Source organism: Medicago sativa, chromosome 6 (genome assembly GCF_051527215.1).
Source record: "Medicago sativa cultivar Bolivia chromosome 6, Bolivia_mono, whole genome shotgun sequence".
Taxonomy (NCBI): Eukaryota; Viridiplantae; Streptophyta; class Magnoliopsida; order Fabales; family Fabaceae; genus Medicago; species Medicago sativa.
The window spans coordinates 12,775,857-12,847,945 of record NC_140754.1 but is presented as its reverse complement, the minus strand read 5'-3'; the positions used below and the strand labels follow the sequence as shown (position 1 = coordinate 12,847,945).

At 32.5% G+C, this 72,089-nt stretch overlaps 4 protein-coding genes, 1 long non-coding RNA gene and 4 pseudogenes across 5 annotated transcripts; 4 read left to right on the top strand and 5 right to left on the bottom strand.

The window, feature by feature from the left end:
- Positions 1-15,274: 15,274 nt before the first annotated feature.
- LOC146912940 (glucan endo-1,3-beta-D-glucosidase-like) lies at positions 15,275-17,388 on the bottom strand (annotated as a pseudogene).
- A 5,368-nt stretch (positions 17,389-22,756) lies between these two features.
- LOC146912939 (glucan endo-1,3-beta-D-glucosidase-like) lies at positions 22,757-24,763 on the bottom strand. The gene has a single exon (XM_085720809.1). It carries the CDS (start codon positions 24,761-24,763, stop codon positions 22,757-22,759), a length of 2,007 nt encoding a protein of 668 aa, XP_085576935.1.
- Positions 24,764-34,105: 9,342 nt separating this feature from the next.
- LOC146912938 (uncharacterized) lies at positions 34,106-36,064 on the bottom strand. Its single transcript, XR_015014878.1, has 2 exons — positions 35,626-36,064; positions 34,106-35,457 (listed from the first exon to the last, which is right to left on the bottom strand). It is a non-coding gene; the product is annotated as an uncharacterized LOC146912938 (long non-coding RNA).
- Positions 36,065-39,361: 3,297 nt separating this feature from the next.
- Positions 39,362-41,703, top strand: LOC146912937 (glucan endo-1,3-beta-D-glucosidase-like; annotated as a pseudogene).
- Positions 41,704-42,783: 1,080 nt separating this feature from the next.
- LOC146912936 (two-component response regulator ARR11-like) lies at positions 42,784-43,844 on the bottom strand. Its single transcript, XM_085716243.1, has 3 exons — positions 43,717-43,844; positions 43,488-43,637; positions 42,784-43,387 (listed from the first exon to the last, which is right to left on the bottom strand). The coding sequence occupies exons 1-3, from the start codon at positions 43,832-43,834 to the stop codon at positions 43,125-43,127; spliced, it is 531 nt and encodes a 176-aa protein (XP_085572369.1). The 5' UTR covers positions 43,835-43,844; the 3' UTR covers positions 42,784-43,124.
- Positions 43,845-44,346: 502 nt separating this feature from the next.
- Positions 44,347-46,550, top strand: LOC146912935 (glucan endo-1,3-beta-D-glucosidase-like; annotated as a pseudogene).
- A 233-nt stretch (positions 46,551-46,783) lies between these two features.
- LOC146912934 (glucan endo-1,3-beta-D-glucosidase-like) lies at positions 46,784-48,902 on the bottom strand. The gene has a single exon (XM_085716242.1). It carries the CDS (start codon positions 48,900-48,902, stop codon positions 46,914-46,916), a length of 1,989 nt encoding a protein of 662 aa, XP_085572368.1. The 3' UTR covers positions 46,784-46,913.
- Positions 48,903-59,143: 10,241 nt separating this feature from the next.
- LOC146912933 (glucan endo-1,3-beta-D-glucosidase-like) lies at positions 59,144-61,659 on the top strand. Its single transcript, XM_085716241.1, has one exon. It carries the CDS (start codon positions 59,334-59,336, stop codon positions 61,356-61,358), a length of 2,025 nt encoding a protein of 674 aa, XP_085572367.1. The 5' UTR covers positions 59,144-59,333; the 3' UTR covers positions 61,359-61,659.
- Positions 61,660-65,035: 3,376 nt separating this feature from the next.
- On the top strand, positions 65,036-71,364 carry LOC146912932 (uncharacterized; annotated as a pseudogene).
- Positions 71,365-72,089: the final 725 nt, after the last annotated feature.

Here is a 72,089-nt window from a genome sequence, read left to right as displayed (position 1 = left end):
CAGAATTACTAACGGCTAACATCAGAATTACTAACATTAGAATTAGAATTACACACAATAGGATTACTAACATTAAATTAACCTGACGGTTATTTTTAATTACAATATTTGATTATATCATTCCTAACTTCTTCCTAATATGATTACAATAATACTCATGATTTTAAGTTGTGTTTCATTCATAGTAGACGTATCCTTCAAAAGGATATTATACCACCTTGCCTCATGCTCTTCTTCCCTTGCCTTCGCCTCCAATTCCCTTGTCATGATTTGAGTTTGATTTTATTTCGGACTACATTTTTCTGGTTAATTTTTTATAATTGATTCTGAATTTTTTACCCTTTCAGATTTGCAATAAAATAAGGCTTTTTATTGTTAAATTCTCTGATATGAGAATGTCTTTTACATCCCTTATTTTTAAGCAACTTGATACGGCATGTCATGACACTCCAATGACAAACTAAACTAAGGCACAAAACTTAAGGAAATAGGAATTCATAAGGTACAGCTGGAGATACCCTAAGAAAGACATCGGCGGATCCCATCTTGAAATGGGTGAAAAGTAAAAATTACCACTATTCATGTTGAATGTACAGTAGTATTTAAAATTTTAATTTATTTTAAATAATTAACATAAACATATTTTTGTTTTTTTGGTAGAGAACATAAACATATTTTATATTGAACTTTATTTTATATTAATGTTTAGAGAGGTCGGACACTTCCGTCAAGACTCAACTTCATTAATAAATAAATATTTAATATTTTATTTTGCAAAGAACCTTGATTCAATTGTCATGTCTCAGTTTTATTTCTTTTCATTAACGTGAAAAAATTTCACCCGGTGATGAAAAAACAATTTTAATTTGTCAAAAAACAATTTCAAGGTTAATTATAAACGGTGTCTCATCTTGTTAAAAAAAAAAATATATAAACGGTGTCTCATATGTGTAACCAAGAAAAAATTAAGTGTAACAAAAAAACCGGTGTCTTATAATTTGCCTTTAAATTATCTTATTTATATTCTTATCAAAAATATTATCTTCTTATATTAAAATATAAATTATTTCTTCTTGTCGATGTTTTTAATTGTGAACGTTCGTAAAATAACATAACTAAATTTGGAAATTAGTCATTAATTTTAGGAATGACCAGACATGTAGCAAAAACATGTGTTAAGACTCTAACTCTCTATATTTTATAGCAATCTCCTTTCAGAAAATAAGGAAAAAAAAATGAAGAAGATATTGATGGGACAAACAAGAAGATGAACTGAAGAAGAAAATGAGAAAAGGTGAGTGTGTGTGGCGACAAAATTAAAGATAAACATGAAGGCACTTTTAAAATGAAGGCACTTTTAAATTTAGAAAGGAGTAGTTTAATTTCTATGCATGTGGTGTACTTTCTAAAGGTTGTACGTTGTAGACCAAATGCCATTGCTTTGTACGAGTGGATATGCTTTGTACGTTGTAGACCAAATGCCATTGCTTCTGATGGAAATGCTTTCAGTCGTGTGGAGATGGCCAGATCACGCAATGCAAACTTTCTTTAATGTTATTATATTTTCAAAGCAAGTAATATTAATTTACTCCCTCCGTTTCTTTTTATAAGCAAATTTTACTTTTTAGATTCATTCAATTAATGATGTATGTGGTTCATAATATGGACCACATACATCATTAATTGAATGAATCTAAAAAGTAAAATTTGCTTATAAAAAGAAACGGAGGGAGTAATTGTAAAGGGCTCAGCTCGTTGGATATTTGCATCAGAAGTGAAGCATGAAAGGTAATACTACTCTTAGTCATCTCCAATTATTTAAAACATTCATTTATATTTTCTAAATATTCATATTACTAATCCAAAACTTTAAAATGAATACTACCTCCGTCCCAATTTAATTGACACAATTTTGTTTTTCACACATATTAAGAAAAATGTATAAATAAAGGGGAAAGTGGAATATATTGTATTGGGAATGATAAAAGTAGTATTATTTAGTGTTATAGGGAATGATGAAAGTTGTATTGAAAATTGAAATGGGTCAGTTATTTTGGGACACTTTTTTTTAGAAAATGGGTCAGTTATTCCGGGACGGAGGGAGTATCGTCTAATCACACAGTATACCTCAAATATATAATATAGTTTATGAAAAATGTTAACTTATGTCATTAAGGCACAAGTTTAAAACCCAAATGTAGAAATAATGTATTGGAATGCGTACGTTAAATTTAATTTGGAAAATGCTAACAAGTGCTCTAAGGGCATTGTTTAAGCATCTAAAAGTAGCAATTTTTGCATTGAAAATTGTACGGTTATGACTTTAAAAAGTGTTTGACTTGTATTTTCAAGACATAATTTCTTTTTTTGGGTTCCTTAAATAATGCCCTTAGGGCACTTGTTAGCAAGACCCATTTAATTTTTAATGTTTTAATGAATTGAATGCATAAAGTTTAAGGAAATATTTCTTTTTTTAAAATTTCTTAAAATATGTCTTTAGAACACAAGTTAACACTACCCATAGTTTATAATCATATTCTAATTCTAATTCTATCAGTATTTTCTACATAAAAAAGTAAAAAAGAAACAGGTTGGATAAGGTAAAATAGCGGTACCGGTCTAACCCAACCAATAGTTGTTTTTTGATTGACAAAGATCCTTAAAACGAATAGTATTTTTTTAGAGGAAAACGAATAGTATTTGTGTGACATTGTAATAATACCAATGTCCACAAAATGACACATGCCTTCCTGTCTTTAAAAAAACAACAAAAAGCAAGTAATCCTTATGATGATTAGTGCATTTCGTACGACGAGTTGAGATGCCACAGCTTTTAAATCTGTACTCCTGCAACCTTTCTTTGTCATCAAATTACAAAGAGATGCCACAGAAGGAAAAAGCAAATAGGCACAGCTTTCCTAAACATTCTTTTAATTAGTTTGAATATTATTTATATTTTTTTTCTACCGACTTGTGATGGTTCCTTGGATTCTTTTAATATATATACCCTCCGGTCACTATTATAAGCAAAATTTCACTTTTTAGGTTTATTCAATAAATGATGTATGTGGTCTATTTAATGGACCACATACATCATTTATTGAATGAATCTAAAAAGTAGATTTTTGCTTATAATAGTGACAGGAGGGTGTATCTTCATTGTGGAATGCTTTAATGGACTCTGTTTGCGGTTTCCAAGTCATCAAATGTATGATTCATTCAAAGTGTACATGAGAGAAACAGGTGTGGAGATGAGGCCCATTGCTATTTACATTGGTAGACAAATATTTAAGTCTACTACATTTTCATATGTCCTTTTTATCCTTAAAAATTTGTCTTCAAAATCTGAACAAGGGAGATAGCTCTCTTTAAGACATTTTATGGTATTGTTTAAAATTGCGTAAAATAGATTATCAATCACGTCGTATTTAGGATAAAACATATTCAGCGACATTATACTTATGTTGAATAAAATAATGAGTTGGTACGAAAATGCGATGATTAGTGGATTTTATATACATGACATTGTGTTTGCAGATTTAGTGCTTGATGTTGGAATCACAGTTGTTGTGACGTGTAGTTGTGTGTAAATACCCTAAAAAGACATAAAGTAAAAAAAAAAAAAAAAACCCTCTAGAATACAACCGGATATTTATGCCAATTATGCTTATGCCGGAAGAAAATAATGAGTGGTAAAGGATTCCCTATGCATGAAAATTGAAAAGGATTGTGTGAAAAGTAGTAAAGTGGAGTATACCGATGACATATTTTATTGTATTCCAATGTTATTACACGGATAAACATATTTGTAATACTAGGGAAAAAAAAAAAATATTCATGTGTTTGTCTTTCCGCTTCTTTATTGCAACAACGTGTATAAATTATGAACAGTTTTCTATATGAAATTTTCATTTTTATTATTATAAGTACAAAAATTTGTGACTTCAAATTGTAGCAAACCCAAAAAACCATGTTTATCTTTTTCAATAACAACAACAATTTAACAAATATAATATAAACCCTTATCTTTTCAATACCATCAACAAGATAACATTTTTCCTTTTTAAAAAAAAAAAAACAAGATAACATTAATATAGATTTTTTTTTTAAGATTAAATGTTGTAGATATATATCCTTTTTTTTTAATCAAAGAGGGCCAAATCTTTAGATTAGAGGCCATGTTTCTTGAGATGATTTTATTTATGGGTTAGAAAGAAATTTAATTTAATTTTCTCATATTCGTGTTCTAATCGAGTGGTTTGTTTGAAAAAAAAAAAAATGGTACAAGCAAGCATGTGATGAACGACCAATATGTGCCAAACTTAAAACTTACTCAAAAGTAAATTTGACTTGTATGAAGGAATTGAAAAAAAGGTAAAAGTATTGTATATGGCAGAAAGCACAAGGAATTGAAACTGGAGATCATGTGTTATGTGTAGAACTTGTGATCACAATTCATAACATGAGTTACTACATTGAACTTTATGCATTAGACAACATAAACTGCAGAGCTTTGGTTAGCATGGATTCCTAATGAGTTTTGAGCAATAGATATATAATAAAAATTTAATAATTAAGATTAACAAAACTATTTGTTGGAATTTGATTCATCAGGACATGAGATCTACGGTCAGTGAAAGGTGGTGATTTTTCCGAGTTATTAGACTTTGATCAATAGTTCCTTTTTTCTTCTAAAGAGATGATGTATCTACAAACACTTTGACGATCAAGTAAGAATACACCGAATATAAGAGGTACTCAGGGTAGAACAATTTCTACGTGTCAATAGTCTATGAGTTAGTCTTTATAATGATTGACAAAAGTTTATGATCCCCCAACCTTTATCCGGACAGTTGTCTTATGAGGACACTTGTGAAAAGATTATGACAAGCTAGCCTTAGATTCGGTTTCAATAGTCAAGATTAGCTCTCACAACTCTAATTCAGTGGATTTAGAGCTAGTCCATGCTATGGGGCGCGCTTGCGTTAGAGACTTGAGACAACCCTATCAATGGAGATAATGGCCTTGACCCAGTGCAGAACAGAATTCAAGCACGTGATCAGCCCCACATTGACTAGGAATTGATAACATGTTGGATATATAAGAGAATTGATCAATATATCTAATGTCTAAAGATTTTGGGTAAAAATGTGATGTCAAAATCTCTAAGGGGTCCCAAACACACTGCCAATTTATTTATTAATACATTTCAAACCTTTTTTGACTAATTGAAGTCTCTGTACAAATTATTCATGTTTTTTTTTATACAAACATTGTGCTAGCATGATGTCTGATATGATTCATTTAGTGTCTTGTGAGATTACCTTATGCATCAAGATTACTTCATAGATTCTCCATTCATCCTTCAACTTGCTTGCACTTTGCTACCTTCATCACTTACATTCCATACACAATAACTTATGAATGAAATCTACAAGATACTAAAAACAAGAAATGTAACACCCATACCAGACGTATCTAGAAAGTCTGGCACGTGCGTTAATATTAGTACTGGATACATTAAAATATACAACAATTAAAACTTCGAATGAATAATATTTACAACAAGTTACGTTCGTATAAATAATAATACATCACAACTCCTCCATACATAAAATTACATCCTTGATGTCCTTGGCATCTTGAAGCGATACGAACGCGCACTTGTTAAAACATCCATCCGGCTTCACGCTTGCAATACGTCCTGCTTATCTGAAACAAATAAGGATTGGGATGAGACATAATGTCTCAGTGAGTTCCCCTAAATCCTAGGCTATAGGTAACCTCAGGGGAAACCTACGGTCACCACGTGTCTACATTACAACCTGACGGTTGATTATACGTGTGTGGGGACTTGCATACTTAGACGGTGTGCATACTAGGCCGTCATAATCTTATCTCACTTGTTATAGGCCTCACTTCCTATACGTGTCATGGCGGTCGAGGGAACCTAGAACCGCATAGCCAAGAATACACTCGATGTATCGAGGCCTAAACATAAAGTAATCATGGCACGATTCTAAACCGGACGATTAGGGGAAACCTATGATCGTCATCGGTTTCATGTTCTTTACTTGTTCTATACATAACTTGGACTTATCTCATAGCACCTAGTGCTCTTGTTCTTAAACATAATCGTGCATGGATTTCATTCTTGCTTTATCATGAACATAATCATAAACATAACATGCATGGTCGTACATAAGTTCATTCATTATTATGTTAGCGTTGAACAAACAATCATTATCTTGGTTCATTTTACGGAGAGTCCCGGGTGGAGTAACCCCGAGTACAATCCCATCATGACCGATGTACGTACATCGGACTCCCTCAGTGTCGTGCGATCCCCTTACGGAGCTTTCCCCGTTCTCATCATGAGAACCCCTTGAATCCATACCTTCATGGATTGCAAGAGACACGAACACCTACATCCTTCATTACTCAGTACCATGTGATCCCCTTACGGAGCCTTCCCCGTTTCCAAATGGAAACCCCTTGAATCCATACCTTCATGGATTACAAGAGACATGGCACCTACACATTCATTAATCATGGTCTTGACGTTCATTTAGGTTAAACCTAATCATTCATTCATGTTTACCTCGGATCCTTGAATCGATCCGATTAATGGTAAAGTCTTACTTGTACATTCTTAAACATGTGCGAAGCGTTTATACTGCGCGTCTTATCATTCTAGGAATCTTGCTAACTTTCTAGTTCTCGACTAACTATGTCGAGGCTCTAGTTTTTCCTTGCTTAATGGATAATTTACTACCCGATTCATAACATGTTTCTCTTGTATGCCATGCTTTACTAACATGCCTAATACTTGCCTCTTTATCATAAAAATCTTGCTTCATCTAATCATCATTTGGGACCTTGGTTTGAGGGGTTTATTTTTATAAAAGACTGCACAAAAGATCCGGAACGGAAAAACACCGAATCTGCCAGAACGAGCAAGCAGTACCAGAAGGTACCACTTGCTCGCCATTGCGAGCTTTTCTACTCGCCGTTGCGAGTTCACTTACTCGCCGTTGCGAGTTGGTGGCGAGCAGCACTCCAGGGAGAGTGTTTTGCTTGCCTTGGCGAGCTGTTTACTCGCCGTGGCGAGTAATGACAGTCCAGACCTGCATAAATGGTGTTTTTGACCCCAAAACCTCAACCAAGTGTCCCTAGTCATGATATGACCCTTAGAGGTCATAGGAAACATTGTAAAACATTTTCTTGGCAATTATTAGCAATTATAGCAAGCATAGCAAAAGGGCAACTAAACATACACATTAAACCCTAGAATTAATCATGTTGTTCATATTCATTTCCATGGCATAAACATAATCCCAAAGGGTGGGAAATCTATCTATGGAACTCACCTAACAATAATCTTGAAGCATCATTCAAATTCCATGCAAAACCCTAGCTTTGGTCCATTTGCTTCCTTTGCCCAAACCTTCTCTATCTTGTTGTCCCTATCTTGCAAACCAAGACACCATATCATGCTCAAAACCATGCTCCAAACATCACCCTCAAACACATATTCAAAACTTGAAATCAAAAGGAATTCTTGGTAAGGAAGGATAGAGATATTAATCCACTCAAACTTAATATTATTACCTTGATCATGTGGAGACCATACCTTGTACCAATTTAGAAACCATCTTCACCATACATCAAACCCTAGTTTTCCAATCTCCTCTTCAAGAGGAGAAAATAGAATAATCAAACACAATACACACTTCCTTAATCTTAAGTGACCATAAAGGAACAAGTTTGGAACTTACCATGTGAGGATGGAGTGTCATGAAAGATTGGTGAAGAGAAAAAGAGATTCCAACAAAACTATAGCTTCATGAGGGGTGATAGGGAAGAAATCAAGCATGATACAAGCTTCCCTTAGCTTATAATATTCATGGAGGGACATACTTTAGAAGCTTGCCATGGGAGGAAGAAGATTTGAAAAGGATGATGGAGAGAAGGAGAGGATGTTGGCGTGAAAGGAGAGAGGGAAGGGAGAGAAGTTCCCAACTTCAACCCTAGAGAGAGAAAGAAAAAGGATTATGAAGATATTTTTGGTTCCAAAACATATAAATATCTCTTAATCGTGCAATTACCAAAATGCCCTTGCCTTAAGCGTATTTATTTCGTCTCTGATACTTTATCCGTATTAAGCTGACATGTCATGAATTATTTCCATTAACTTACTTTTCCATAAAATATTTCCTCTGGCACGATTTACGGGTAATATACCGATACTGTCAGGCGGGATATTACATTCTACCCCCCTTAAAAAAAATTTCGTCCTCGAAATTTAGAGATCGACTACTAATCATTATGACAAAAACTTACCATCCCAGGTCAGAGCCATATATTCTCTATTCATACATATCCAAGAAGTTCATCATTGCTTGTGTTTCGTTTTGTTTCTTGATTCACATAAACAAGCATATAGCTTCCTCAATCTTAATATCCCTTAGAAATTAGAGTTAACTTGTTACATCATGATTTAGAACTTTCCTTGGTACACATAGACGTATTGTCTCGGACTCGTATCTTACCCGCTTAACATAGACCATACCCAAAGGTATCTTATCATCAACATGAACACTCAGGATTTGCCTTTTAACTGGAGTCCTACCGGAAACCAGGTTTGCCCTGCAGTGCTTACCTATAACTTTGAAACATCTTTTCATGCATACATAACCTTTCTTACCGCACTTTGGGACTTATGCCTCTTACATACATTACTCATATAAACGATTCCACGAATCTCTTAACGAGTCTTAAGAATTCTTTCGATCTCATTGCAATCTGATTGCATCTTATCGCACCCGAACTAATGGGTAACTCATAAAGCTTGACATAGAGGAGTGTAATCAAATTTTTCACTTCATCTGAAAATCTGATAACCAACGTTGTGGTTCACATGCTCTTGAAACTCTCTAGCAAAACTACTTGCACATACATTAAACATTGTTAACACCTTTTCGTGTATCTTATTGGATATTGGCTTCATACGAACAGTGTCGTTTCCATAACATATGCATACTTTCAAGTACCTCTTCTTGTTAAATGATAACGATACGTGTTCTAGCATCTCATTTAAAGAAATTCTTAAACATTGGTATACGGGTTCTTGGAACGAATAAATACTTGGCTAAAAAAAAGATTTATCATTTCAAAACTGAGTCAGTATTGGTACTACATAACCACAAGACGAGTCTTTATATTTTTGAAAAGGTTTCATAGCTCGTCTTACGTGAACTTGCTTGCGACGTACCTCCTCAGTTTTGACAATGAAAAGTTTCAGGTTTAAAATATACTTCGTTCCCAAGTATCTTAATACCAATCTTAACTTAAGAGTTGTAAATCATGTTATAGCATTTCTTAACAAGTATCGTTTTCACTCAACAAGTATTGCATACAAGAGTATGATTCTCATTGCATAAAACTCAAGAGTTGCATCTCTCTACATGATATCATTCTTAAACTTCGAGGTGGATTCTTACCTTCTTAACTGATATACATACCTCATAAACATATTAATACATAATTTAAACCAAGAAGATCCATAACCCACTTAACATTAACTTATTCCTCTTATCTAGGGACAATAAACTTGATTCTCCACATCATCTCATTTGGTTATCGCTTGAGCGTTATTACCTTTTCCTGAAACCAGTCATCAATCTTGATGCTTCGATTATTACTTAAATCACAAAAGATAACCGTCTGAATCTTACATGTTTTCCATATTTCATGATTACCGATTAGCTTCCATGGCGCTACTCTGATCCCCACCGGTTGGCTTAAATTAATACTCTAATCCTGGAGCAATTGAGACTTCAATTCATACTTACCACTTGAATGCATACTTCTTGAGATCTTCCATGTTGCAACCAATGTCACAACCTTACACTTGTCTTCACTACTGCCTTGTAAGAATAAAACTCGGGATAACTCATCTTATGCTCATGATACTTGACTTGGGGTAAACCTTACATTATTGCTGATTGCATTTACCATACATATCATACTTGTACTTAATTCCGAGTAAACTCGAATTCCTTTGACAAACTCGCCTTATACTTGAACGTATCTTCCTTAAACATTTAACCTTTGCATCCTCGCATACTATATTTTGCTCAATCATACTAATGCTTACTCATTGATTTTTCTTTTAAAAGAAACTTTGTAAACTAGCGCACGGGTCATTGATGTTGGTGATTTTCTACTATACACAAATACTGAGTTTAGGCCCCGGTTGTTACTCTAAAATCATAGAACGAGTTGATAACACATACGTGTCATCAAACCTAGACTATAATAAGTCTAGCCCGCTTTACGAATGTAGTAGCAAACCGGTTCCTAGAAAGTCTCGTGAATTTTCAAAATGTCAACTTCAATTACCCATACGCGTAGATCCTTCTAAAATTTGTTTAAACTTTATAATTCAACATCATATTGAGCCTTAGCAAGTCTATTAAACAAAACATAGGTTCGAGAGATACATCATAATTCCACATAATCCGTAGACCTTGTGTTTTCCCCAAAACTTTGCACCGCTCCAACTTTTCTTCATATACTCACACCCATGACGTCTATTTAAAATACCGGAACCTCCAACTCTTATTCTGAGATCTTGGCTCATTCTTAACTCCTAACATATTAACCTCCAAAGCTACCTTAAACCGTATCGATTTTGTTGATGGTTGCCCATGCCTTATTCCTTAGAAATTTTAGGATACGATATGCATTCGTTACTTGATGTCGTAAAAGATTTTTGTCACATAAAAGATTATTGTGGAGACATCTCCCCAATAGTCATTGCAAACCTTTGGAACGAACGGTTAAATTTCATAAAAACGGAAAATTTCGTTCCAAGTTCGCTATTGGTGAGCTTCTCCAATTCTATTTTTTTTTCTTTTCAGAAAACATTCTTTGCAGGAAATTTTATTCTCAAGTATACAATGCACATCATTAGTTCCTATCATAGTGAAACATCTTATAACATATGCACGGCAACATCAACCTTCTCCGATACAATTCTTGGCATGTCGGAAATCAATGTCTTATTCCTGACAACATATAACTTTCTCCACTACGAATAGCTCACCTCATTATGTTGCCACTTACACAACTTTCCGAACATACATATCATTAACTTCATTCATATAATATTATTCTTGAGAGCCTGCCGACTCCGTCAACATATGCCGACTTCTAACTATCTTGTAACCTTGTGCTGATATTTCAGAATATCATAAACCCGATCCAACAACAATTCTTACTGAAACTCCCGATCATGGTTAGATACATATATCCAACTTCTACTCTTACGAGTACATGGAATATCACTATCATCTTACCAGACATTGTCGGAACGTCCCTTCTTAACATGTCTTACATTTCCGGAGGATTTACACTTCTAATGGCTTAGTTCACCGGCCACCTTTTGACACGATCGAACTACTTCTTCACAAACTTCGTTCCTCCTGGGTCCTATTCAGCTCTCAGGCATCCATTCTAATCGTTGAATGCTAATTTGAGTTGATCAGGCTCAACTAACAACAACAACTAGAACATTTACCCGGAACCCAATGGTCCCACTTCCTTTGTTGTAATTTAATGACCCAAGGCACGGTCTGAATCGACCTGCTCTGATACCAATTGTAACACCCATACCAGACGTATCTAGAAAGTCTGGCACGTGCGTTAATATTAGTACTGGATACATTAAAATATACAACAATTAAAACTTCGAATGAATAATATTTACAACAAGTTACGTTCGTATAAATAATAATACATCACAACTCCTCCATACATAAAATTACATCCTTGATGTCCTTGGCATCTTGAAGCGATACGAACGCGCACTTGTTAAAACATCCATCCGGCTTCACGCTTGCAATACGTCCTGCTTATCTGAAACAAATAAGGATTGGGATGAGACATAATGTCTCAGTGAGTTCCCCTAAATCCTAGGCTATAGGTAACCTCAGGGGAAACCTACGGTCACCACGTGTCTACATTACAACCTGACGGTTGATTATACGTGTGTGGGGACTTGCATACTTAGACGGTGTGCATACTAGGCCGTCATAATCTTATCTCACTTGTTATAGGCCTCACTTCCTATACGTGTCATGGCGGTCGAGGGAACCTAGAACCGCATAGCCAAGAATACACTCGATGTATCGAGGCCTAAACATAAAGTAATCATGGCACGATTCTAAACCGGACGATTAGGGGAAACCTATGATCGTCATCGGTTTCATGTTCTTTACTTGTTCTATACATAACTTGGACTTATCTCATAGCACCTAGTGCTCTTGTTCTTAAACATAATCGTGCATGGATTTCATTCTTGCTTTATCATGAACATAATCATAAACATAACATGCATGGTCGTACATAAGTTCATTCATTATTATGTTAGCGTTGAACAAACAATCATTATCTTGGTTCATTTTACGGAGAGTCCCGGGTGGAGTAACCCCGAGTACAATCCCATCATGACCGATGTACGTACATCGGACTCCCTCAGTGTCGTGCGATCCCCTTACGGAGCTTTCCCCGTTCTCATCATGAGAACCCCTTGAATCCATACCTTCATGGATTGCAAGAGACACGAACACCTACATCCTTCATTACTCAGTACCATGTGATCCCCTTACGGAGCCTTCCCCGTTTCCAAATGGAAACCCCTTGAATCCATACCTTCATGGATTACAAGAGACATGGCACCTACACATTCATTAATCATGGTCTTGACGTTCATTTAGGTTAAACCTAATCATTCATTCATGTTTACCTCGGATCCTTGAATCGATCCGATTAATGGTAAAGTCTTACTTGTACATTCTTAAACATGTGCGAAGCGTTTATACTGCGCGTCTTATCATTCTAGGAATCTTGCTAACTTTCTAGTTCTCGACTAACTATGTCGAGGCTCTAGTTTTTCCTTGCTTAATGGATAATTTACTACCCGATTCATAACATGTTTCTCTTGTATGCCATGCTTTACTAACATGCCTAATACTTGCCTCTTTATCATAAAAATCTTGCTTCATCTAATCATCATTTGGGACCTTGGTTTGAGGGGTTTATTTTTATAAAAGACTGCACAAAAGATCCGGAACGGAAAAACACCGAATCTGCCAGAACGAGCAAGCAGTACCAGAAGGTACCACTTGCTCGCCATTGCGAGCTCCTCTACTCGCCGTTGCGAGTTCACTTACTCGCCGTTGCGAGTTGGTGGCGAGCAGCACTCCAGGGAGAGTGTTTTGCTTGCCTTGGCGAGCTGTTTACTCGCCGTGGCGAGTAATGACAGTCCAGACCTGCATAAATGGTGTTTTTGACCCCAAAACCTCAACCAAGTGTCCCTAGTCATGATATGACCCTTAGAGGTCATAGGAAACATTGTAAAACATTTTCTTGGCAATTATTAGCAATTATAGCAAGCATAGCAAAAGGGCAACTAAACATACACATTAAACCCTAGAATTAATCATGTTGTTCATATTCATTTCCATGGCATAAACATAATCCCAAAGGGTGGGAAATCTATCTATGGAACTCACCTAACAATAATCTTGAAGCATCATTCAAATTCCATGCAAAACCCTAGCTTTGGTCCATTTGCTTCCTTTGCCCAAACCTTCTCTATCTTGTTGTCCCTATCTTGCAAACCAAGACACCATATCATGCTCAAAACCATGCTCCAAACATCACCCTCAAACACATATTCAAAACTTGAAATCAAAAGGAATTCTTGGTAAGGAAGGATAGAGATATTAATCCACTCAAAATTAATATTATTACCTTGATCATGTGGAGACCATACCTTGTACCAATTTAGAAACCATCTTCACCATACATCAAACCCTAGTTTTCCAATCTCCCCTTCAAGAGGAGAAAATAGAATAATCAAACACAATACACACTTCCTTAATCTTAAGTGACCATAAAGGAACAAGTTTGGAACTTACCATGTGAGGATGGAGTGTCATGAAAGATTGGTGAAGAGAAAAAGAGATTCCAACAAAACTATAGCTTCATGAGGGGTGATAGGGAAGAAATCAAGCATGATACAAGCTTCCCTTAGCTTATAATATTCATGGAGGGACATACTTTAGAAGCTTGCCATGGGAGGAAGAAGATTTGAAAAGGATGATGGAGAGAAGGAGAGGATGTTGGCGTGAAAGGAGAGAGGGAAGGGAGAGAAGTTCCCAACTTCAACCCTAGAGAGAGAAAGAAAAAGGATTATGAAGATATTTTTGGTTCCAAAACATATAAATATCTCTTAATCGTGCAATTACCAAAATGCCCTTGCCTTAAGCGTATTTATTTCGTCTCTGATACTTTTTCCGTATTAAGCTGACATGTCATGAATTATTTCCATTAACTTACTTTTCCATAAAATATTTCCTCTGGCACGATTTACGGGTAATATACCGATACTGTCAGGCGGGATATTACAAGAAATCTGCTACTGTATTCAGTGCCGAATATCGTCATCACTAATCAATGTAGAGTTCAACTCTTACAAGTTTAGTGATCTATACCTACCTATCAAAAATAAAATTGTGATACTTATTCTTTTTAGGCTTAATTGCATGTTTGGTCCCTTATGTTTATTTTAGTTTTCAAGTTGGTCCCTTACGTTTTGAAAGTTTCAAGTTGGCCCCTTACGTTTTAAAAGTTTTCAAGTTGGTCCCTTACGTTTTGAAAGTTTCAAGTTAGTCCCTTATGTTTATTTTAGTTTTCAAGTCAGTCCAAAACATAAGGGACCAACTTGAAAACTAAAATAAACATAAGGGACTAACTTATTCCAACATGAACAACGTTTTGGACCAACTTGAAACTTTTAAAACGTAAGGGACCAACTTGAAACTTTCAAAACGTAAGGGACCAACTTGAAAACTAAAATAAACATAAGGGACCAAACATGCAATTAAGCCTTCTTTTTATATTGTTGTAAATTTGTAGTTTTCTATTTTGGACATTTACTTTAAATAATCCTACAATCAACACCAAAAATTAAGAATGAAAATAACATAAAAACCATTCGAAACACATTAACTTTCTTGCCATCACTTTGACTGCTATGGAAGTAATAAGCAATTGTGAAATTCATCATAATTTCTATATTAGCAAGTAGCAACCACTGAAATATAACCAAAAAGGATTGAAAATACATTAAGACCAATAACATATAAGGAAATGTAAGACAAAATGATTCATTGTTCACAATTTCTTCGTAAAAATAAATCACTTAACGAACAGCCACCATATTATCGGCTCTGCTATGAATCCACCATAATAGATTAGTCAATGAATTTCCATCATCAAAACCCTTTAACCTTCTGATCTTCTCTAGTGCACTTTCGTAATCATAAATTTCATAAATTTCTTGTAAGGCATATACAAACCCCTTCCAACCCTCTTTAGCACCATCCCTTTTCAAAGCAGGTAATGTCCATTCCACAAGTTCCTTCACATACTTAACATCAGAGAACAAGACTTCAGAAATAGGAATCAATGGTAAGAGCTGAATCCCAAGCCCAGATTCTTTCCATTCAGCCGGACCAAACCATAGACCACTGTCTCTTTTGTTAGACCATAGAACACCAATTATCTTATTGTTTTTAGTAAACACTTCCTCATACATATTCCCTCCTTCATTCACATGCCACCACATTTTAGCAGCAAGAATTTCCAATGATGTAAGTGTTGATGCAGTCGCTACGAGTTATGTATCGTCGTATGCCATTCCTAGCAATGCTGCAGCATATTAAGCATTCACAACCTCACTTGTACTCTCTTGATTTCGTCCATCTGTGAATTCAGTTAGCCCTCCAGCCCAAGAGTGTAGTTTATACATATCAAAACACCTTAAACGCGTGTAACTAGGGTTAGAATCTATACTCCAGTTCATAAAATCAGCCATGAGTGAGTACGCTTAAGGCTTATACTTTCTACCCCAAATTGGATCAATCTTTGCAAGCACTGCAATTCCATAGAGAAAGTATCCTAAATGATAATGATGATCATTATAAACTCCGAACCCGAAATCAGCACTGGTATCATTAGACCTTTGTTTGGTTATAATACCTCCCCACTTTTTGTCATAAAGAAATCCATTTCCAATAAAAGTTCCATCAAGCCAAGGCTCAATGGTTTCCTTCAAATACTTTCTAACTTTTGGAATCACATCAAGGAAACAAACCTCTTCAGCTATCAATGCAAGTCTTGCAGCTCTTGCAATCAATTTTCCATAAAAATAAGATGATTTTGTTTTTATTGCTGATGAATTCAGTCCTTCAACGTCCTTACAAAGTGCTGAAACAATTTCATCACGCAATCCTTCTCTCACACCTTTGCTTGAATGCCAAGTTACAGAAACAATATCTGTTTTCAAAAGCCAAGAATCACCAACAACACCAACAAGCTCTCCATCAATGCTTTTATACTTAAAATCACTCAAAACAGTAACATTCTTACAATCTTTCTTACACAAAAGCTGCAGATGAAGAGGATGTGCCAACATTATTAAATCACCTGAACCTTTCTTCTCAAACTTATACTCAAGAAGAAACGGTTCTCTAACACAGCAACACGTGACAAAGGATAAGAAGAACTAAGCCTGTCAAGAACATCCTCATTCTTCTGATTGGAATCCGGCAACAAAGCTATCCGAATTATGCCTGAAAATGGTGTGGAAGTAATATTAGAAAGACCATGACTCAACCTGATAGGTGAAGAAGCATACAAAATCCAAGTTTGACTATTGTTAAACCGGAAAGTATGCTTTTTGAGAGAATTATTGGAAGAAAAACAGATAATGGCATGGACGGTAGTGATGGAAAGAGAGGTTGGTTGTGTGGCAAAAAATGTCAAAAAGGGACTTTCCCTAACAAGAAAAAATCTCAAATTTGAAGGGATATCCAATGTAACACTGAGATCATTGTAGGACGATATTTTGTGAGCTGCACCCGAAATAGGGCTAATAGTATTTCCCAAGAAGGATGAAATAGTCATAGCAGTGTTGAAGATGTTGTGTAAGAATGAAGTGTTGAGTTGTTGGTTGGATATTTGTTGAGAGGAGGAAGTGATGGTGAGATCAGGTTTGAAGTCTTGGGATATAAATTTAGAGTTGGAAGAACGATTTGGATAGGAAACAGAAAGTGATGAGTTTGAGGATTTGATGAGGTAAGGATGAATTTATTCAGGTTGGTCACCATTTTTGAGAACAAAGTTTTGGAAGAAAGAGTTTGTGGGGAGGGGTGTGGATAGTAAATTTGGAGAGAAGAATTTGGAAGGGTCAGGGAGGACAGTGGAATTAGCATGTGGGAACACAAAAGGTTTGTTCATTTTGTTGTTGGCCATAGCAACATGCAACAGATAAGAATATGAATGATGTTGTTTAAGGTGATTGAGAGTAGTAGTGTATTTTTATAGTAATAATGTTGTTTAAGGTGGTGCTAATGGTTACTCATGGTGATTGAGAGTTCTTACCTTTCTTGTGACCGTTTTTATTACTAGTATTGGAATTTGGTGGACTATTTATTAGTAGTTATGGTTTGGAGGCTGCAGGGTTTTGGTTTTGTGTGATATTTATTGGATTGTGTTATGATTATAGGGAGTAGTAATTGAGATTAGAAGTAACAGATAATAGAATGTTGAAATTAAAAGGGATGGATTGAATGGTTTAAGGTAGTGAATGGTGATGGATATAAAGATAGTTACCCTTTGGCTGTTTATTGGATGGCTGTTTTTGTTTTTTATTTAGGATCACAGGGACTAGTAATTTAATGAGATTACTAAATTGAATGGAAGATTGAAAGGTTACATGTAATCTTAGGCGATTCAAAGTCCTAGATTATTTGGGTCTATAACAAAAGAATATTTTCTGGTTTTTCCAACTAATTGGTTCTTCCTCTATTATGTGTGGATGTCAACTGAGGTCAGAGAACATCTCTTTGGAAGGTTCACAATTCAATTCATAGGCCATTTCTATAGTGTAAATTTTGTCCCATAAAAAGAATGAAAATAATAACAAAAGCCACAAAATGCAGAAAGCATATCAAAGTATATATTCAGATGTTGTGTAACTTCAAAATGTAGCAAATATACGTGGATAACCACTTATTTATTGATACGTTGATCTTGTTCAGCCTTAAACAATAAACATAGTATTTTGTAGTTATTTGTAAACAAAATGTTCAATGGCTATGTTTAGAAAGAAAAAAAACTATCAGGAAACTGAAGAAAAAGACTATCAGGGAAAAGTATGGATGTGATTTCTAATAAGAAGAAATGAATGATCTATGGCTGACATGAATTTTCGCCAATGGTTTGTTATCATTTACTATTTCTTTTTGATCAATCAAATTTCATGATGCTAATCATGGCAGAGATTTTACATTAGCTATATGTTTTGGGCAAATGTTAACTTGTGCCCTCTAGGGCACATGTTAAGGAGCTCTTTATAGAAATATACGTCTCAAAAGTCGTGTAGTCAACTTCTAAAAAGTTAAAATCTCATGTTTTTCAATGCAAAGTTGCTTTTTTTGGGTTCCTTAACCTATGCCCTCAGGGCACAAGTTAACATGACCCTATGTTTTGTTATCATACAGGCGTGGGAGGTGAAAGCTTCTGACCTGACATTTAGTTCCGAATGCCAAGCTGCTATAGGCTTAGTATATTCGGTTAAGGTATACTCCCTCCGTTTCAAAATATAAGCAAAATTCACTTTTTAGGTTCATTCATTTAATGATGTATGTGGTTCATAATATGGACCACATACATCATTAAATGAATGAACCTAAAAAGTGAATTTTGCTTATATTTTGAAACGGAGGGAGTAAGAAACAATGAATTGATAATGGAAGTGCCGAAAAATTTCATTTTACTTTGAAATTCTTCCTGTTAACATTGTTTAATTGGAACTTATAGCTTTCAACTTTTATTGGTGGTGCTTTAACATTTTTTATGAAGGGCATATCTCTTCGAAGTCCACACCTCGTTAGAGATTGTACTGACAAAGCCCTTGATCAAGCCACATCGTCCGAGCAAGCAACACACATCATCGGTTAAATCAAAAGGCATAGTATTACCATAAATGAGTAGAAGTACCACTAGTGCACTAATAACAGAGAAATGCAATAAACGTTGAATGAAATCAATGTAACATTCTTCACAATTTCATTTTAAGTATTTGAAACAATTCATTTTTTAGATCATAAAACACCAATTACTGTACTAGAGTATAATTTACTAGAAAACCTTACTTTATTCATACATAATATCTGCTTTAACATGGAACTACATTTTTTTTTGGAGAGTTGTGATCAAATTACATTTTCTGTCCCTAACTACATTTCAGAATTCTCGAGCCTAGGACTTGATCATTTTAAAATGTCCCTAAATTGCAAATGAATATAAACAGAAAATAGATACCATTTTCTATTTCTTGAGAAAAAGTCACTTCATTTAAACCCTTTAGAAATTAACATAAAAAGTTCACTTCATTTAAAGTCCTTCAAAATAGTATAACTATTACTCGTTCCAAATTGCAATCCTGCTACACAAAAAAACACTAGTCATAAAACAAGGAATTGCAAGAGAAAATACATAAAACTAAAGTCATCAAAACATTGTTCTCAATTACATCATAAACCTTTCAATGTCTCAACACTTCAACCTCTACTATAAATCCACCACAGAAGATTAGTTGTAACGCCCTCCTTTTTATTTAATTATTTTGATTAGTTTTAGAATATATTTATATGATTGGTGTGATTTACATGATTTATGTGATATTTTGTTATGTTATGTGTTGGTATTTACTAGCATAATATAATTGTTATTTGGTGTAGAAATATATTTGTTATTTGTTATAGATATATTTGTTATTTGGTGTAGAAATATATTTGTTATTTGTTATAGATATATTTGTTATTTGTTATAGATATATTTGTTATTTGATGTAGAAATATATTTGTTAGAGATATATTTGTTATTGGTGTATTATTATTATTAAGTGGGGGAGAGATATATTTAATTTAGAAATAAATAAGATTATGAGGAATAGAGTAGTTTTGAGGTGTAAGAGAAATAAGAAGGGGGTTAGAATAGAAAGAAGAATAAGTTATTGGGCCAAAATAGATTTAGGAAGAGCGTTTAGTATTATAAATAGAGAAGCTTAGGTTAGAAAGAGTTTACCGGAAACCGCTTTTTGAAAAAGAGGAGAACAAGAAAGAAGAGAAGAGGAAAGAAAAGTCAAGAGAAGAGGAGAAGACCTTAGGAAAGAAGAACGCTGCCGCTGATTCAGGAATTAATCTAAGGTAAGGGTGGGACTATCTTGCTTTAATATTAAGTTGTAAATCATTAGATTACATCTAACAAAGTTGGGGAGAGTTTGTGAGATTAAGAGGATTAGGGTTTTGAGTGAAGAATTGAGGATTAATGGATGAAAATTGTTAGATTGATGTAGAAACTGTGAACAGTCCTTAGATAATCCGTAGAATGATTATTGGAATAGTTTTGAGGTTTAAAACATATGATTAGATGAGAAGTCAGTGCGTTTAAGAATTAGGGTTTATGAGCGATTTTGATGATTAGATGATCAAGTACCGTAGAATTGATGAGAGAATCTTGAACAAACCTTAGATATCCTATAGGAATGTTATTAGAAGTAGTTTGATGGTTAGAAACATGAGAATGGATGAAAAGTTGAGATTCTGAGAAAAAGTGATTTTAAGTGTTTTTGAGAAATAAGTGATTCTAGGATAAGCTATTTTGGAGATTTAAAAATATGATTTTTCAGTAAAATATGATAGGATTTGTCGAATAGAACGCGTAGGCGAAAACGGAATCGGATTCGGAGTAACGGTTAGGTTTTTACGGACGAAACAGTAAAACCGAAAAAAATGGGACTGCACAGAGCTGCGTCGCAGGTGGGCTACTGCCTTCCCACGCCTGGGCGCAGTTTTCCACGCCTGGGCGCAGCAAGGCAGCCCCTCATGGGTGACTGCTTGTTGTGTTTTCGTTGCGTGCTGTCAGAACTTCAATTGTTGCGTTCTTGTGTCTTTTTCACCCCTTTCCGTGTTGAATTAGCTTTCGGTGTAAACATAAAAGTTGTAGATATTTGAGTTAGCTTTCAAATGGTTTTGGTTTGACATGAAAATGATTCATAGTTTTTGAGTTATGATGAAAATAGTCCATGTGGGCCTTTAGAAAACTTTAAGAAAACTTAGCATAACTAATCCCAAGTTAGTCCAAAAACTTATGGTTGGTTTCCCAACTTCAAATTAAGTATTAGGGATTTAGTTGAGGTGTTTTATGAGTATTTGGCTTATGTCTCATTGATCAAACTTGATTTGTTTTTGAAGAATGTTTTGGACTTTGATATGAATGTAATTGATTAATGTATATGTGGTTATTGTTGTTGATATGTTGGAATACATTATGTGAGTATTGTATGATATATAATATTATGATGTTCTATGATGTTAAGTTGATATGATTCATTTCTTATTGATGATATGATATTCTAGCACTGTTATATGCTGCAATTATTGCTGTTTGTTGCTGCTGAATCTTAGTGAAGATGTATAAGTCGGTCTAAGTTGTCATGATTTAAGAAGTTGTCCATTTTAATGGAATTGTATAAGATGTTCACGTTGTTGTCCAAGTTGTAGGAAGATTGTGTTGTTGCATAGTCGGCGATGGGGGCTTAATGCCTGACAGGTTCTTTTTGACCTTAGCGATGGGGGCTTAATGCCCGACAGATCCAAATATGACCTTAGCGATGGGGACTTAATGCCCGACAGGTCCAAATATGACCTTAGCGAAGGGGGCTTAATGCCCTGGTGGTACCACATGCATAATGAAGTTGTCTAAGTTGTTGTTGAAGTTGCTAAGTTGTTGTTGAAGTTGTAGTTGCATTGTAGAGTCGTCATAACTTATATTTAATGATGATTTAATGATGATGTCTGACGATGATGCCTTGATGATGATGTTTGTTTATGATTTGATGGTGATATTTTGATGATGATGTCTGTTTATGATTGATGAAGATAATAATATGATACTAAATGATTATTAACGCTGATGTTTATGATGTCTTAAGTTGTAAAATATATGACGATACTTGATTATGATTTAATGATGATTTTTGCTTATGAATTAGAGATGATAATTGTTTACGAACTAATGATGATATTTGATAATGATAATTAAATATGATTCGATATAATGCTAAATGATAAATGTTTTATATGTAAATGATGATTTATGTTGTTAAATGCAGCTAAATGATAAATGTTTTATATGTAAATGATGATTTATGTTGTTAAATGCATTTTGATGAATTATATGTTTAATTTATTGACTGTGAAATCTCACCCCTTCTGCGTATATGTTGCCTTGACCGTGGGTAATGTGCAGGTAATAAAGATTAGAAGTGTTCGTGAGAGGACTCCTCACTTGTGTCTAGGTGCTCTGATACGTAACGGGATGGGGCTTGCTTTCTTATCTATTCCTTACGTGTCTTATGAACTTTTCACGAATAAGTATTGAACTAATTTACGAGATTTTGATAAGGCCTGCGTGCCAAGACTTTAGTATGCTGAACTATTTTCCGCTGCATGATTTTAGATTTTGATGTTGAATTTGAGAGATAATTATTATTATCCATTTTATGTTTTAAAAGAAGTATGTGACATTCCGTTTGTGATTTAATTACTCTGATTTATGATGAAATTTTTATGTTGGGAAAACGGGGTGTTACATTAGTCATCGAATTTCCATCTTCAAACCCCTTTAGGCTTTTTATATTCTTCAATGCACCTTTATTGTCATAAACTCCCTGCAAGGCAAACACAAATCCCTTCATTTGCTGACCAATACCTTCCCTTTTTAAAGCCGGCAATGTCCATTCAACCAGTTCTTTCATATACTTTACATCTGAAAACAAAATTTCAGAAATAGGCGACAAGGGTAACACTTGAGCACCAAGTCTTGCTTCTCTCCACTCAGCTGGTGCAAACCACAATCCACTGTCTCTCTTGTTAGACCACAGAACTCCCATGATCCTATTCTCTTTAGTAAAATCTTTTTCATAGAGCTTTCCATCCTTTTTAACATGCCACCACATTTTAGCAGCACAAATTTCCAATGAAGCAAGTGTTGATCCGATGGACACAATTTGAGCATCACCATAAGCCATTCCCATCAATGATGCATCATAGTATGCATTTACAGCCTCACTACTTGCCATTTGATTACTTCCATCTGCAAACTCGGTTAGCCCTCCGGCCCATGAGTGCAACTTGAAAAGATCAAAACACCTCAAACGCACATAATTGGAGTTCAAACTCGTGCTCAAGTTCATAAAATCTTCCAATAATGAATATGCTTGAGCCTTATACTTCCTAGTCCTACCCCAAGCTGGATCAATCTTGGCAAGCACAGCAATTGCATAAACAAAATATCCCAAAGTAATATGATGATTATTATAAATTCCAAAACCATACTCCGCATTTGAATCAGTAGAGCCTTGTTTTGTAATAATCCCTCCCCATTTTTTATCATAGAGAAATCCATTACCTTTGAAAGTTCCATCAAGCCAAGGCTCAATAGTTTCCTTCAAAAACTGTTTAACCTTAACCTTCGGTATTGCATCATAGAAAAAAACCTCTTCAGCTATCAAAGCAAGCCTTGCAGCTCTTGCAATCAATTTTCCAAAAGCATGACACGAAGTGGTTTTTATTGACGAAGAATTCAAGCCTTCAACATCCTTAAAAAGTGATGAAACAATTTCTTCATGGTGTTTTTCATTCACACCCTTTGTAGAATACCAAGTAATAGAAACATGATCAGTTTTCAAAATCCATGAATCACCAACAACGCCAACAAGATCACCATCAATACTTCTATACTTGAAATCATTTAAAACAGTAACATTCTTAGATAAAAGCTGAAGATGAAGAGGGTGTGCTAACATCAACAAATCACCCCACCCTTTCTTCTCCCATTTATACTCAACACAAAATGGTTCTCTGAGTATAGCATCACCTGACACAGGATAACAGAAACAGTACCTGTCAAGAACAGCCTCATGTTTTGAATCGGAATCCGGCAACAAAGCTATCCGAACTGTGCCAGAAAAGGCCTCTGAAGTTAACTCGCAATGGCCTTGAGTCAACTTAATTTTTATTGAAGAATACAGTATCCATGCTTGATTGTTGTTCAACCGAATAGTAAACTTTGTAGAGGAATCATTTGAGTGGAAGTAAATGATATCGTCAACGGTTGAAATGGAAAGAGGAGTTGGTTTTGTTACAGAAAGAGTCAAATAAGGACTTCCTCTTACAAAAAAGAAACTCATGCTGGTTGAAGGAATACCTAAAGTTACACTAAGATGACTATAGGAAGTGATTACATGTTTTCCACTGGAATTTTTTTCTTTTTTAGAGGAAGTGATTGTAAGATCAGGTTTGAAGACTTGAGATATAACTTTAGCGTTGGAAGAACGATTTGGATAACAAACAGAAAGTGATGAGTTTGAAGGTTTGATAAGGTAAGGGTGAATGTATTCAGGTTGGTCACCATTGTTTAGGACAAAGTTTTGGAAGAAAGAGTTTGTAGGTAGGGGTTTGGATAGCAGATTTGGAGAGAAGAATTTAGAGGGGTCAGGGAGGACAGTGGAGTTAGCTTGTGAGAATAGAATAGGTGTGTTCTTATTGTTGCTTGCCATTGCAACTTGCAACTGATTTTGAATGACTAAATTGTTGTTTAAGATGGAAATGGTTATGGTGCTAGAGAGCTTTTATAATGTTTGGAAGTATTGTTTGTAACAAGTTTTTATCCGTTATGGTTTGGAATTTGCAGGGTTTTGCTTTTGTGTGATGTTTATATTTGATGATGATTGGTGGAAGTAATTGAATTGATTTGAATGGAAGATGGAAAGGTTGAGATTAATGTGGGAAGTAAAGTGTATTGGTTCAATGATAAACATGGTTTACGTACACCCTCCGATCATTAATATAAGCAAAAATCCACTTTTTAGATACATTTAATTAATGATGTATGTGGTCTTTATTTTATGTCACATACATCATTAATTGAATGTATCTAAAAAGTTGATTTTTGCTTATATTAGTGACCGGATGGTGTACTTACTTATATTTTTATACCTACTTACTTATGATGATTGAGTTGGTCTATTTGAAATACCTTCAAATATTTCAATTCAAAGTCTTTTGGTGGCTAAGAACTTACTATTCCTTTTTTACTCAAATGAAATGATAAATAGGTATGTCATTTTAGTAAGATTTGTTTGTTCTAAATTATATACCATCATTTTATAATGGAAGTGCTAGAAGTAGCGAAAAATATTATCGCAAGAGTTTCACGACATGAGCTCACAATTTGCCATTGGCTTGTAGTCACACATATCTAATCCTGATTTCCATACTAAGTAAAGGAACAAGGTCGTTCCGAAAAATTCGGAATGACCAAAATGTGCTTCGTGATGCACTCGTGAAAAAAATCCGCTGAATATAACAAATCTCTTTTATAATATCAATAAATCATGATTACTTAATTTTTTTCATTATGTCATTTCTTTTAAATTTAGGTTTTTCATACAATTAATGAAGAATATTTTTGTAAAATAACTCATAATTATTATTTTATATACTACAACATTAACTAAATTTTTTAATTTATTTAAAATTGTCAGTGACATATAATTTAGGATAGAGGGAATATCTTTTTTTTTTTTTTTTGAAGGAAGAGGGAATATCTTTTTAACTTTTACTCAAATGAAATTGAAATGAATGTAAACCAAACTCCTACATGTTTGACCAAAATGATTCAGGTTGAACCTGAACTTAAACCGATTTGGATAATATAATTTATTTTTCCACCCTACCAACTTCTAACGTTCCCTTCAATATTTTCATTTTATCCTCTTTCAAATTCTATAACCCCTTCAGTAATTGCAATTTTTCTTTATAAAACCACCGAAAATCAAAGTGAAAAATGATAAAACCTGTAGAATAAAATAAATGATTTTTTTGAAGAAATAAAAATATAAAAATACCTTTACAAATTTTCTAAAACTCACATAAAGTTAATGCAATGTTTTCTGGATTTTTACGAGAATATGAAGAAAAAAGAATACAATTAATAGGTCTAAACAATAAAATTTTGTACTTATGAAGGGCAAAATCACTTAAGAAAACCGAAAAGTTATGAGAAAACCAATTTTTTAATTTTTCAACTTGAAATGTGCACTTTCAAGATCTAAAACACGCTAGAGCATTGAATTAGTGTAACACCCTGAACTATTATGGTTAGAATGATTATTATAACTAGCGGAAAGACGGGCACTATCGTGCCCGTCTGTCCGCTCTTTCTACTGCGCTAACGCATATGATTATTTTATTATGTTTGTTTGTATAATTTTGATTGAAATTTTTAAATTTTTAAATATTAATGAAAATTATTGATATATTGATTTATAAACAAAATATTGTCAAGGCATTTAACAAAATTATTTTTGAATTCAACATATTTTAGTTTGTCTGCATATAAAGTTAAGATAGAATAATGATCATTTATTGTTTACTCTAATAGTAATTAGTGACATCATAACATAAATGTATGAATGACATGTTATGTAAAAGAAACATTGTTACGATTACGATAAACAAATATCTTTAAAAACTATATTTTTCGTAAAGTCTCCATCTTCTCCTTCTATTTTCCATTCTTTAATGAGAACTTTTGTTGAATTTTGTGAAACTCCTCTTGATAAAGCTACATATAATTGGCCATGGCTGAAAACATGTCGTGGAAGATAGATTACGGCATTGGGAATGGTCTGCCCTTGTGACTTATTTATGGCAATAGAAAAACTTAGTCTAACGGGAAATTGTTTTCTACTAAGCACAAAGGAAAGTCCTGAACTCACATTTGTTTTTAATTTAATTCTGGGCAAGAATGTTTTTTTTTCCAGCATTGCTTCCTGATAGGATTTCCACATCCAACATATTCTTAAAGAAACCACGACATAACAATCGTGTCTCATTACACAGGTCATATCTAGGGTCTATGTTTCGCAACAACATCAAAGGTGCACCTTTTTTTACCTTTAAAATATGTGGTGGGATACTTGGATACTTCCTTGAGAAATTGAGTTTAGGAATTCCTGTTGATATAAGTTATGAATATCCCCTTCAACCTTGTCAAATGACAACAAATTATGTTTTTCTCCTGGAAACTGATTGATAGTTAATATTTAAAATAGTGCTAACAAATCTTTTTCTAAAATATTCTGAGTCCTAATCTTTTTTTTAGAGGATTTAAAGTCCAATCTTTAACATTATTTTTTGCTCACGTTTGTTACTAATATTTTTTTTAGAGGATTTAAAGTCCAATCTTTAACATTATATTTTTCTCACATTTGTTACTAATCTTTTTATAGAGGATTTAAAGTCCAATTTTTAACATTATTTTTTGCTCACGTTTGTAACTAATTTTTTTTTTAGAGGATTTAAAGTTCAATCTTTAACAATATTTTTTGCTCACGTTTGTTACTAATTTTTTTTAGAGGATTTAAAGTCCAATCTTTAACCATATTTTTTGCTCACGTTTGTTACTAATTTTTTTTAGAGGATTTAATGTCCAATTTTAACATTATTTTTTGTTCAAGTTTGTTACAATTGATCAAAAGCTAATGAAGAGTAACCTATATTAATAAAATAAAATATTAATATTAATAAAATAAAATAATATGGAAATACTATTTTTTGTGTAAGGGATATGAAAATACTTGGCAATCTTTGTCAGTTGTATTGAGGGGAACAACATGTACAACATTTTTTTTTGGAAAACACATGTACAACATAAAAGCGGCTGATAAAAAAGTAACATGAGTTTTTGTTTTGTGTTAGTTTTTTTTTTAAATTGATATGTGGTTACGGAGGTAAAAGAGGGTTAACGGGGACGATTATTGACATGGATTAGTAATCCACATGTTATTTTATAATTGGCTAACAGAACAGTTCATAAGGAACTGTGTGTAAGTTTTCTCCTTAAATTAAATTTATTGTTATATTTTTGTTACATGTGTTATTTGTATTTAAAATTAAAATTCAAAATTAAGGGTATTTTTGGAAAGAAAATTCCAACCCAAAAGTGTGCTGAAAGGGGTAGTTTTCTTTATATATAGTATAGATATACTACATCCGTCCTTAATGATAAGATTGAAGAAAACTTACATACTTTTTATTTTAAAATTATAATTAAACCAATTGATAAAAACCACTTTTCCTACTAATCTCTATTCTCACTGCCAACACTACCCCACCAATACAACACATACCTATTTTTTTTAACAAAAACAAAAAATGGGTAAATAAGATTGACAAGTGTTTGAAAAAAGAATGGATGGTTTTTGATTTTTAGCTGAGTGTGGTGTTGAAAAGAAAAAAAGACAAGACAACAACTTTGCTTTTCATTTGCCAAGTCGACACACTATTCCTCTTACAAACACATACCCATTTTTTTAACACTTCAGTTTTTACATCAATTGTTTCTTAGAAATACATGGAGCTTACTAAAAAACACAATGATAGTTAACTATCGTTGGTTTTTCAGTTATAAACCAACGGTAGTTAACTACCGTTTGTGTCTTCTTAGCAACTTCCATGTGTTTCTAAGAAACAATAGATGTGAGAAAAACAATTCTATTTTTTTTCCTTCTCAAGTATTCAATGGACTTTATTTTTTTTAAGGAAGTATTCATTAATGGACTTGCCATTGTTGTTGTTCAATCACTCTAAGAAATGTATTTATAAATAGGGCACAAATAAACACTACTCCCTCCGGTCCTTAATATAAGAAAATTTTCAAAAAAATTTTTGGTCCTATTTATAAGCAAATATCACAACTTTTAAAGATAGTTATTGCTTAAAAGACTTTTTTTACCCCTCATTTAATGTTTGTCTTTTTAATATTAGTTGATGTATTTAATGTTTCACAATATTCTATAAGGGTATATTTGTAAAAATGTTTAAAAAGTTACAACAATTAATGCTGACATTGGTTTTGATGTTTTTTGGTTTTTCTTCTTATATTAAGGACCGGAGGGAGTATTATTTTTTTCTTCTCACATTGTTCAAGAAGCAAGAAAAAAGGGGTAGCTAGCTTTAGAAAACAAAAAAGAAAAGAGGAGTGAATCTCTCTATGTTTGTATGTTTGAACTTAATTTGTAGGAGAAATTAATATGAAGAATAGCTAGTATGAAAAGAAGAAGTGTTTTGGGGGGTGGCACTTTGGTGACATTAATGTCACGGTGACATTAAATCTGAGCCACACATTGTCATTACCATTGCATCTGAGCCACACAACACATCTAATGTCACCCAATGTGTGGCCCAGATTTAATGTCACCGTGACATTAATGTCACACAAGTATTTCCCGTGTTTTGGGTGCATATATAATAACATAGTTTGACTGTTACATTGTGATTTTAAAACAAATGGTACAAGCATGTGATGATTGGCCAAAATGTGCAAAACTTATAAGTTACTCAAAAGTAAATATGACTTGTATCAAAAAAATGGTATAGTGAAATATATAAAATTAACAATTGTTATCTTATTTGTTTTCTCGTATGTAGAGGTCTTTTGTATGAGAGAAAGGACAAGGAATTGAAATTGGAGACCATGTGAGAAGTGTTAACAAAGGTACATTGCACATTAACAGTGCAGAACTTATGATCACGACCTGCTTAAGAACATTGAACTTTATGGGATCGCCATGAATTAATGAGTTTTTAGCTATAGATTTATAATTAAAAGGGTGAATAGTGTTTTTCACCCCTGTAATATAGGCCATTTCCGGTTTTCACCCTTATGAAATTTTTCGTCCGGTTTGCACCCTTGTAAAATTTTTTTTTTCCGGAAAACACCCCTCCCCCCTCCAGCTCAGCAGATTCGCCTATGTGGCGCTGACGTGGCGCTGTCTTGGCTTTTTTTTTCATTTTTTATTTTATTTTGCTTGCCACATCAGAAATTATTATTAAAATATTTAAAAAATAATAAAAATTAATTTAAAAATAAAAAATTAATTTAAAAAATTTGAAAATTAATTTTTGAAAAAAAAAATTGTAAATTTATTTTTTTACAGAAATATTTTTGAAAAAATTCTTAATTTTTTTTTATTATCAAAATTTTTATGATTTTTTTTCCAAAAAATATTCAGATTTTATCCAAAAATTTAAAAATCAAAAAAAAAATTCGAAAAATATTTCCAGAAAATTATTGAATAAAATTTTCGAAAAAAACCAACTTTTTCCAATATTTTAATTTTGAAAAATATTTTACAAAAATTATGGAATAAAATTTTCAAAATAAAAATTGAATTTATCTGTAATTTTTTCCAGAAATTTATTTTCGAAAAAAAAATTTGAATTTAAAAAATTATAAAAAAGGTAAATGATTTTACAAAAATTTTTTTAAAAACTTTTCGAATCTGGAACTTTTTTTCGAAAAGCCAAAACTTTTTTAAAAATCTGGAATTTTTCGAATCTGAAATAGAATTTTTTTTTTTTCGAAATTATGAAGATTTTTTGATTTCGGCTAAAGATTCTAACGAAAATCCATTTTGGGGCTAATGATTCGAAAAAGTTCATATTTTTCTTTCGAAATTAAAAACTTTGTTTTTTTTAATACAAAAAATAAAAATTTTGGTAATAAAAAAATCGTTAAAATCTTTTTAATTTCTAAAAATAAAATCTTTTTTCTCAGAAAAATTTTTCGGAAATTTTTTTTCGTAAAATCATTTGCCTTTTTTATAATTTTTTAAATTCAAATTTTTTTTTCAAAAATAAATTTCTGGAAAAAATTTAGGATAAATTCAATTTTTTTTCGAAAATTTTACTCCATAATTTTTATAAAATATTGGAAAAAGTTGGTTTTTTTTTATACAAAGAATTTTTTTTTGAAAATTTGCCTTTTTTGTATTTCGAAATTTAAATTCCAGATTTTTTAAAATATTTTTAATTTCGAAAAAATGTGATTATATTTTCTGTTTTTTCTAATTTGAAAATTTTGAAAATAAAAATTCCGGAATAAAAAAATCGTAAAAATTTTGGTAATAAAAAAAATTTAAGAATTTTTTTCAAAAAAAAATTACAATTTTTTTTTCAAAAATTAATTTTCAAATTTTTTAAATAATTTTTTTATTTTTAAATAATTTTTTATTATTTTTTTTATTTTTTAATAATAATATCTGATGTGGCAAGCAAAAAAATAAAAAAAAATTAAAAAAAAAAGCCAAGTCAGCGCCACGTCAGCAATTTTGGTGACCTGGAGGGGGGAGGGGTGTTTTCCGGAAAAATTTTTTTTTACAAGGGTGCAAACCGGACGAAAAATTTCATAAGGGTGAAAACGGGAAATGGCCTATATTACAGGGGTGAAAAACACTATTCACCCTAATTAAAAATTCAATAATTAAGGTTTAAAAAAAGAAAACTTGTTGGAGTTTAAGTGCGAATAGTCAGTCCCACATTTCCCTAAAAATGGAGGAAATGTCGGTAAGTGATCTATATATCTAATGTTCAAAGACTTACGGTAAATATGTTTGTGAAAGTCTTTTAGAGTCGGTTGAACATTCAACCAATGACTACACGCGGCTCTCTCCTAACTCTCCAACACAACTTTTTGATTATAAAATTAAAAGGTGACGGTTTGCTTAAAATACCGTCCTAAAAATGTTGGTCATGAATTTTTTTTTTTTTTTTTTAGAGAAATGTTGATAAGGACTTAATATTTCAAAAGAGGTATATTTGTAGATGCAAACAAATCAACTCAAAACTTTTGTATAAACAAAAATGTCAGATAATTAATTATACAATTGCAGGAGGCAACTTTTCAATCAATTAAAAATATTATTTAGACTAATTTTTTTTTATATCATAACATAATTTTTTTAACAAAATAGCAACTTAATAGTAATGATTATGAAACCGGTCATTTAAGAATGAATAATCAATTACATTTGAAATTTCATTAGCTCATATCTTATTTGTCTAAGTTAGAACGGTTTTGGTTAACTCTAACAGAGCCAAATATGATTGGGTTAACAATTCTTCAAATATAATTGATCATTAATCATTAGTAGACCAGGTCAACAAACCATTAATATTATTTTGTATTTCTGTCAAAAAAATCTATATTAATCATAAAATCAATTAATAAATTTTTTTATTGGATTAAAAAACTAACTTAATACAATTGTGTTATAAATTTAATTAAATATTATAACAAATGATTTTTTTTGTTATCATGTTATTTGAACGAAGTGTTCACAGTTGTTTAGCAGTGACTAATTTCTACTGAAGAATCTTTGAGATCGAACGTCTAACGTCTTGCTTAAGGGGTCCTAGTCCCATACCACTTGAATCAATTCATTCTAAATAAAATTTATTATTTATTCAATATTTATTAAATTTTATTTAAAAATAAAAATAGTTCTAAACCATTACTACCTATATCTTTTACAAAAATAAAATGATTACTGCATATATCTTTTACAAAAATAAAATTATACTCCTAAACCATTAATTACTACCTATATATGCATTTGTATTCTTTAAAAAAAAATGTATTTGTAAACAAAAATAATAATAAATAGGCTTAATTAATGATTTGGTCCCTTAAGTTATTTGTTGGTTACATTTTGGTCCCATAAGTTATTAACGTACAATTTGGTCCCTTAAGTTACTTTTTGGTTTCGTTTTGGTCCCTTAACTATTAAAATTTTCGTTTTGGTCCCTTAACTTAATTTTTGGTTTCGTTTTGGTCCCTTAACTCTTCCTCCGTCAACCACTTTGGTCCTTTATGTTAGGATGAATGTATTAGCGTTAAGGGACCAAAACGAAACCAAAAAATAAGTTAAGAGACCAAAACGAAACAAAAAAATAAGTTAAGGGACCAAAACGAAACTTTTAATAGTTAAGGGACCAAAACGAAACCAAAAAGTAACTTAAGGGACCAAATTGTAACGTTAATAACTTATGAGACCAAAATGTAACCAACAAATAACTTAAGGGACCAAAAGAGTAATTAAGCCTAATAAATAGCTATATATTTCTTATTTAAAAAAACCATTACGACCCATATCGCCAAATATAAAGTAATACATTTATTATTTGGCCAAATTACATTCACCTGGTGATAAAATGTGACACACACCCTCTCTATTTTATCAAAAGCACTAACCTCCTTGGTTTTTGACCCATTAAACTATCATTAGAGAAACTAGATTGCTGACCCGTGCGCCGCACGGGTCTTGTGAGCTAAAATCATATCATAATGTATATTGTTTTCGTGGTGTAGTTATAATGTAAATTTAAAAATACTTAATACCCAATGAATGTTTCAATAATCAAGGATTATTTTTAGCTTAACAAACCCGTGCAGTAAAATTATAATTTTAATAATTATATTAATTAAATGATGATTATACAATTATAAAATAACTTATAATTTAAAGATAAAAACAAATCTATAAAAATAAAAATAAATATTACCCTGTCTAGAATGCTAATTCCTCCTTAAAAAAATGCTAATAAAAGGGTATTAAATTAAACATTAATTTACATAATTGAAGGTTTAAAACTGTTTTACAAATGCATGCAATCAAATCAATTCTGGACGACACTTCTTTTATGTTAGTTTCTACAAAGAACTTACAAATAAAAAATATTAACACAAACTATAAATAAAAATAAAAATTATAAACAAATTAATCTCAAAGAATATTAGCATACAAATAAAAATTAAATAATTAAAATTAAATTTGTCAATAAATGTTGTGATAAGAAATATATTAAAATTACAAATAAAAAATCTTGTCTTTATTTTTTGCCTTGAATAACTTCTGTTTAAAAACGATGAAATGCAAATGATAAAAAATTTACATCATAAAACTTAATTATACCATCACAATATTCACCTTGTATCCTATCATTTTGTAGGATAACAACAATAGTTTAATAGAGTCCTTATGAAATTCAGCAGCTAAAGAATAAATTATAATTGTTACTTCATATAGATCCTCTAAAAAAACAAAACTGGATATTGATGAGAATACTTGTTACAACGTGTTAGTTGAAAATTTTGCTCTCATGAATATGATCATCATATTCTAAGCCTTGCATGTGCAGCCATATATAAAAGTCCATCGCAAAACCACTATAGTAAATGCTTGTTTAACTGTTTGAGATGCAGAGATAGCAACAAACTACATCAGTTACAATCTTAAAGAAATATAAGAGAAGGAGTTTTTGATGAACATTTTGAAAAATCAAAACATGACAAAGATTTATTTGAACATTCTCTTATCTGCATATTCTATGAAATGTAAGCTAATTGTCAGGACATGACAAATCTCTAAATATGAGCTCTCAGCTGTAGCGTTTTTTTTTATGGCAGTTAGATACCGTGTCAAAGAAAATTGTACTTCATCATCTTGATTTTGTTGGTTGTGCTGTCTTCAACAACATTAGAGAGTTTAGACTTCAATTCCTCACAAAAAAATGAAAGCAACCACATATTAGAGCCAACAACCTTTGATAGTTTCAAAAATGAAGTCATGAGAATAAAAATGTACATACGTGCACCATAACATAACAATTTGTACAAAAAATTAACCCATAAGATAGATCAACTTAGCGGTTGGCACTAACATTATTTTTAACTTCAACCAAAAAAACAAAGATCTAGTAAACCCAAATTCAAAATGTAACATGATCAGTTTAAAAAATAATATTGTGACAAAACTAAAAAATAATCTTCCATTGAAAATCTTAGAGTTTCAACTATTTAAGTGGGCTCCTTCAAAAAAAAAAAAACTATTTAAGTGGGTCATTATTACGTACATATCAATCATGATAGAATAATATCCCTCAAAAATAATCATGCTAGAATAGTAATAAACAATTACTCTTTTACTTAAATTTAATTTTTAATACTTAAATTTAATTTTTAACATTGTATATAAAGAAGAAAAGAACATATTGTGTTTTGTCTTGAGAAAAAGAAATACGTAGATATCACTTAAAGAAAATCATATTGTGTATATTATCCACATACATGATATAAAAATGTTCAAAGAAGAATCAAAATAAAATTAATTTACCTATAAATAATTAATCACAAATTCATTATTGGGGAAAGAAAGATTATCGACAGAGGCTAATAGAACCTACAATAATACATTTGTGTATACCTGATCACAAATAAAGCTACAACAAAAGAAAAACTCTAGGACCTCATCATGGTGAAACCTCACGAGTCCACCCCATTTTCCCCAACACTCAAGGCAAGTTAAAAATGATAGTACTCATCTATCAAGATCTCCCATTTTGAAACCTATGCATCCCGGAAAAAAACAAAAACAAAATACAAAGAAGAAACCATAAGTAAATGAGAAGAAGAAATTCATAAAAAAAAAATGGCGAAAAAAAAAGAGCAAAATAAAGGTGAGATATATGGTGTGGAAAAAAAAAGATATTTGAAGAGAAGGGAAAAGAAAAATACCAAAATAATGGTTGAAGGACAAAACCATGTATGTATAAATGTGGGAAAGAACAACTGAAGCCAGGAATATGATTTTTGGAGAATGTTGTGTAGTTGAAAAGTCTAACTACAATTACCAATATAATTGAAAATCTTTTTGAACGGTGCAGCATTCTAAATAGAAAACTAAAAGGCTTATTAATTTCCATTCTTTGTTGGAAACAAAAAAAAAGTGAAACTTTCAAAATGAAAAGAATATGTAAAGGTTACTTCCTAGTCTTTATAATGTCACCGATTTTTCACTTTATTTTTTAAAGAATAAATTTGAAATTCAAACCGGCATTGATTTGAGAGGGAAATTTTTATAGGGTTAAAGTGATTAGCAATTAATACAATAGAATTAGAGGGAAAAATTAGGTTAAGTGATGGCAAGACCTAATAAGCTTTAAGAGTAAGTGATAAGCAAACGTAACAAAACTGCATCTTGTATCTCGACTAATATGCTCCAACACTAACTATGGATTTTAATTGAACAAAAGCAAAAAGTGGTAAGGGCTGATTCGGTTAATTAAACGTGAAAAAGAAAGAAAAAAAAAGCATTTGAAAAAAGAATGGATGGTTTTTGATATTTGACAAAATGTGCGATGAAAAGAAAAAGATAATATACAAACTCATTTGTGGTGAGTCCACAAACAACTCCTTCACTTAGAAACACAACATAAGAGTGAATCTAAATGTGTGTTTGGTATCATGGTGAGTATGTCAAAATCACGGTGACTTGTGATTTTACGAAAGCTACAAAGTATAACTTTTGAAAAATCATGACGAATCATCGTGATTTTGATACACCCACGGTGATACCAAACATTGGCTAAGTGGGTAGCTTTTAACTCGTTTGCCAAATCCACTAACTAATGATAGAAACACATATTTCATTTTCTTTTTAGGGTAAACAATGCTTTTAGCCCCTGTAATATAGGGCACTTTTGGGTTTAGCCCCTGTAAAATTTTTTTTTTAGATTCCACCCTCATAAAATTTTTTTGTTTTGGTTTTGGCCCCTGACCCCTGTGACTCAGCAGAATCTATGAGGTGGAACTGACGTGACATTTTTTTTTATTTTTCAATTTTTTTTGAATGCCACGTGTGTAAATGAATGTCCACGTGGCATTTCTGATTTTTTTAAATAAAAAATATATTTTTTTAAAAAAATATTTTAAAAAAAAATATTTTTTAAACTTTTTTTTTAAAAAAATATTTTAAATTTTTTTTAAAAAAATATTTTTTAAAATTTTTTTCAAAAAAATAAAAAAACGAAAAAAAATCTTAAAAAATAAAAAAAATGAAAAAAATTCTGAAATTTTTTAAAAAAATTGGAAAAACTAATAAAAATGAAAACAAAAATCTAGAAAATTTTAAAAATAAAATATGGTAAAATTAAAAAAATGAAAAAATTCTGGAAAAAATTAATAAATTTCGAAAAATTCATATTTCCAAATTTTTTTCAATACCGGAAAAATAAAAGAAATTCATATCTTTTTTCAGAAATTACTTGTCATTCGAAAAATACTAATGAAAAATACACATGTTTATAAATACATCGGAATACACAAAAATTCTCGAAAAAAATACTAATGAAAATTTCGAAATTTCGAAAAATACACAAAAAACTTAAGCTTGGTTTGTAAATACACATATTTTTTCCCTTATTCTCGGTTTATAAATACACAAAAATTCCCAAAAAAATTTTTGGAAATAAATACACTGAAAAAACCTAAGCTCGACATATATACTAATGAAAATTTTGAAATTTCAAGAAATACTAATGAAGATTTCAAAAATTTCATTTTTTTTAAAAATGATTAATCTTCAAGAAAATTTCAAAATTTTTTTAAATATTTTCCAGAATTTTTTCACAATTTTTATTTTTCATTAAAATTTTAATTAGAATTTTTCCAGAATTTTAATTAAAATTTCGAAAATTTTAATTAAGATTTTTCATTAAAATTTCGAAAATTTCATTTTTCCAAAATTTTAATTTTTTTCAGAAAATTTCAAAATTTTATTTTTTCCGAATTTTTCATTTTATTAGATTATTTATTTTTTTTAATCATTTTTTATTTTTATTAATTTTTCCAGAATTTTTAAACTTTTTTCCGTATTTTTTAAATTTTTATTAATTTTTCAATTTTCCAGAATTTTTTAATATTTTTTTTCAATTTTTTTATTAATTTTTCATTTTTCCAGATTTTTTTTATTAATTTTCAGATTCTTTTATTATTTTAAATTTTTCCAGAATTTTTTAATTTTTTTTAAAAAAAATAAAAAATGCCACGTGTACCCAAAAAAAAAATATAAAATAAAATTAATTATACAGTCAGCGTGACACGTCATCAAAAAAGGTGACGTAACATGCCACGTCAGCGCCACGTCAAAGATTCTGCTGACTCAAGGGGGTCAGGGGCCAAAACCAAAACAAAAAAATTTTATGAGGGTGGAATCTAAAAAAATTTTTTTACAGGGGCTAAACCCAAAAGTGGCCTATATTACAGGGGCTAAAAACACTGTTTACCCTTCTTTTTAAAATTGTGCAAAATGAGGATAGTTTCTAGCTTGGAAAACAAAAAAGAACTGAAGAGAGATTGGTGGTTTGAACTTTTGTTACAATGGAGAGCGCTATTGCTTGTTTGAACAACACCTCTATTCTTCTTATAAAATTTCCCCCTTTTTATAGGCAATTCTCTTCTTCCTTCACCCTTGGATCCACTTAGTGGTTGTGTGAAAATTGGAAATCAAATGGTAAAAGCATGCGGTCCTTGAGTGGCAAAAAATTGCAAATGTAAAAAGTTAATCAAAAGTAAATTTGACTTGTATAAAAAAATGATAAAGTAGAGTGTATAAAATAAAATGTTGTAGATATATATCCACTTTTTTTTTTTATCCAAGAGGGCCAAATCTTTAGATTAGAGGCCATGTTTCTTGAGATGATTTCATTATTATATATCGTGTTGTCCAACAAGTGTGAGTCGGACGTCCCACATTATTTTAAAAAATTGATGAGCACTTTATAGGTGATAAGACCAATAAACTTAATGTCTTACGGTTTTGGATAAATATGTGGTGTCTAACTCATTTGCATGATTACTCTAAGTCCAATGTGTGGATGATCCCCTATACTCCCTTTGTGACCAAAACTAGCATCAATTTTCCATGCAACACAATGATCGAAAACTTATTCATGCAACATTTTGAAGTTACACAACATGTGATACCACACATAATAGAGGAAGAACCAATTAGTTGGTAAAATCAGAAAATAAAACTAAGTACATTTTATAATCTTTTGTTATGGCATATTTTTTGAGTCATTTGTTATGGCCCTTGTGGTCTTACGGAAATGAAATAGACCCCAGATATTAGACAGTCTAGGACTTTAAATAAACTCAAATTACATGCAACCTTTCAATCTTCCATTCAATTTAATCTCATAAAATTACTAGTCCCTATGATCCTAAAAAAACACAAAAAACCATCCAATAAACATCATACAAAAGACAAACTCAACAAGTTACAATGCTTCCCCTAACAAGTTACAATGCTTCCAAACCATAACTATTAGTAGTCCACAAATTCCAATACTATTAATACAAAACAGTCACAAGGAAGGTGAGAACTCTCCATAACCATAACCATTAGTACCACCTTAAACAACATTACTTCTATAAAAAAACTCTCTATCACCACAATAAACGTACATTAGCCTTTCAGTAACATAATCACACATATACTACTTTCACTCTTACCAGTTGCTATGGCCAACAACAAAATTAACAAACCTTTTGTGTTCCCACATGCTAATTCCACTGTCCTACCTGACCCCTCCAAATTCTTCTCTCCAAATCTACTATCCACACCCCTCCCTACTAATTCTTTCTTCCAAAACTTTGTTCTCAAAAATGGTGATCAACCTGAGTACATTCATCCCTACCTCATCAAATCCTCAAACTCATCACTTTCTGTTTCCTATCCAAATTGTTCTTCCAACTCTAAAGTTATATCTCAAGTCTTCAATCCTGATCTTACCATCAGTTCCTCATCTCATCAGATATTCAACCAACACCTCAACACTTCATTCTTACATAACATCTTCAACACTGCTATGACTATTTCATCTTTCTTGGGAAATACTACTGGCCCTATTTCGGGTGCAGTTCACAAAATATCGTCCTACAATGACCTCAGTGTTACCTTGGATATTCCTTCAAATTTGAGAATTTTTCTTGTTAGGGGAAGTCCCTTTTTGACATTTTCTGTCACACAACCATCCCCTCTTTCCATCACTACCGTGCATGCCATTATCTCTTTTTCTTCCAATAATTCTCTAAAAAAGCATACTTTCCGGTTTAACAATGGTCAAACTTGGATTTTGTATGCTTCTTCACCTATCAGGTTGAGTCATGGTCTTTCTGATATTGTTTCCGAACCATTTTCAGGCATAGTTCGAATAGCTTTGTTGCCGGATTCCAATCAGAAGAATGAGATTGTTCTTGACAGACTTAGTTCTTGTTATCCTGTGTCAGGTGCTGCTGTGTTTAGATAACCGTTTCTTCTTGAGTATAAGTTTGAGAAGAAAGGCTCAGGTGATTTAATAATGTTGGCACATCCTCTCCATCTGCAGCTTTTGTCTAAGAAAGATTGTAACATTACTGTTTTGAGTGATTTTAAGTATAAAAGCATTGATGGAGAGCTTGTTGGTGTTGTTGGTGATTCTTGGCTTTTGAAAACAGATATTGTTTCTGTAACTTGGCATTCAAGCAAAGGTGTGAGAGAAGGATTGCATGATGAAATTGTTTCAGCACTTTGTAAGGATGTTGAAGGACTGAATTCATCAGCAATAAAAATAAAATCATCTTATTTTTATGGTAAATTGATTGCAAGAGCTGCAAGACTTGCATTGATAGCGGAAGAGGTTTATTTCCTTGAGCCTTGGCTTGATGGAACTTTTAATGGAAATGCATTTGAAGGAAACCATTGAGCCTTGGCTTGATGGAACTTTTAATGGAAATGGATTTCTTTATGATAAAAAATGGGGAGGTATTGTAACCAAACAAGGTTCTACAAATACCGGTGCTGATTTTGGGTTCGGAGTTTATAATGATCATCATTATCATTTTCTCTATGGAATTGCAGTTCTTGCTAAGATTGATCCTATTTGGGGTAGAAAGTATAAGCCTCAAGCCTATTCAGTCATGGCTGATTTTATGATTTTGAGTATAAATTCGAACCCTAGTTACACGCGTCTAAGGTGTTTCGATCTGTATAAGTTACACTCTTGGGCTGGAGGGCTAACAAAATTCACTGTTGGAAGAAATCAAGAGAGTACTAGTGAAGCTGTGAATGCATATTATGCTGCAGCATTGATGGGAATGGCATACGACGATACAGAACTCGTAGTGACTGCATCAACACTTACATCATTGGAAATTCTGGCGGCTAAAATGTGGTGGCGTGTGGAAGAAGAAGGGAATATATATGAGAAAATGTTTAGTAAAAACAATAAGATAATTGGTGTACTTTGGTCTAACAAAAGAGACAGTGGTTTATTGTATGGTCCGGCTGAATGGAAAGAATGTAGGCTTGGGATTCAGCTCTTACCATTGCTTCCTATTTCCGAAGTCTTATTCTCTGATGTGAAGTATGTGAAGGGACTTGTGGAGTAGACATTACCTGCTCTAAAAAGGGACGGTGTTGGAGAGGGTTGGAAGGGGTTTGTATATGCTTTGCAAGGGATTTATGATAATGAAAGTGCATTGCATAAGATAAGACAGTTAAAAGGTTTTGATGATGGAAACTCATTGACTAATCTATTATGGTGGATTCATAGCAGAGCTGATGGTTTGGTAACTGATTTCACAAAGTAAATGATTTTTATGAAGAAATTGAGAACAATGAATCAACGATGTCAAGCATTTTGTCTTACATTTCCTTAAATGTTATCGGTCTCTGTTGGATTTGCAATCCTTTTTGGTATTGCACTTGTTGCTCCTTGCTAGTACTGAAATTATGTTGCAATGTTTTGAATCATCGATGCACCTCTCATTGTCAGGAATTTCAAGGTTCTAATGATGCAAGTTTGTTTATTTGTTCCATTGCAGTTTTGTGGTGACAAAAAAGTGAATTTGTTTCTAATGATATTTATGTTAATTAATTTCACTCATTCATTCTTAATTTTGGGTCTAGATTATAGGATTACTCAAGGTAAATGTCCAGAATTGTAGAAAACTACAAAAATTATACAATTTTAAAGGAAAAAAGTATCACAATTTTATTTATGATAGGTAGGTTTAGATTGCAAAACTTGTAAGAGTTGGAACTCTACAGTGATGACTGATGACGATATTCGGCAGTGAATGCAGTAGAAGATTTCTTGTTTTGAGTATCTTGCAGATTCCATCTTCTTCAATATGATATGTTCATAAGTTATTTTGTATGGAATGTAAGTTATTATATAAGTAGCAACGTGCAAGCAAGTTGAAGGATGAATTGAGAATCAATGAAGTAATCTTGATGCCTAAGGTAATCTCACAACTAGAGACTAAATAAAGAGCAATGATATTTGAACAACCATTTGCTAACAACTTTTATGACAACCTCTCTTTTCTCTCTTTTCATTGGTCAAAAACAATGGAGAGAGAAAAAGGAAGAGAGAGAGTAAGAATATAATGTGAGTATGAGAGAGAAATTTGTCTAAAAGTTGTCAAAAAATGGTTGTACAAATATCATTTCTCCTAAATAAATCATATCAGACATCATGCTATTGATCTATGTTCAAAGTGGGTCTTGAAATGTTTATCACCTTAGAGCACAAGTTTTATGTGAAAATGGCGAAACCTTCAAATCCGTTGGGTCAGTGGTTCGTATTTTCATTGCGTTGCTTTATTCCTCTCGTCTTCTTCTTCGTTTGTCTTTACTTCAGGTTATCTTCTTTCCCTGTCCTTGTCCTTCTCATTCAATCATTTGTCAATCATATTCTTTTCCGTGGTTAATTAGTGATTTACGTGTTTGTTAATATATAGTTTATTTTAGTCACAAAACTTTAACCCTATAAACACTATCACCTGCGATCTTTGTTAAACCCTAAACCTTAAAACCTTAAAAATCAACTTGAGTCCGACACCTTTGATCAAAGACGTGTCTGGTGTCGGATAGTTTATGTGTTCGAGTCAGGGGTAGATCTAGACATTTGATACATGTGGGGCTAAAATAGTCCATCAATGTATCAAAATTTTAAATTGTCTTTGATTATACACTTCGTTGGTCAAAATAGTCCTAACATTAAAATACTTCATTAATATTGTCATATTAGCTCTTCAATATATTTACTTATTCTCACTTTATGACTAATAAAGTACAAAATCAGGGACTATTTTAGAATTTTAATACATTAAGAGACTATTATGACTACTTATTACACCCTCTTCATCTACGGCTTTTAATTTATCTGAGAATGATTATAATAATGTTACTCTTTTTCTTCGTCACCTTTTTCCGATGTTGCATCGTTTAAGCGTAAATTTGAATCATCTCTTGCCCTTATTTGGCTACCTTCAACCCCCAATTGCTCATTGATTTTTTGTTTTTTATTTCCTTTCATCATTTTCCTAACAGCATGATGCCACATATACTTTACTTGATTTTCAGTGAATGGCTTGACAAAACAGTCACAAGCTCCATTTTCAATGGCCTTCATTATTCCATTTGTTGATCCTTCAGAACACATCGTCACTGCACATAAATAAATTATAATGTCTCATCTCATGCAAGTATAAATTAATCATGTGATATGATATGATATGATAATATAATTAATTATATATTTACTTACTAATGACAGGAATATTGATTTGTTGTGTCAATTGTTGCAAGAAATCAAATGAATCCATGTCCGGCATTTGAGTTTCAAGTAGTACCAAATCAAAATGCACCTTTTGTGCTATCAAATTCATGGCTGAAGAAACCGTCGAGCATGTTGTAACTGAAACAAAGAAACAAGAATTGTAACAAAAAGATTGAGACTTTCATAGGTTAATATAATTCAATTAAGAATTACAAACCTTGGTAATTGAATCGAGACCATGTTTTCTCAATAGCATTGAGAAGATCAATATCATGATCAATCACAAGAACTTTAACATTGGCTGGAAACTCATTTCCAAAGGAAAAAAAAGCCATTGCAAAAGAAAAGAATGAACAAGAAACCAAACACTATCACTCTTGAGTTGATGATTCAAGTAAGGTGGTTTTAGGGCATATATATAGTTGAAATCCAAAGACTGTAGCTGGATCCAATCGACTAGGCCAGCTGTATAGAGCCTGTATATTGTAAATTCAATGACACAAACTTGAATTTAGTCATAGAGTTGAATGTTAATTTTTTTTTTTTTTATGGTAGAGATTTAATGTCTAAAATCTTATAAAATTAATTATTATTGTATTTTTTCTAAATAAATAACGATTATAATAAGAAATAAGAAATACCAATTTTACTTAATTGGTCAAAGCGAATTTTCACAAATGACATTCAAATAATTCATTTAATATAGCTATTAAGGGCGTTGATGTGTCGGTGACGTGTAAGATGTTTGTGTTAGTGCTTCAAAGATTTGGATAGTTTTGTTCACAGATTCTGATTCAAGAAAAATGAGACTGTTCTTGACATGTTCATTTCTTGTTTGTTCTTGACGATGGAGAAGAAAGGTTTTGGTGGTTTGTTATTGTTAGAAGTAGCACATCCTCTTCATCTACAACTTTTATCTGAGAATGATTATAACAATGTTACTGTTTTAATTGATCTTAAGTATGAAAACATTGATGAAGAGTGTGTTAGTGTTGTTGGTGATTCATGGCCTTTGAAAACTGACACTGTTTCTGTAACTTGGCACTCTACAAATGGTGTGAAAGAAGAATCACATTATGAAATTGTTTCGGTTCTTTCGAATGATGTTGAGGGTCTAAATTCATCTGCAATTACAACGACTCCGTCTTATTTTTATGGAAAATTGATTGCAAGGTTGGCTTCAATAGCTGAAGAGGTTTGTTTCCTTGATGTGATTTCAAAAGTAAGAAAGTATTTGAAAGAGATCATTGAGCCTTGGCTTGATGGAACTTTCAAAGAAAATGGATTTCTATATGATCAGAAATGGGGAGATATTGTTCTTGTAAAACTTGATCCATATTGAGGTGAGAAGTATAAGCTTCAAGTTTATTCACTCACGAAAGATTTTATGAACTTGAGCACATGTTCGAACCTGAATTATATGCGTCTAAGGTGTTTCATTCTTTATAAATTGCATTCTTGGGCTGCAGGGTTAAGGGTTACAAAAATTGAAAATGGAAGATACCAGAAGGGAACTAGTGAAGCTATATATTAGTGATTATTCCTTAGGTGTTTCATGCGTCTAAGGTGATTATTCCTTTCCTATCTCGATTGAAAATACCAGAATTGAAAATGTATGGTTGACATTCATCAAATTAAAATCATAATCATGAGGGTTAGCCACTACTAAAACTAAGAAACAAAGTTGGCATATTTGCTGGAAAACACTCTTCACAGTCGTATTTTTGCTTGTTCCAAAATGCCCTCATTTGAAATTGCTTGTACCAAAATGTCCTCATTTGAAAAAATTAAATGTGAACTATTCCTGGTACTATAGTAGGAACAATCTTAAAATATACTAGTATCAGAGGTATAGCAACATTATTAAAGACTAGTGAGAAGTTTAAAGTGAGATTCATGTTCTATTGTTTAACCTTGAGCAAATTTTGAACTTATAGTGGATACTTGTTCGACTAAAATTGATCTGTCTATCAACTATTTTCTCATGAACTAATAGTTTTTTTTTTTACTAGCTTATAATATTTTTTGATAAGTTAATTCAAGCAGCTTTTAAGTTTTTTGGTTATCATTTTATGTCAATTTTACCCTTATTTTCTTTATTAAAACTAAAGAAATATCATTTAAAAAAAATCTTTAACCATTTACAAACATAGTTTTGCACAAGCGGAAGATATTTGAGGTCTTTAATTATTTTATCAAGGGTTGATCTTTGGTCGCTACGTATGGAAAAACATTTGTTGGGAGACATCAAATGTCTTAAATGGATCTCAGTTACTTTGAGGGAATTAATCTCTGCAGTTACGTTTGGAGGGCGCCTTTGATTTTATTAAAAAAGAAACATGTTTCAAACTCTTGATATTGGCTGCAAAAAACATGAAGCATCTCCTATATGGACAAGCTCATAAAAATAAACTATAAACTCGTGAGAAAATTAATGATGTTACCAAACATGTCTTTTTAGTTTTTATTATAAGCAACTTCATTTTTGTCATTGAACCTATACACTTCCCACCTTTCTAAAACTGATCTTTACCATCACTTCCTCAAAAAAAGGCTCAAGCTCATTCACTATTGAAAGATTTTATGATATTGAGCACAAGTTTAAAACTCGAATTGTACACGTTTAAGGTGTTTTGATCTTTAAAAGTTGCATTCTTGGGCTGGAGGGTTAACTGAATTTGCATATTATGCCGCAACATTGATGGGAATCAAATGGGAAGTTAGGAAGTATTTGAAGCAGACTATTGAGCCTTGGTTTGATGGAACTTTTAATGAGAATGGTATTGAGGTATTCTATATGATCAGAAGTGTAGAAGATTTATTACTAAACAAGGATGTGCTGACTCTAGTTCTGATTTTGGATCAGAATCTTATGCAATTGCATTTGAAATCTATTTCTATCTGGAAGATTAGCTTTGTTAGTTTCATTCAACAGAGACAAGTTAAGATAATTTTCAAGACAATTTCTCAACTGATGTTCGGCTGCAGATTAAGGCTTGTTTACTGTCATATTCTGTCTTGTGCATAGTTTCGCAGGCTACAAAGATTTAAGTCGTAATTGGAACCATTTTTTGCTGTAGCAGCGCGAATGAATTGCTGCAGTAAGAGGTCTTAGGTGTTAGTTTGGTGATTTTTAGGCATGATTTGTTATACAAATTCAGTTATACTATGATAAACTAATTCAAGAACATTCAGTTATACATATTGACTGAGAAATATAGCAGAATGGTAGAAAGTAACCAAGATAAACTAGAAAAAAAAAATCTAAATAGTAAATACTACAATTATAAAAATGAAACTTGTTGGATTAATATAAATTTAGCAATATACAAGCCACTTAATTTATCATGAATATATTCTTTTCTTTCTTACAAGTTGCTTCCAAAACATCACAACCATTCAGTCATTCACAAATCAACCTCTACTGGGAATCCACCACAACAGATTACTCAAAGAATTTCCATCATCAAAACCACTTAACATTCTAATCTTCTCCAAGGCATCACCCTTGTCATAAATTCCTTTCAAAGCATACACAAACCCTTTCCATCCTTCACCAACACCATCCTCTTCCAAATCAGGCAATGCCCACTCCACAACATCCTTCACAAATTCAACATCAGAAAACAATAACTCTGAAATAGGTAGCAACGGTAAAACTTGAATGCCAAGCAAACATTGTCTAGCACCATGATAACCAAACCAAAGTTCGATATCCCTCTTATTCGACCAAACAAGACCGACCATCCTGTTCTGTTTTGTAAATTCTTCCTCGTACAGATTGCTTCCCACTTTCACATGCCACCAAGTTTTAGCTGCTCGAATTTCCAATGCTGTTAGGGTTGATCCAATTGAAACAACATTGGCATCACCATATGCTAAACCAATCAAGGTAGCAGAATAATATGCATTAATAGCTTCACTGCTACCTTTCTGATATCTTCCATTTTCAAACTCAGCTAATCCGCCAGCCCAAGAATGCAGCTTATAAAGATCAAAACACCTTAGGCGCGTGTAATTTGGATTCAAAAGTGTGCTCAAGTTCATGAAATCTTCCATGAGTGCATAAGCTTGAGGCTTATACTTTCTTCCCCAATCAGGATCAAGTTTAGCAAGAACAGCAATACCATAAAGAAAATATCCTAAATGATTAAGTTGAGCGTTAAAAAATTCCGAACCAAAACAATCATTACATTCATCACAATCTTTTCTGGTAACAATTCCACCCCAACTTTTATCATATAGAAAACCATTTTCACTAAAAGTTCCATCAAGCCAAGGCTCAATTGTTTCCTTCAAAAACTTCTTGATTTTAACCTTCAGAATAAAATCAAAGACGAAAACCTCTTCGGCTATCAATGCTAACCTTGCAGCCCTTGCTATCAATTTACCATAAAAGTAAGAAGAAGTTGTTGTTAATGCTGATGAATTTAGATCCTCAACATCTTTCAATAGAGCTGAAACAATTTCTTTATGGTACTCTTTCTTCACACCATTTGAAGAATGCCATGTTACAGAAATAGGATCAGTTTTCAAAAGCCAAGAATCACCAACAATACCGACAAGGTCTCCATCAATGCTTTTATACTTAAAATCATTCAAAACTGTAACATTATTGCAATCAAATAAAAGCTGTAGATGTAGAGGGTGTGCTAACAGTAACAAGTCACCTGAACCTTTCTTCTCCCATTTATACTCAACACAGAATGGTGTTGTAAAATCAGCATCACCACTCATAGCGTAACAACTACTGAACCTGTCAAGAACAGCTTCAGTTTTTGAATCAGAATCCGGCAACAAGGCTATTCTAATAATGCCAGAAAACTCCTCAGAAGTAGCTATATAAGAATGACTGTGACTCAAGTTTATCAGTGAAGAAGCATACAAAATCCAACTTTGACCATTGTTAAGGTAAAATGTAAACTTTGTAAGAGAATCGTTCGAATAAAAAGAAAGAATCTCATGGCTTGTAGTGAATGAAAGATGGGTTGGTTGTGTGACAGAAAATGTCAAAAAAGGACTTCCCCGAACAAGAAAAAAACGTAAATTTGACGAAGGAATATCCAAAGTTACACTAAGGTCACTATAGGAAGATATTATGTGATTTTCATTGGAACTTTTTGTAGAAGTTATGGTAAGATCAGCATTGAAAACTTGGGATATAACAGAAGAGTTGAAAAAGCGTGATGGATAAGAAACAGAAAGTGATGAGTTTGATGATTTGATGAGGTAAGGATGAAAGTATTCAGGTGCATCACCATTGTTGAGAACAAAGTTTTGGAAGAAAGAGTTTGTAGGGAGGGGTGTGGATAGCAAATTTGGAGAGAAGAATTTAGAGGGGTCAGGTAGGACAGTGGAATCAGCATGTGGGAATAGAAAAGGTTTGTTACTAGTATTAGACATTGTATTGTAGCTGATAGTGGTGAAAGATAATGTTTGTTTATGTAGTGTAACTCGGTAATATATATAAGGAGAATGTTAACCGGTGCCCCATGGCATTGGTTAAGCAGCTAAAAGTGGTATGATTTTATTAAAAAGTGGTGTAATAATTAGTTAGTAAAAGTAATAGTTTATATTTCCAAGATAATTTTTATACTTTTGGATTCCTTAACCAGTGCTCCAGGTGCACCGGTTAACAAGACCCTATATATAAAGGAAGAAGATGTAGGGTTTAACGTTTGGGTGATGTTTATTTTGGATAGTTGAGTTTGGTTCAATATAATGATGATGATGGTGGTGGAAACTATTGAATTTGAATTTAATGAGATTATTAGAATGAATGGGAAAATGAAAGGTTATGAGATTAATTTCAAAGGGAAAGGAACATTGAGCTACGGTAAAAATGGTTCATGTACCCGATTGAAAATACAGAATTCGATAATTAAGGTGTACTAAAATTAACATATCTCTTATTCTTTTTTACCCTCCAAAATTAACAATGAATCGAGTCAACTCAAATATTTTAAAAATCGAGTCAATTCTTTTTTACCCTCCAAAATTAACAATGAATCGAGTCAACTCAAATATTTTAAAAATCGAGTCAACTTGAAACTCAATAATTACTAGTATCTTGTTGAATTTGATTTATAAAATGAATGAGTTTTTATTTTTTTTAAGGAGTTATAAAATGAATGAGTTGAATTTGGCTTAAAAATTAAATTCGTCAATTAAATGTGTTTGAACTTCGTCTGTATATAGACACACTATATAATTTTTCACCATGAAATAAGATGAACCTTTTTCCCAAAAATATGGTTAAGAGGGAAGAACTCACCTTAGTTTGCATGCCACCTACGAAGCCCAGATACATGATGCGATCAGGATACGATACGGCACCGATACGTCGATATGAGAAAATTTTAAAATTCAAGATACGATACGGCTGAGATACTTCAATAAAAAATTAAATTTAAGCTACATATTAAAACCCAAAATACAAAATATGGACTAAAACTCAAAAGCAAAAAAATTGGCGCAAAACCTAGACCAAACAGACATAGAAAAACGATAATGCACAACAATGAAATTGCCTTCACACAAAAATCAGTAATTGCATCGTTTTCAAACAAACAAAGAGACACAAAACAGACGGCGGCAACAATAGAAATATAAATGTAAATAATATTGACAATAAAGAAAACGACAATTAGTCAATTACATATATGATATATCATAAATAGAAAACATCATTACTCAGTCAATTACTTATATATCAAATATAATAGAAACATCAGATAGCTCGTACATATCGGTTTTCCACTGTCTATCGCTCGTATCCCAGATGTATCTGAAAAGTATCAGATAATTGTTTTTAAAAAAAATAAAATTTAATCTTCAGATACTCTAGTAGTACGTATCGAGAAGTATCAGGCAGATATCAGTGCAGGATATACATGGGATACGGTACGTCATCTATTTTGAAGTATCTGGGCTTCAGAGCATGCCACTTACTCATTGATTTGCATGTTTGATCTGTAAATTCCAATATATCTTGAAACGTCCACATAGCGTTTAAGTTGTCTTGTTTCGTCGGTTTGGCTATCAAGTACTTTCATATGACATTCGTTTGTTACTATTTTATTTTATGTACACCTTGTACTGGGATTATAATTGTTTAAACAAATTTTGGAATGCGACGTACATAGTCGTGCACTGTCGTGTTAAAATACGCCGTGTACTATAGTAGTGCTCTTATAAAATAGTCCCCTTCTTTGTAGTATGGGTTTTTTTTTCTTCCGCAAAATGAAATTAAACAAGAGCACTGCTATAGTGCACGACGTATTTTAACACGATAGTGCACGACTATGTACGTGGCATCCCAAAATTTGTTTAAATCAAATTTTAACTAAAATAAATTTTAAAAATTGAAATAGTGTGTTGTGGAATACACGGGTCGTGTGTATTTGACGACGGAAAGTGTCATTTTACTCATTTTATAATTGACCTAAAAGCTAAGAAGATTGTTTCGCCTATGGAGTTAAATTTTTTGTTATGCTACACCATGATTTTGTTGTTTTTTGTTTCGATTCATATTTTGAACATATGCTTTAATCAATTTTAGACACACATTATAATTTATTTTTGGCTTCTTACAAAAAACAATAATGAAAATAAACTTAGCCTTCATTTTACCGTGGCTCAACCCAAGAACAAATTTTACCGTGATTTTGTGGAGCAACTAACTATAGAGCTTTCCTTCAAAAAAAAAAAAAAAAAAACTATAGAGCTTCTAACTATTCACACGTCCATGCAGTGATTTCCATAGAATCCAAATACACACACTTAACATAACGGTATCACATAAATGAAATTGATATTAATAATAACAGTAATAATAACGACATTTCAATATTTTGATTTTTGATATTTAATTAATCTGAGTATGATACAAAATAAAGTTGATTATACTAGTTCAAATAAAACGAATCCAAATGGTTTTATCTCATTTTCATAAGATTCAAATAAAAAATATGATAACATAACCATTTCTAGTTAACATTGATATATTATTCCCACTCAAACATTATGACTACTTCACATTATAAGGGAAAAATTAATTTTACGTTAGTAAATGGTGTATTAGTCTATAACAGGGGCGGATCTGGACTCAAAATATTGGTGAGGCACAATTTTTTTGCGGTTAAATAATTAAATAAAATGTACACATAAGTAGCAAACGTGAGTTGATTGCCGTTTGTAGCGAGTGAATTTCAGGTGTAAATGAGCAATTTTAAAAATGAGAAGAGTGATTTTAAATAACATATGCAAATATAAGGCCCAAGCCCATAACAACAAACACGCATAACCCTAAATATTTGATACTCATAGTCGCATTATCACAGCCGCTGCGAAACTTTTCTTTTCTGCTTCTTTCTTCTTACGGTTCCATGGTTTCTTCATCTTTTTCCTTTCTTACCATGGTTTCTACATATGATTTCTTCTTCTTTTCTACTAGTACTCTGCTTGTGATTGATGGGTTTACATTAAGTTTATTATCTTAGTTCAATGTTTCCTATATGGAGGGAAAAAAATGAAAAAAAATCAGCTTGGGCTGGTGTGGCACTTGCCACACCAGGACCTGTTCAGGTCCGCCCCTGGTCTATAATATATATCAGATACATTATTTATTGAATATATTGATTGAACTTCAAAATGAAATTTATCTTATAATAAAGATCGAAAGAAGTATTCCATTACTCAATTTGCAACTTAGAGTGATGGGCTTGAAATTTTATTGGTGGAGGCTAATTTAGATATCATACACATGTATGTACTCTTTTACCACATACAACTTTAAGGAAGAATCGACAGTAATGAGTTCGTACACAATCATCATCTTTGGTACATGGAAAGTCGAGGTCCTCCATCATTTTCCCTAGCTTGTGATTCCATATGCATATCTACACACACAAACAATAATGTTATGGATATAAGAATATTCATGTAAATTGGTAAGTGAAAAATCCTAAGGTAGTTTGTGGAAAATTCTCAAATCACACTTTAATTTTAGACCTGATGTAATGATAAAAAAAGCCAATAAGAACACAATTGTGAGAGAATGATTTCTTGCTACTACCATCTTTTTCACTGAAATATGTACTTTAGAAGTATATGTTTATATAGGAGGTGAACCCACTTTGAACATGAAATATTTGTATGATAGTGTAGTAATTACTCCATTTACTAATCGTTGAAATATTTGTATGGACTAAAACTCAAAAGCAAAAAAATTGGCGCAAAACCTAGACCAAACAGACATAGAAAAACGATAATGCACAACAATGAAATTGCCTTCACACAAAAATCAATAATAGCTTCGTTTTCAAACAAACAAAGAGACACAAATAGACGGTGGCAACAATAGAAATATAAATGTAAATAATATTGATAATATAGAAAACGACAATTAGGGTCCGTTTGGTTCGAGAGTTTTGGAGGGGAGGTGAGGGGAGAGGAGGGGAGATTTTTAATTTGAAGTGTTTGGTTCAATTTTTAGAAGGGGAGGGGAGGGATGGGGATGGGAGCAAATTTTATTGCACTGTCAAAATTATCCTTTTATTAATTTAAAATCTTAATATTATCCTTGTAACAACATTTATTATTATTAGGTTATATTATTTTGAAACAACTTTTACTATTATTAGGTTATAGGTTATATTATTTTGTAACAACTTTTATTCCATATTATTAACAATTTTTTCTTGTAACAACTTTTATTACTACTTGTAATTGTAACAACCCTATTACTAATCCATTATTTCATCGTCTACATCGTGTTGTTATCGATTACATCGTTATTGTTTCGTTACTTTATTATCCTTATTTAATTAAGTTTAAGGGTAAAACAGTAAACTAATTTTAAAATCCCTCCCCTCCCCTTGTGAACCAAATACATTTTTAATTAAAATAACTCCCCTCCCCTCCCCTCCGTCAAAATTCCTCCCCTGCCCTCCCCTCCTAATTCTCGAACCAAACGGACCCTAGGGTTGGGGAGTTATTTTAATTAAAAATGTTAAAACACCAAAATAATTTTGATGCTCTGTCTCCTAACTCACACCTTATGTTATCATCAATCCACCTTCCTACATCCACTCCAACACTATTTCAAATACTAATTAAATTATTCCACCACACCAAACCTTCTCCAACCTCCTCACGAATATTTCCCACTTCCTCTCCATACCTAGCTCATAAAACCCTATACCACAAACTCTCACACTTCTCCTTTGACTTTCAACATCATTTATCAATCAAAACCATATTGAACTCCCTTAACTGTCGAACCCTATCACACCATTCTCCTTTTAATAAACTTCATCATAGCTAGTATTGAATTATACGTACCTTGTTATCTTTTAAAAGCATATAACTATAATATTTTGTATGTGTATTTAAAATGTAAATATATTACGTGTATTTCGATCTCCACCATGAAAAAAAAAAGAATTAGAAATAGTGGCTTAAAAAAAAAAGTGGTCTGATTGAGCATATCAATGTCTTTGAAACTTACCAACCGAACTGAACTTACTTGACAATAAATTTTCTTTTTACTTAGGTGTTAGATTGGTGTAGTGTTAACTATGTTGATGATAGTCTTAAATCTTTGGATTAAATAAATAAACTTAATAAGACAAGATCACATAATTGGAATTAATACAATAATAAGAATTTTTGGATAGTAAAATAATAAGATTTGTTTTCTCGAGGGGCGTAAAATAATAAGATGTTCAATATTTTGATATATAATTAATCCGATTATCATACAAAATAAATTGACTATGCTAGTTCAAATAACATAAATCCAATAGTTTTATTAAGCTTGTCAAAAAAATAAATCCAATAGTTTTATTTCACTTTCATAAGATTCGAATACAAATATGATGCAATAACCCTTTCTAATTAACATATTATATATTATTCTCATCCAAACACAATGATTACTTCTCAAAACTCCATTAATCAATTTGTAAATGAGGATGATTGACTTAGGATTTTATTGGTGGAGGCTAGTTTAATTTAGATCATTGACATACACACGTGTGTATTTTTTTAGGACACACAGGTTTAAGAGGGGGTGGACAATGATGAATGAGTTCACATTCCTTATCAAAGGTACACCTTGTGTCGAGGTTCTCACTCACTTCCATTGCTTGTGATTTCATACGTATATCTACATACACAAACAATATATGAATATAAGAACAATAATATATGCATAATATGAAGAAAAAAAATGATATGTAAATTGGAAAAATCAAAGACAGTTTATAAAAAATAATATCAAATCATTATTTGATTTTGCACCTGATGCAATGATAAAAAAAACCAACAAAAAGACAATTGTTAGAGAATAATTTCTTGTGGTTTCCATCTTTTTTTCTTATGAAAAATATGTTCTTTTGAAATATGTTTATATAGGTGGAATTTGAGTACCTGGAGATTTTTTTCTATTGATATAAGATATTTTTTCTTTAATAAGAACATATATATGTGAACCTCTAAAGAAAAAAAAGAAGATACTACATGTGAAATATATGAATGATAGTGTAGTAATTACTCCATTTATTACTGCTAAAATAGTTGAATTTTTTTTCAAGAGCATATCTCATCATCGTTATTTTTTTTCTCATAGAATAATATATTAAAGACTACCGTATTTTCAGAGAATTGTCACTAAAACTTAGCATTTGTTGAATCACTTCCCTTTTCGTTTTCTTTCTTATTCATCCCATCCTTTTTTGCCTTCTATTTTATTTTTGTTTTCAAATATTTTTGTTTTTTCATGTTGACAACATGTGTATCAATCGAATAGATAGCCTTCTAAATTATTAAGACGCCAACGCTACATCTCCCTGATTTCACCTTACAACTCTTTGTGGAAGCAGACATATCCAATATGGGAGTGGACGGCGTACTAATGCAGGATAGTCATCGCTTTCTTTAGCAAGGAATTGGATAACCTTCTAAAATATTAAGAATTATGAAAATTTTATTTACAGATTATCACAAACAACTTAAAATAAATTTGTGACCACACAATGCGCGAGTCTAAGTCTAGTTTCTCGATATTTATCCTTTTGGTTATAACTCTCTTCTTTCTTACAAAGCGGACAAACATATCATTTATTTAGTAGCTCGCATTTGGTCCTATCAAGCATGCACCTAACAAGTAGGCATAATTTCAAAAGCGTAACAAGTAGAAAGAGTTTCTTGAAATATAAGATCGCAGAGTATGCCTCATATTTTCTGGTGAGTGAGTGGAGCTGAAAGCACAACGAAAATGGCGAGAGCATCTCCCTTTGGGCAAGGCTGAAGCCTTCGCCGCGACATGGTTCTAAGGTAAACTCCAAGTATTCCATAATAAAACAGCGACTCATCTATTGTTAGAGACATAGACAGAATTAGATGAACTTCGTGATTAGTATATATAGTTTAGTTTGCATGTTCTAACTGTTGTCAATATAGAGAATAAAAAAATAGCAAACGAGACCAACAATAGTGGCTAGGGTTTCCAATTCCATTAGAATGACAAAATCATAGCATTTGAAATAAGGATTACAAAATATTATATAACAATACCTAAAGGACTTTATACGAACTTAAGACCATAAATGGCTCAATAGCATAAAGCCCATAGTAGAGGTGGATTAATAGTAGAGGTGGATTCATGTTCTAACTCGTTGACTAATCTTTTGTGGTGGATTCATAGTAGAGGTGAAGGTGGTGATGATGAATAAGAAATATTTGGTTACCTACCATTTTAGTTTTTACTGCTAAAATGAGAGTAAATTTGTTGTTATAATTTCATTTCATGTATTGTATCATAATTCCTTTTGCTTTTGTATCATAGATTCCTTACATGAATTAAAAATAGTTGTGTGCTATGACGTTGGTATTCAATTCATATTGCCAGATTGTCTTGTTTTATTCCCATTTTGTCAAACAAATATATAAAAAGACCACAATAGTATAGTATTTGTTAGTATATTTTATCAGGGTTGTGAAGGGGATTCATACTTTATAATCGTGTTGGTGTTTGATAATAATTTATTAGGCATTTATGGTTTTAAGTTAGTAGAGTCCTTTAAGCATTGTTATATATTATTGTAACCCTTATTTTCAAATACTATGATTTTGTCGTTTTAACGGAAACCCTAGCTACCGTTGTTAGTCTCGTTTGCTATTTTTATTATCTATATTGTTAACAATTAGAACAGGCAAACTAAACTATATAGTATTGGAACCGGAAAGTATTTGGGCATGCCATCCATGATTTGGCGAAACAAGAGGGAAGTTTTCGGGTATCTCAGAGACAAGGTATGGAGGAAAATTCAACAATGGTCCCGTAAGCATCTTTCAAAAGCAGGACGAGAGGTTTTGATCAAATCTATGACACAAGCAATTCCCACATTAACAACAGATACTATCGTAACTTGGATTTACAAAGCTAGATATTGTCCAAGGACTAATTTTTTGGGGGCCCGTCTAGGCCATAGCCCAAGTTTTATTTCGCGTAGTATATTTGCTTCACATGTGTTAGTTAAAGGAGGTCAAAGGTGGAGGGTTGGTAACGGGAAGGGTATATCGATTTGGAAAGACCCTTGGCTGCGTACGGATGGAAACTCATACATCTCAACTTCAGTAGTACAGGGAACCGAACATTGGAAGGTGGCAGATATGATGGTTACACAAGGTCAAAGTTGGAATTGTGGGATTGTTAATTCACTATTGAATGACAGAGACAGAGGAGATTCTAAAAGTCCCCATATCAAATCCGGAGGGGGAAGACAAGCTTATTTGGAAGTTTAATAAAAAAAGGTTTCTACACGGTAAAGTCGGCCTATAGATATGCAATGGAAAGTTTAATTGATAATGAGGAGTGTCGGATATCGGGAGATTGGATGAGAATGTGGAACTTACAGCAGCCTCAATGAGTCAAAGTGTTCCTCTAGCGGGCTCTTGGGGAAGTTTTACCAACGTGTATGCGACTCCAAGATAGAGGAGTTCCATGTACAGATTGCTGCCCTCATTGCGAGAATAGTTACAAAAATGATTGGCACTTGTTTATAGGTTGCGAGGCTGCCAAACAAGTGTGCAAGTTGCTGGCTTGTGGGAATTAGTAAGAGACACTGCTGCTTCTGTTTCTAACCTTGCAGAATAAATTTTTCTGTTATTGTGCAGGGGTTCCGATAAAACATGTCAAGATATCGCGATGATGTTACTGTGTTTACGGCGTCGAAGGAATGATAAAGTGTAGGAAGGTGATATGAAAGAAGTATGGCTGGCTGTGCATTTAGCGGGAGACATGCTGCACCAATGGAAGGCTGTTCGCAATAGAAAATTACAGGAAGGGGAGACCGTGACAGAAGTTGTACAGCGATGGCAACCTCCAGAGGAAGATTAAGTCAAATGCAACATTGATGCAGCTCTTTTTGTTGAACAACGGTGTTTTGGTATCGGTATGTGCATTAGGAACTCTCGTGGTCATGTCATAAAAGCGCAATCCAAGTGGTATGAGGGTGTTCCATCTCCACCGGAAGCAGAGTTGTTAGGCTTAAGAGATGCTATTTTATGGCTTGGTAATTTAGGCCTATCAAAAGTGCATATGCAGGATTATGTTACAACAACATCCAAACTTTAAGATAAGTTTTGTTAAGAGACAAGCGAATTGTTTCGCCCATAGTCTAGCAAAGGCGTCAAAATTGTATGCTCGTCACCAGGTCTTTGATTTGATTTCATCTTGTATTTCTACCATTGTGATCAATAAAATAATATGAGTTATTGTTGTTAAAAAAAAAAAGATTAAAAGTAGTTTCTTTTAATCCTTATTTTGCACTGGTGTTTATTCAGCATGCATTTGGTCCTAACAAACACTTAAATTAAACTCACAAGCGTGGACAGCTTAACTGAAACTTGTCCAATACTTTATGCAGTGTCACCTTTTAATCTATTATTAATTCAACAATGTTTACAATTATGTTTTGTCATGTGTTACATTTTCTATTGTCAGAGCATAATACTCTCCAAGTATATACAATAATTAATTTCTACATGTAATACAAGAAAAGTTACTGAGTAGTACATTCTGTTAAGGTTCATTTTCAACAAAATCATGAGATTTACTTGTTTGTAACATTCACTTTCATTTTAACATCATAAAAAAGAAAAAGAAAAAAATCACTTTCATTTGGATTCATTTATAAAGGATTAATGTCTCTATCATGTATTTTGTCCTCCTTAAAGAATTGGTCACATTCATGTACCTTACCTTAAACTTTAATCAATCTTTAAATCCTCTTTATGTTCACCCTTTACACACACTTTGTCCAAAAAAACCAATCAACTTGTGCTATAATTTAATTGACAATTCCAATATTATATAGTCAACTAGACTACCATATACAATCATACATAAATCACCTAAATTACTCAAATCCCACCATCTCAGACTCAAATTTCCTACAACATAACAGTCTTGCAAATTGAAGACAATTTGATCAAAATCGGACGATTCAGATTCAAAACTTGACAAATAAATCAAAAATATTATGAACAATTAATCAAAATTAAATGACTAAGATCTTTTTGCAGTCAATATTGGACTAGCTATATAAAGAAACCATTCTCTATTATCCTACAACTCATACCAATTTAATAATATATCAAGCAAGTTGTAGATAGAGTAGTTGCCAATGTTGATAATAATGATAATGATAAGAAACAAGGTAAGAAAGAAATTCACTCAACACACATAACCATCAAACACTATAAAACTCATGATCCATTTACTACTACAATAACCATCAAAGGCCATTACCATCATAAACACACACCATGTCTTCTACTATCAACAAGAACAAACCTTTTCTATTCCCACAAGGTAATTCCACTGTCCTCCCTGACCCCTCCAAATTCTTCTCTCCAAATCTGCTATCCACACCCCTCCCTACAAACTCTTTCTTCCAAAACTTTGTTCTCAACAATGGTGATGCACCTGAATACTTTCATCCTTACCTCATCAAATCATCAAACTCATCACTTTCTGTCTCGTACCCTACTCGCTCTTCGAATTCTGCTGTCATATCCCAAGTTTTCCACAATGATCTCACCATAACTTCTAATCAGCAGAATACCAAACAAAGTTCTAATGGAAAACATATAATCTCTTCTTATAGTGATCTCAGTGTTACCTTAGATATCCCTTCTTCAAATCTCAGTTTCTTTCTTGTTAGAGGAAGTCCTTATTTGACTTTTTCTGTAACAAAACCAACCCCTCTTTCCATTTCCACCATTCATGCCATTACTTCTTTCTCTTCAAATAGCTCCCTTACCAGGTTCAAGTTTCAACTTAACAATGGTCAAACATGGATACTATATGCTTCCTCACCAATCAAGTTGAGTCATTTTACTTCACAGATCATTTCTGACAACTTTTCCGGCATAATTCGGATTGCTTTGCTACCCGATTCTGATTCAAAAAACGAAGCTGTTCTTGACAGATTTAGTTCTTGTCACCCTTTAGCAGGTAATGCTAAACTCAGAGAACCATTTTGTGTTGAGTATAAGTTTGAGAAGAATGGTTCAGGTGATTTGTTATTGTTAGCACACCCTCTTCATCTTCAACTTTTGTCAAAAAGTGACAGTGATGCAACTGTTCTTGATGATTTCAAGTATAAAAGCATTGATGGTGACCTTGTTGGTGTTGTTGGTGATTCATGGCTTTTGAAAACAGAACCTGTTTCAATGACTTGGCACTCAAGCAAAGGTGTAAAAGAAGAATCACGCGATGAAATTGTTTCATCGCTTTCTAAAGATGTTGAAGGTTTAAACTCATCTACAACAAAAGCAACAACATCATCTTATTTTTATGGAAAATTGATTGCAAGAGCAGCTAGGCTTGCATTGATAGCTGAAGAGGTTTTCTTCTTTGATGCTATTGAAAAAGTTAGAAACTTTTTGAAGGAAACCATTGAGCCTTGGCTTGATGGAACTTTTAATGGAAATGGATTTCTATATGATAGAAAATGGGGAGGACTTATTACTCAACAAGGTTCTAATGATGGTGGTGGTGATTTCGGTTTTGGAATTTACAATGATCATCATTTTCACTTGGGATATTTTCTTTACGCAATCGCAGTGCTTGTAAAGATCGATCCATCATGGGGTAGGAAGTATAAGGCTCAAGCCTATTCACTTGTGGAAGATTTTATGAACTTAAGCATAGAATCGAACTCGAATTATACGCGTTTAAGGTGTTTCGATCTTTACAAGTTGCATTCGTGGGCCGGAGGGCTAACCGAGTTTTCAGATGGAAGGAATCAAGAGAGTACTAGTGAAGCTGTGAATGCATACTATGCTGCAGCATTGATGGGAATGGCATATGGTGATTCTCAACTAGTGTCTATTGGATCAACACTAACATCATTGGAAATTCTTGGAACTAAAATGTGGTGGCATGTTAAAAAGAATGGGAAATTGTATGAAGAAGAGTTTACAAAAGAGAATAGAATAGTGGGAGTTTTGTGGAATAATAAAAGAGATAGTGGACTTTGGTTTGCTCCAGCTGAATGGAGAGAAGCTAGGACAGGAATTCAGCTTATACCATTGGCTCCTATTTCTGAAGATTTGTTTTCAGATGTTGATTATGTTAAAGATCTTGTGGAGTGGACATTGCCTGCTTTGAATAGGGAAGGTGGTGTTGGAGAAGGATGGAAGGGATTCTTATATTCTTTGGAAGGAATTTATGATAATGAAAGTGCATTGAAGAAGATAAGAAGCTTGAATGGTTTTGATGGTGGAAACTCTTTGACTAATCTTTTGTGGTGGATTTATAGCAGAGGTGAAGGTGGTGATGAGTAGAAAAGATTTGGTTCTACTTACCATTTTGGTATTTTGGTTATCATAATTTCATTTCATGTATTGTATCTTACTTTTTGTTGTTTCAATTGTTACATGCTTGTACGCAAGAGTGTTTGGATGAGATGGTTCTGGTTTTTGTATCCCATTATACTTTTATGTGACTCGAAAAATTAGTTTTTTCAGTTGCGAGCGAAAAATACATGATTTTAAAACAAATAAATAAATGGTTGCCTACTTGTAATAATTTATGATATGAATAAATATTGTTATGTACCTTTCATTTATTTTTGGTACATGAACACATGATGGCTTTTGTATTCAATTCATTGCAAGTTGTTTTGTGACAGGACATGATGAGTTTGTTAGGATAATGTGGAGTAATAACAAAGTAGGAGCCTCTTTTGACTTTTTTGATGCCTTTGTTTGGAAATATTCATTTTTAGTTAAAGGTATTATTTAAAAATATTGACTCAAACAAAAGAAAAAGACAAGAATATTATTCAAAAACAGTAAAATATTATTAAAAAAAACACACACACAAGAATATATCAATTGATTACAAAGTTCTTTTGTTAAAAAAAAATAATAATTTGATTACAAAGTTCGGTTAATTGTGTCTACTTTTTATCACCAAAATTACTTGTAGTCGTCAATTATGCGATATTTAGATTATTAACTTTCCACTAAAGAAAAAAAAAAAAGGTATAAACTTTGTTTAAATACTATTGTGGGGACTTCACCCTCACACCCCAACCCTCTTAATCATAACCCAACACACAAATGGACAAAACCTAAGTGGTTATATTTGGTATAGAAAAAACGATTAAAAAGTCAAATAATACTTAATCGGTATAAATATAAGGTGTTGGACAACCTTTTAGTTGTCAACTTATCGTTACACCTAAAGAAAATAGAAAAGTCAAAAAATAAAATGCGCCAAAATAAAACGATGCTACACTCCAAACAAACAAACAGAAATCGGATCAACGTTGCTACACTCCAAAATAAAACGATGCTACACTCCAAACAGAAATCGGATCAGTTTTCAAGTGCTGAGCCACCACCGTACCACTCTCTTGTATCAACGTGCTTTTGTTTTGAACTTCCGCAACCATCGAAAAGCTTTCTTGTGCTGCACGTACGGGTACAGTTGTGCGCCACATGATCATAGATGATCATAGAATCCACGTTAGGATTGTGTATTAACTACTCTTGTATGAGCATCATGCCAGTGCAATATATCAAGGCCGGTTTAAGATTTTTGACGGCCGGACGAATCACTAAAATTGTGTCATTTTATTTATTTGAATATCTTTCATTTTACATTTTTAGTTGTAAAAGATTCATTCATAATCAAGGAATCAAGGTTCACTAAAATCATATTTTAAATAGAAAGTTATCTATATCTATATAGTACTAATACTAAGTAACTAAAGGTTCACTACAAAATTTTGGGGTCTCCTAAAAAATGGTGCTTTAGGCTGCCACCCTAGGGACGGACCCGCCGTATGGTTGAGTGTGGCTATAGCCACAACAGATAATACCCAATTTTTTATTTATTTATATACTATACTTAAATAATGCATTATAGACAATACATTTCGTATGTTTTTAATGGTTGGTTACTTGGTCTAGTGGTAGATGTTACATTAATCTTCGCAGCATCCTGGATTCAACACTCCTTATTTACTCTCTCGTTTTTAACATTTTTTTTAAATTCTTAATATAAAAATAGGTGCAGGGAATCAAACATGTGACACATTGGTAAATGGTAAAATAGGCACTCCTAATCCGTTTTACTATTGTGGTTTCTGTGTCACAAATTCGCCTTGTTAATATATATACTTTCTTTGAAGTTTTAGTCACATCAATATCAAAAGTCTGGGTCCATCCCCATGTAAAATTATTCTATATTAACAACCAGTCATAATTTGCCACACTTTATATAAAAAACTTCTTCATGAATCAATATATTACCACTATATAAACCCAAAAAAGCCAATCCACTTGGGTTTGCTTTTGCTTGGTAGTATTGGTCTGAACTTTGTAGTGTGTTTTTCTTAACTTTTAGGTTTGATTTTTATTTTATGTCAATTTTGATAATCTTATAGAACTTTGCTTCGACTTTAAATGAGTCACGCAAGTGGATGGTAGACTGGACCCTTAGGTACCGTTTGGCCTGGCTTTTTTTCAGCTTCTCTATATTTTTAAGGAGAAGCTAGGCCAAACACAATATCAATAAAGTACATTCGAAAAAAAAGTACTTTTTTTAGAATGCATAAAATTGAATGGAATGAGCTTTAACAAAAAGTTGTTGAATGCTACTTCAAAAAACTACTTCTCCGTAATTTATTTCACAAGCACATCTCTTCAACTCACGCAGGCAACCTTTTCTTTTATTTTTTAATATTATTTTTCAATTTGTTTTTGTCTTCCATTTTTTTTTAACCGGTCCATATAATTTTTTTTAAAGGAGGATCAATTTAATTTTATTCTCTATTTTTGAAGGAATTTTATTATCTTTTTATCACATATATATTTAATTTTAATATCGTTTAATTATCACAACCTCATAAATATTTTTATTCATGTTGTCATTGAATGACACCAAATATTTTTATTCCTTTTCTTCAACCTCACAAATACACACACACACACACACACACACACACACACACACACATTAGCGTTTAGAGTAACATTTTATGTTCGTATGTCTGTTTTTTTTTTTGCTACGCTAATGCGTATAATTCTTTTAGTGTTGCGTAATGCGTACAATTATTATTTTATAAAATTTTGATTTTAATTAAAAGTACAAGTATAAATGCCTAAAAAAGTTATACTTATATATATTTTACACATTTATATTGTAACAAACTATATATGCATATCTTTTTCTTATTCAAAAAAAACTAAACATATCTTTTTCAATGACACCAACAATGTAACAAATATAATACCATATAATATAAATTCTTATCTTTTTAAATGACACCAAAAATATGATATTCTTATAACAAATTTTGTTATACAGTATAATTGGAAGAAAAAAAACTATTCTCTAGCTTAGCTCAGTTGATATAGACAATGTATAAATATATGCAAGGTCGCGGGTTCGAACCCCGGACACCACCAAAAAAATAATAAATTCAATGTTTTGTACAATATTTTGCCAAACAACTTAACTTAAAAATAACTTTAGAACTAAAAAAAAATTAAAGAAACCAAACAGCTTTAGCTTTTTCCTTAAAGAGCTTTATTTTAACTTTGTTTTAAAGTAGCTTTTAGATCGGAAAAAAGTCTGGCCAAACGGTACCTTAATATGAGTAAAAGCGGAAAACACTTTTGAATTAGAAAACAACTTTTATTTACGCAAATTTATAAAACAACTTTACACTTACATTATATATCCTTTAGTTAATATCTTAGTTTAATAATAATACATCAAGTTATTTAGATAAACAAGTTAAATTTGTATCACCAAAAGAAATATTTAAATTTGTAGTGCCAATATAATATAGATAGCTTTATGATCAAGAGTTTTGCTTTGCACCCCCTGTCAAAGGAAATAAAATATAGAGCTTCAAACCCACAATGTTAATAAAAAATGAAAGCTCAACTAGGTATGTATGTATTTATGCTCAAAGCCTCTACGGAATATAACCTAAAACGAATATATGGGTGCCATAAGAGTCCTCTCGAGTGAGATAATCAAGGCAACAAATTCAGCTGATCAAGAAATTGATTTAACTCCATGGGATCTCCAGTTCCTTCTAATAGCACCCACCAAAATAGGTCTTTTCTATGACCATTCTCTAGCAGCCAACCAAATAGAACGCCTAAAACACTTTTTATCCTCTGTCCTTGCCTTTTTCCCACCTCTCGTGGGCCGTCTCAAAATGACGGAAAACGAAGACAACACTGTTTCGTGTTCCGTCACATGCAACAATGCAGGTGTACTCTTTGTCCATGCTTCAATAGAGAACATTTGTGTTGTTGACATCCTTGGACCCACCTACCTTCCTCTTATCGTCCGTTCATTTTTTTCCTTTCAACGGGGCTAGAAACTACGAAGGCATATCAAAACCATTGCTTGCAGTGCAAGTGACTGAGTTAATTGACGGCGTCTTTATTGGCTTTAGATTCAACCATGTGGTCGCTGACGGAAAGTCCATGTGGCATTTCATTAATTCGTGGGCTGAAATTTCACGAGGTTGTTGTAATCAAATATCCAAACTCCCATCACTAGAACATTGGTTTCCAAATGGTATTCAACATCATATACGATTTTCTTTGACAATGGAGCTTCTAAATAATCACTCTAAATCATCGCAAAATCAGATGTTGAATCACTCTAATGATGAGGAACTCAACCCTTCAACGAGGTTATTCCATTTTACAAAGGAGAAAATCTTGAAATTGAAATATAAAGCCAACTTAGAGATTGGTACGAACAAAATATCTTCCTTACAAGCACTTTTAACTCACGTTTGGCGCTCTGTGGTACATTCCAAAAAACTTGACCCACAAAAAGAAGTTTACAATATGTTCCCAATAGGCGTTAGACGAAGGCTAGTTCCACCATTACCACAAGATTATTTTGGGAATGCTGTGATAGATTGTAGGGTTAGCATGAAAGCTGGTGAGTTGTTGGAAGAAGGCGGGCTTGGTAAAGGTGCTTTAGAGATGAACAAGATGATTTCTTTGCAGTCTAATGAGAAATTGAAGAATAACTACGAACGTTGGTTGAGAAATCCGAGCATTAAGATCTCTAGCACGATCAATAGTAATACATTGGCCAGTAACAGTTCCCCGTGGTTTGATATTTATGGTAATGATTTCGGATGGGGAAAACCCATTGCATGTGGTGACTTGTGTATATACCAAGTTGATGCATGTGGTGACTTGTGTATATGCTGGTGACGGAGTTCAAGCATTGGACACCACACTTGTTCATCTAGAGAGGCGAATTTCTAACCACTACACTACTTAAAAAAAAGCTTAAACAAATATAGAAGTTTTGTATTCAAATAAACAATTTTTAAACTTTTTTTTTAACTTTTAAAAGGTGGAATATAATATTTTCCAACACAACACTGTTATTTTTGTTTCATTAACTAATATTTAAGAGAGTGGTTGGTTGAAAAAATATTTTGAGGTAATATTTATTTGGATAATTAATTCGGGAATTTTTTAAGACTATGATAATTTATGAAGTATTTCGTTCAAATTGATAAATCCTGGAAGGTGGAGTTTTTATTAAAAACAATAGAAGTAAAGTATGAAAATATGAAGCCTTGTTAATCCGGCCCAAAGCGTGCAGGTTGAGTATTTTGATTTTCCATTATTCCGCATCCTTTGGAACAAAATTTACTTGTTGTATAGATTAAATGTTAAATCACAAGAGGAGTTTAGGGGATCACCCTCGTTGGTTGAAAAGCAACCGCTTAAGCGAGAAAGACACCATCTTTAAGCCAAACCCTTAAACCACTAACGAGTTCTTTAAGAACACTTTTAAAGAACTCATAAAAGAAATTTTGCGTTAAAAATACAAGTCAAACACATAAAAGTCATAACTACACAATTTTCAATATAAAAATTACTACTTTTAGATGCTTAAATAATGCCTTAAGAACACTTGTTAGCATTTTTCGAATAAATTTTATCAAAATATTATTTTAGTTCTTCATTTTTTATTACTATTAAATTCAAATTTTACTAAAAAAATTAAAGGTCTACCTTTAGAACTTTTTTTTTCCACATTACATACCTTTGCAAAATTATTCAAATTTTTTTTTGTTTGCATGGAATAAAAATTTGAGATATAATAAGACAAAATGATAGTTCAGGAAACAGCTGCTGTAACAAGCATGCAGTATCCTAAGAACTCTAGCTAGGTCATAGAGCAGATATTAAAGATAATCCTTATTATCTAATCCTAAACTACAATGTAAACAAAACTTCTAAAACCCTAATCCTATGTTTTGAGCGGGAAACTAATGACTTAACTTCACTTAATGAGATTTTTGAATTTCAAATCCCTTTACTAAGCTTTGTAACCTAAACCTGATGAAAATGGCGTGCACATTTTCAATGACCAAGTTATAAATGTGTGTGTATATTTCCCATGCACATTTAAACGGCTGTGCAGCAATGTGTAGGATGAAGTTCCCATACAAAGTTAAAAGTAACATTGTAAATGACAAATATAATCTAAGATGCAGTTCCAATGCAAAAAAGGCGCCCCATTATCATTATCATTATATCACACGGCTCAAAGCCTACAAGGCTACAACAACAACTAATTCCATTTTTTTTCCTCACAAAGTTAATCACCGCTCTTCTCTCTCATTTTCTCTTATTTGTTGCGCTTCTCTTCTCTTAGTCCATGCTCTGCTTTTCTTCATCCTCAATGGCTCCACTTCCGGCCACTTCCGGTAAACCGTTATGAGACCGTGAGTGGAGAGTGAACATATCCAGCAGAGAATCTCACATCAATTCCAGATCTCTATGCAACTCGATCTGCTGGTTTCAACCCATGAAAATACATTGATTTTGCTGACCTAATTCCATTTCTCCAGGTATTCAATCTATCTCAATATGTTGTATGCTATTTGTTGCTAATTTGTTAATTTTAAAATTAAATATCTGGGTTTGTTTATGTTTATTTGGATTAACTTTAAATTACGTAAATTTTGTATTTTGTGGCTGTATTGGGCAAACAATGGTGATTTTGAGAATAAAAAGTGGTAAAAAGAATGGAGGGTTTTGTTTAATCAAAAGAAATTGCTAAAGAATGTTGAAATTATGGATAAAGTTATGTATTTTGACATAAACACTTCAAGAATGGTGGATGCATTTGTTGCTGTAGAATCTCTGTTGTTTTATTTGGTTGTATATCACGGTTTTTAGAATTTCTTTAGTTGCAACCTACCAATATGTGACTCTTTTGCTTTTGTTTCTCTTGGTTTTTGAATAGTAAAACTAAAGGATGTTTGCAGGACAATTATCGGAGGGATCTGATAAGTCTAAGTCTGAATTTGATGTCTTAGACTGAGAAGAATGCTTCGGAATTGAAGAAAATTATGGCTAATGAGAAAGTTGCTGATATTGTTATGGCTGATCCGAAGCGGGCTAAGAGGTGCTGTAATTAACTTATGCAACGTTTTAGTTTGTAATGTCAATATGGATGGTTAATTTGACTTGGATATTTTTTTGGGTTATTTCAAGATTTTGGCTAACAGGCAATCGGCTGTGCTTTCCAATGAGCGCAACATGCAATACATTTCAGAGCTAGAACACAAGGTTCAGACTCTGCAGACTTAAGCCACTATACTTTCTGCACAACTTACTTTGTTGCAGGTGGGAACATTTATTTATGTTTGTGAAACCATGTTTTGAGGATTATTTGAATAAGCCCGCCAAGAGCTGCCAAATTTGCAATGTTCAATGAAATTGCCTATGATTTGAGTAGTTTTACATAATTTTTCTTATTGAACATTTAGTGAAGGCATCTTTATCCCATTTTCTATTAACAAATATCTACTAATCATGAATGCTTTTAGCATATTTTGTTAAATTTGAAAATTGTTTCTTATATGTGAAATGGACAAAAGGTAGCTACATCAGTTTAGTTCTTAACACAAAAGGTAGCTATATTCGTTTAGTTCTTAACATGAGATTTCATTGTTCTAATTTATATCCTTGATAGACATCTATACTATTATTGGGTCTATCCTATACATCAATTTGACATTGTCGAAAATTAAGCTAAAATGAGAAGGGGTTGATGTAATCCATTGTCTATGTAATTTATCTCTATCAACTGTCGTTTCATGGCAAGAATATAGTGCTGATACAAGTTTTGGATTAAAATACTCATGATCATTTTTTTAGTATATTTTTTCGTTTGGAGTTTGGTGTTTATTCATAGTCCATTGACAACCTATTGTAAAAACAACTCCAGCTAAAGTTATTACTCTCTTTTTTTTTTCCACCATTTACTCTCACTTATGTTTTTAGTTTCGTCAATTTGATTTTGTGCAAGTATATCATCATTTGTTTTTGTTATTGATTAGGTAAATGTTTGTGTTTAATATTTGTTGTTATGTCAGATGTGTTCGGTCACGTGATTGAGAGGGATAACATCAGGGAAACTGATAAGAATGGCCAGAAGAGTAGGGTGATTGATCTTACTTTGAAGGATTTAGAGTAAGTTTCTTCCATTTTAACTCATTTTGAAGTTTCCCCTATAACTGCGGTCTCGACTAATACTTGATTGCGGTGCTTGGTCATTCTTTTGTGCAGAAACAATCGAATTCACTGCTCATTGTGGGGAGATTATGCTGAAAAGATGGCTGAATCCTTAGCTACAGTTGACCACTCACTCATCCACGATGATATTGATATTGCAATTTTGCAAGCAAAGAAAGTATATGGGTATAAGAGCTAATGATTGACTTTGTTGTGATACTTTTTTATAGCTGTATATTAGTTATGATACATGCTGATATGTTTATTTGTTAGGTGTCATGGGTGTTGCTAATTCCTTTTATGGAACAAAAGTCATATTGAATGAGATCGACGAGTATAAGAAGTATGACTTCGTGGTTTTGTCCAAATATTGTAGTTCATTTACAGTTGTTGTGTCATTTAAATTTTGTTTATTTGTGATTTGTTAGGATGAAGAGTGCTGCAGTTCAGTTATCTCAAGGTGTGAGTCGAGTTTCCATGCACAGCTCTATGTCATTGTCGAATGATCTGCTCAAAACAAAGAAGATGATGATTGAAAATCTGATTGAATCAAGTGAGGTAATTGTTTTGTTTATCAATGATACTGACATGGTCGCTAATTAAGTATGGTAGTTCACATACTGACGAATAATGCATGGTTGTGAGTATTGATTCATATCATATTATTAACTTATATGCGGATGTTAGAGGTGCACTGTCGTAGAAGATCACATTGTAGTTAACAATTTTTTATGTGGTCACTTCATATTTGTTAGTTACAGCTAATCTCCTAAATCGCGGTGATTATGCAATTGTCTCTTATGTTCTAGATAAAAGCATTTCCTTTATTTCCTTTAACTCATAATTATTATTACAAAGCATAATTGTCTAACTTTGCATTTCATATCCTGGAAGTTAAAGTATGCGTTCAGTGCACATAAAATATCCATATAACCTTGAATTTTAGTATAGTATATTCAGTACAATATTCAGGTAAGTTTTGATAACAGACAACAAATATTTGTAAACAGCGGTGACTGTACACATTGAATGCAGTGTTTCGTTTCGAATCCATTTTGAATAACTTATTCGCATTTTGGAAATTCCAGTAACTTATAAATCATTTTAGTTGATTAATAAAATAACCGCAATCTTTTTATTATGCTTAAAACTGCATCTAATATGCTAAAATGCGGCGAATATACAAAGAAGGCGTGTTTTGATTTCAAAAACAGACAGACAGGACACACATATTTTAACGCCGTGTCTGCATAAACTTCATACACGTTAATACATCCAACGAGAATACATACTTCTACTTCCGTTGCATTTTCTAGAAGAACGGTTTGTTCATCCCTATGCAATTTTATACAAAAGGCACGTTGTATAGCTTTTTCACATTGGTTAACAATGGACTTAATTATTATTTGCGTTTTACTATTCTTGCTCGCAAAATTCAATGCAGGTTGTCCAAGCATCTCTTCTTGCATTGTACTAAGACTTGGAATGTTTGGTCGGAAATTCAAATATGGCTAGATGTGAACTGTATTATCCCTGCTAATTTGTTTGTTCATTGGAGGTATTGAGACGACATGGTACCAAATAGGAAATAACTAAAAAGAGGAATGAGGCTTATTTGGCATACTGTAATGAGGCTTATTTGGCTTATTTGTAATGCGGTATAAAGGTGGAAGAAGTGGTGGAGGACATTAAAAAGGTTATCCTGGAGTTTGAGTTTATCGAGGCTGAAAATTCAACCGTGTTTGTTCTATGAATGGCGGTGGAATCCGAAGTGGTGCCTTGAAGTTTTACGCGGATAAGGGGGCTGTTTTTCTGGGTGCTGTCATACCTGCTGCTGCTACTGGTGCGCGGTTGACAGCAGGCATGCCTTTGGTGTTTGTTTTAATGCTGCTGTTGTGGTTGTTTTAGCAGGTGCGGCTCTGGTGTGTTGTTAGGTGTTTTTGCAGTTCTGTTGGTGATGCTTCTAATTGTATTTTGTACAATTTTTAGTTCCTGTTATGTACTGTAATATGATTATAGGGGTTTTTTTAATTGAGTTTTAGTTTGGTGGAGAGGTGCCGTCTTTTTTAAGGAACTCTTTAAGTGTACTCTTTTTCCTCCTTTGCGGGTTTAGTGCTCCTTGTGCTAGCCTTGCTTAATAATATTTGCCGATCAACAAAAAAAAACAATGTTTTTTTTTTTTTTTTAGTATTACAAAGAGGGTCAAAGGTCCATAATTATAATGTTGTTTAGTTGACTGCTATAAAATTTTCATTGTAAGAGTGAAGGATGTAATTATCTTGCAATATCCAGAGTTACATCAAGGAATGGTCTGAAGGATCTAATGATTGGTGAGAATGGTGTTAGCATGGATAGCACTTCGATTGTTGTTTACAAAGAAATTTTTTGCTATGTACCAACACGAAATCCTTTTTAACTGTATTTTTATTATTAACATTGTTTTGGCACCAAAAGCACGTTATTTTCTATCTATTTGAA

Excerpts from the sequence above, each read along its gene's own strand:
- LOC146912939 (XM_085720809.1), bottom strand. The coding sequence starts at position 24,763 with ATGGCAAGCAACAATAAGAACACACCTATTCTATTCTCACAAGCTAAC.
- LOC146912936 (XM_085716243.1), bottom strand. The coding sequence starts at position 43,834 with ATGGCTTTTTTTTCCTTTGGAAATGAGTTTCCAGCCAATGTTAAAGTT. Across the intron at positions 43,638-43,716 it reads GTCTCGATTCAATTACCAAG|TTACAACATGCTCGACGGTT; the intron begins GTTTGTAATTCT and ends TCTTTGTTTCAG. Across the intron at positions 43,388-43,487 it reads AATCAATATTCCTGTCATTA|TGACGATGTGTTCTGAAGGA; the intron begins GTAAGTAAATAT and ends ATTTATGTGCAG.
- LOC146912934 (XM_085716242.1), bottom strand. The coding sequence starts at position 48,902 with ATGTCTAATACTAGTAACAAACCTTTTCTATTCCCACATGCTGATTCC.
- LOC146912933 (XM_085716241.1), top strand. The coding sequence starts at position 59,334 with ATGTCTTCTACTATCAACAAGAACAAACCTTTTCTATTCCCACAAGGT.